Source organism: Marmota monax, unplaced genomic scaffold (genome assembly GCF_021218885.2).
Source record: "Marmota monax isolate L192 unplaced genomic scaffold, Marmota_monax_Labrador192_F-V1.1 WCK01_AAM20220418_F8-fsc00064, whole genome shotgun sequence".
Taxonomy (NCBI): Eukaryota; Metazoa; Chordata; class Mammalia; order Rodentia; family Sciuridae; genus Marmota; species Marmota monax.
The window spans coordinates 8,277,286-8,344,042 of NW_026694542.1; the positions used below are offsets into that span (position 1 = coordinate 8,277,286).

Consider the following 66,757-nt stretch of genomic DNA (forward strand, 5'->3'; position numbering starts at 1 on the left):
TGTTGCTTCTCTTCCCCCTTTATTATTCTCAGGCTCCTCTGTCCCTCAACTCTTTTCTCTTCTCTTTTTAATCCTTGTTTAACCTCACTTCTATCCTTTTCTTCTCTCCTTCTCTTTCCTTCTTCCTTTCCCACTATTACAAACTCCTTATCATTCAGCTGTTATTTCTGGTGAAGGGAAGGATGCAAAGATGCTTGAATTATTTTATACACCAAAATAGGAAACTTGTTACATTTTTTAAGAGAACCCCAGGATGATTCAGACCCCAGAGCTCCTCCATGCCTTTACTCCTGGCATTTGTTATCTGAACATTTATTAGACACTTTTACTTGTTTGTATCATTTTTTTGTGTGTGTATCTTATGTTCTTTAAAACTAATTTTGTTACCAGTATTTTATGTATTAAATCCTTGGATGCAAAGACTATTGTATCTCCCAGTGAGTCTAACACAGTGCCAGAGAGGTGTCCAATGAAAATACTTTGGATAAGTATTGTTTGATACTATCTGAGAAAACATGACCATTATGATTAGATAAAGTGCTGTTCAGCCTGTTAGTGCCTTTAAAAAAAACTTAGTAAATAAGATACACCACAGTCATCAGATGAAATATCATCAATGTAATCACTTAAAAGGCTAACTGGTCTACATCAAGAATAGCAACCAAGGGACATCTCTTGGGCTTGCCACTCCCTAGTTCTGTGCCTATGACAGTCTTGTATGCAGTGTTAACTGATGAGCATCCTCTTCCCCCTGTGACTGATCTTATAGCCTCAGAATTCTCAACTCAAGATTTCAAACAGTCATTGGCAACCATCAGAGTTACTTGTGTTGCAACCCCTTTGCCTTTCTGGTCTCCCCTGATGCCACGCAGCCAAGATGACATTTCAAGTGGGATATCCACATACACCTTTTGCTAAGATCTATCTAAGGGATTTCCTTCTGGGAGATCAAATTGCATCCCATTAACCAAGTCAAGATTTATTAATTGGTGTGTCATTCAAAGCCAAAATTTCACTCCGGATAGATTGTCTTTTTTCTTAATGATTCCCTGACCCTCTGGTATGCCTACTTGTCCATATTAGATGTTTACTGAATGTTCTAACTATTAATACTAGCTGTGAACACTCAGAAAGCAAACCACTTTTCATAGATATAAATTAAAACAAAAGTGAAGGAGGTCATGAAAATAGAGTTGCGTTTTTAAAAATGTTTCTGATATTCATTACTAGCAAGAATATAGTGAAATAAACATTTTAAATAGCTGTGTGGGAGGAAAAAAATTGCATTAAATTTTTGGTGCATGAGCCAAGAAAAAAGAATGATTTTAAAACAACAAGGATCTTGAAAACTTCATAGTTTAATTTAGAATTTGTACTACTGAACAACCTTTCTTCCAAAAATCCTGTTTTATTTTGTTTTTTTTTTTTTAATTCACCGTTTTAGAGCAATAAAATTCTGCTATCTGCTACAACATGGATGAATCTTGAAAATGTTATGCTAAATAAAATAGGCTAGACCCAAAGGGAAAACATCATATAATTCTTCATACAGAATTTCAATTTCAGATGATGAAAAATGTTCATGAGATAAACAGTGTGATGTTTGCATTATTCTTAATGCTACTAAATTTTTACACGTAAATGATTAAAATAGTAAAATTGTGCATATTATATGGTTATTTTAAAAAAAGAATTAGCTTCTTAAAAAGAAGTGGAACAAAGACATGTTATTTATTGTCAAGAAAAAACTATTAACGATATAATGCTCAGAAATAGGATAATGTTCAAGTAACTTCTACTATGGTCAGTTGATGAAATATTATGTTCAAAAAGACTTAGAAACCCTTAAAGAAAAGATTATCAAAAGAGTGTAGCACAGAATTGAGTATTGTGTTCACATATTTCTTTTTTTTTAATTTGTTCTAATTAGTTATACATGACAGTAGGTGTTTATATATTTCTATTGATTGGAAAGTTTTTTTTAACTACATGAGCATAAAAGACTAGAAAGAAATTATTCTACAGAAACTCCTGCACAGTGACCTGGAGAGACATACACACGAATACCCATAGCAGCATTGTTTATAACAAAACTAGAAATCACACAAATGTCCATCAACAGGAGAAGGTAGAAATAAAACCTGTTACTTTTGTTTGTTTGTTTGTTTTGCTTTTTGGAACCAGGCATTGAACTCAGGGGCACTTGACCACGGAGCCACATCCCCAGTCCTATTTTGTATTTTTTTTAGAGACAGGGTCTCACTCTGACTAAGTTGCTTAGCGCCTCACTTTTGCTGAGGCTGGCTTTGAACTCGTGATCCTCCTGCCTCAGCCTCCTGAGCCTCTGGGATTACAGGCAGCATGCACTACCCTGCTGGGCCACCTGGTATGGTCTTGCCATGGAATATTAATGAGCAAACACAATGACCTTCAGCAACGTACACCAACATGGTGAATCTCACAATGCTGATCCAAAAAAAACTAAAACTGAAGAATATACACATTAATATTGTGTTTATATAAGTTAAATGTGCAAAACTAAACCACATATTATTTAGGGATACATCCAGAAGAGAGAAAAATTTTAAAGAAAACAAAGGGAATGATAAATGCAAAATTCCAGACTATGTTTAATTCTGGAAAAGTAGAATACATCCAGGGCTGATTTCAGAGGGGCACACAGGGCACCTTAAAGATACTGAGGTTGTTTTAGTTTTTTATCTGAGTGGTAGCTTTACAAGTATTGACTTTAATATTCTTGAAACCATACAGGTAAATTTTATATTAGCTTTGTTAAGTATCAATATTTCATGATAAAAACTGAAATAACGAAAATCTGGAAAGAAACTGTTATCAGTGATTCTTTTTAATTTTGAGAATATTAGTGCTTGCTCTCTTTCTCTGTGTGTGTGTCTCTCTCCCTACTCCTTTCCAGACTGAGTCCATTATATTTTTATTTTTATTGTTTTTAGTTGTAGATGGACACAATACCTTTATTTTGTTTATTTATTTTTATGTGGTTCTGAGGATCGAACCCAGTGCCTCATATATGTGAGGAGAGCGATCTACCACTGAGCCACAACCCCAGCCCCATTATATTTTTATAACAAACTATTAATAATAGCAAATGAAGCTGGGCCCGGTGTTACACAACTGTAATCCCAGAGGTTCAGGAGGCTGAGACAAGAGATTCGCGAGTTCAAAGCCAGCCTCAGCAAAAGGGAGGCGCTAAGCAAGCCAGTGAGACCCTGTGTCTAAAAAAAAATACAAAAAAGGGCTGGGGGATGGGATGTAGCTCAGTGGCAAAGCGTCTGCCTTGCATTCACAAAGCCCTGGGTTAGACCCACAGTTCAAAAAAAAAAAGGGCAGGGGCTGGGAATGTGGCTAAGTGGTTGAGTACCCCTGATTCAATCCCAGGAACCCCCTCCCCGAAAACAATTCAATGGACAAAGAGTAGACTTTTTAACAAATTAGGTATTTACATGAAAAAAAAAAAACGTTTTGAAATAAATACAACATAACAGAGAAAAATCATAATAGAAAAAAATAAGCCTCCATTCATACCTCACCCTGCTGTAATCTCAACAGCACAGGATGCTGAGGCAGGTGATCATTTAGTGAGGCCCTAAGCAACTTATCGAGACCCCATCTCAGAATAAAACCTAAAAAGGGCTAGAGATGTGGCTTAATGGTTAAGCATCCCTGGATTCAATCCTCAGTACCAAAAAGGAAAAAAAAGTAATAAATAAAATAAAATTGCTATCATGACAGAAAAAGACTGAAGTACTGATTAAAGAAGAATTAAAGAGACATAAAAAATTAAATGCAATACACCAGACTAGAATGGATCAAATAATGAAGGGGAATTCCCTAATGACATTACCAGGATAATAGAAAAAATTAGATTATGGACTTCACATATCAATGTTACATTTCTTGAATTTGATGTCTGTATGTACCTTGGTTACATAAGTTAATACATAAGTGAATATCCTCGTTCTTTGGAGATATACATGAATGTATTAAGTAGTAAAGAAGCATGATTATATGATCTACTCAAAAATGTTTAGAGTGGTTTGTTATCTAGGCAGATAAATGATCTGATAAAACAAAAATGGCAAAATTTTAAAAGTTGGTCAATTTTGGTAGAAGATGTGTTGGAGTTCTCTGTATTATTTTTTCAATTTCCCTGTACATTTAAAAAAAAATTTTAAAGAAAGAATTTAAGAATCTCTAGGAGCTAATTAGAACATTTAAAAAAAAAAATAAAGTTAAAAAAAAAAAAATCCCTAGGAAGGATAGGCACAATGGCACATGCTTGTAACCTCAGTGGCTCTAAGGCAGGAGGATAGCAAACTTGAGGCCAGCCTCAGCAATTTAGTGAGATCCTAAGCAACACCTTGCTCAAAATAAAAAATAAAGGGCTGGGGATGTGGCTCAAGCAGTAACATGCTTGTCTGGCATGTGCGGGGCACTGGGTTCAATCCCCAGCACCACATAAAAATAAAATAAAGGTGTTGTGTCCACCAAAAACTAGAATGTTTAAAAAATAAATAAATAAAATAAAAAATAAAAAGGGCTAGGGATGTGGCTCAGTACTTAAACATCCCTGCCTTCAATCCCTGGTACCAAACACACACATACACACATGCACACACACACACACACACTCAAATAAAGGGGGTGGATCTTTGGGTAGCAGGGTGAAGTGGTATGTACCTGTAGCCCCAAGTACTGAGGAGGCTGAGGAAGGAGGATTGCTTGAACCCAGGAGTTCAGAGTCAGCCTGGGCAACATAGACAAAACCTAGTCTTTTACCAAAAAAAATTTTGAACCAGGCATGGTGGTAGGGACCTGTAAACCCAGTGACTGGGGAGGCTAAGATGGGAGGATCCCAAGTTTTCGGTCAGCCTGGGCAACTCAGCAAGATCCTATATCAAAATTAAAAAAATAATAATAATAAAGAGGGGAAACTTGGGATATAGCAAAGCACCCCTGGGTTCAATTCCTAGTAATACTAAATCACCCTACTATTAAACAAAGTTAGGTTTGTCTCCAAAGCCCTTTCTTCCAAAATAAACTTCCAAAGCCCTCTGTGCTGGGCTGAATCAGTGGCTTCCTAATTTCATTTTATTTAATTTCAATGAGAAAGCCCAGCACAGTGGTAGAATCCCAGCAACTTCAGAGGCTGTGGCAGGAGGATCACAAGTTCAAAGCCAACCTGGGCAATTTAGAGAGACTTTGTCTCAAAATAAAAGGAAAAATAGGGCTGGAGTTTAGCTCAGTGGTAAAGCAACCCTGGGTTTGATTCCCAGTTTCTCTTTAATGAGGAGGGGAGATGTTCTTGCCAATACTCTCAGGCTACCTTCAAGTAAAGAAGACATTAACTTGACACTTATGTATAAAGCAGGCAGGACAAGTTTTTTTTTTTTTTTAATTTTTTAATATTTATTTTTTAGTTTTCGGCAGACACAACATCTTTGTTTGTATGTGGTGCTAAGGATTGAACCCAGGCCGCCCGCATGCCAGGCGAGCGCGCTACTGCTTGAGCCACATCCCCAGCCCCACAAGTTTTGTTTTGTTTTGTGCTAGGGATTGAATTTTTGATGCTCAACCACTGAGCTACATCCCAAGCTTTTTCAATTTTTTTTTCTTTCTTTCTTTTTTTTTTTGTATTTTGAGACAGGATCTTGCTAAACTGCCCAAGGTGGCCTCAAACTTTGCAATCCTCTTGCTTGTTTTGTTTTGTTTTTTTGTTTTTTTTTTTTACAATTTACAGGTTTGTCAAACTGTAATGTTTCACCCACAATTCTTTTGCTTAAAACCACCCCCACCCTACCCCTGCTCCAGTAGCTGGGATTACAGCCATGCACCACCATGCTGGGGGAGGAAGGGTAAATTTTGGTGTCCCTTTCAACTTAGTGACAAACTAAGCCAAACCTAACTTTAAAACCTGGGGATCCACCTAATCTTCTTTCCCTGCCCCATCAAGATGTTCCCTAATCTAATTAATAAGGGGTTTGTTTTCTTAGAGTGGTAGATGTCCCTACACATTGCAGGATGGGGGAGTTCCAGTAGAGATTTTGGAAACTGCTCCAAACCCCCAGGCTCCAAGAAAAGGAAAGGAAGAGAAAGACTTTCTTCTCATCCCTCCCCTCCTTTCCCTGGGATGTTTTCCCATTGGGGGACAGAGAGGCTCAGAATTCCATTCTCTCTGGGAGCCTCAGGCCTTTGGTCTTCCATCCCAAATGGATAAGGTGGCCCTCAATTATCTCTTGCCTCTTGGTATTCACACCTGTGTGAAACCCTTTCCCTCTAGAACGGTTCCCTGGAAGTGAGGATCTGGTGGCCACCCCCTCCTAGTTCTAACTCTTTACTTCATTTCTCCTCCTAGGGATTAGGCAGCAAATGCTAAAGTTTTGAGCTATTTCCCTGACAAACAAAAAGTCTTTGAAAACAGCAAGAGGGATTAGGATAAGATCTGAGAGAGAACTTCCAAACTGATTGCTTTAGCAAATGGCCAGGAAAGACTTAGAGACCAATCTGGAAAGTAGCTCTCTTGACCTAAGTGGTGGTGGGGGTTGGTATGGCCAAAAATGTTTGGGACCATGACTGTGGTTGTGGTGTAGCTGGGAAGGAAAGCAGGAGGTAGTCCTTCTAGGAATCAGGACAACCAGATGACTCACGGCCATGTCAATTCTTGTCTCCTGGGCTGCAGGAGGTATAAGAGGGATCAGAGGAGGAAGCTGACTTTCTGAGTCAGCCAGTGAATTTGAAAACTGAGGGAACTTCAAAAGTAGTGTCCACGCAGGGAGGGCTGAGGCCAGCACTCTGAGTCAGGCGGACTGGCTTCAGGCTGGGCTTCAGGCTGGGCCTGGAATGTCGGCAGTGGCTGTGGTTGGGAGGTGGTGGTAGTGAGTCACCACTGGGGCCGGGAACAGCCAGCAAACACCAAATGTTATTCTTCTGTTCAGTTCACATTCCTGGGCCTCCATCTCAGCACCCATGAAGGGCTATGCGTCCGTCAGATTTTAATCACTGTGACAAAATAACCTTGAGAAAATCAACTCAAAGGAGAAAAGAGCCAGGCATGGTGGTGTGGCGTATGCCTGTAGTCCCAGCAACTGGGGAGGCTGAGGCAGGAAGATCACAAGTTTGAGGCCAGCCTGGGCAACTTTGTGAGATCCTGTTTCAAAAAAAAAAAAAAAGTCTGGGGATGTAGCTCAGTGGTAGAGAACCCCTGGGTTCAATCTCAAGCACTGCAAATTTTAAAGAAAAGGAAAAAAGATCTGTTTTGGCTTATACTTTCAGGGGATTAAGTTCATGGTCATTTGCCCCCTCACTTTGGGCCTGAGGTGAGACAGAGAGCATGTGGCAGAACAGAGCTGCTCTCCTTATCGCAGCCAGGAAGCAGAGAGGAGGAGAGGAAGGGGCTACAGACAAGACATACCTTCCTAAGGCATGTCCCCCACTTCCTTCAACCTGTTCCACCTCCTATAGTTTCTACCACCTCCCAATAGTTCAGTTATGGCCCCATAAATGGGCTAATCTATCGATGGGATCAGATCTACCCAGTCACTTCCCAAAAGCCCCACCGCTGAACATTGCTGCACTGGGGACAAAGCTTTGAACACAGGAGCCTTTGAGGGACATTCCAGACCCAAGCTAGGAAGCAGGAACCTGGGCACTCTCTGGCCCATCACTCCTTCCTCATCTTACCCTGTGAACTTCTGACTTTTGTGACTTCACCACCCACACCTCTATACACTCCCTCCACCTACCTGGGTTTGGGGCCAGTTGGGATGTCTCTCTGCCTCCCATCCCGCGTCTTCTCTGACTCCTCAGATCCTGGAAATTCTCTGTAGTGGTACCAGGAGGCAGGGGGTGGGGGATGACTCTGCTCCCTCCTGAGCTTCCCATCCCCAGCCCACCCCGAAACTGCTCAGGACTCTGCACATCAAGGCCCTGCTCTTTATGATGTGGTCAGGTTGGGTGAGCTGCCAGTTGGATTGGTTGAACTATTTTGATCAAGTCCAGCAGGCCCTGGATGGGGGTGTATAGCTCAGTGGTAGATGGCAAGCTTAGTATTTTCCAAGCCCTGGATTTGATCCCCATCACTGCAATCAATCAATCAATCAATCAATACCTAAACCTAACAACCAAATAGTAACAAACCCAACAAAAACTCTAGCAGGCCCTACCTATAGCCAGAAACTTTCCAAGGTCATCTTTTCCATTTTCCTGCCTCTCCAGTTGCTGTGGTGTGGGGGGCCTGTGGACAAGCCAGGGGAGAGCCTGTGGTTTCTTCTTTGTTCTTCTCCTCTGGCCCTCCCCATGTTGATCTCCAGGAATGTGGAGCTTGAGGCTTGAGCAGGAGCTTTGGGTTTGGTGGCCACTATACCCCCTGCTCTGCCCATCCTGCCCCTCCCAGGGCCCTCCCTATTCTGTCCACTTGAGGAACAAGGGTCAAAGATCAAAGGCAGACTAGGAGATGGTTGTGGAAGGGACTGGGATGGGGATTTAGGGCACAAATGACGTTGAGAGCAGCCCACCCCCTAAAACACACCCAGAAATAGAGGTGGGGCTCACAGCTACTGGAACCCACTGCAGAGACTTCCTTGACTCTGGTTTAGCACCAGACTTGGGGGTCCCAGGGAAAGACATTCTCTTTCTTGGATACACTCTGCCCTCAGGTAAGAGTGCTCCGGTTTTGACACATCCTTCTGAGCCCGTTAACTGTTGCTCAGCAGAAAGCAATATTGCAGAGACCCCATCCCCTTTAGAGGTTGAACCTGAACTGACATCTAATATCTGCCCATTGGTAGCTGGGAGATGGAAGCTAAGGAGCTTACTCTGGGAGAAGTTTTTCTAGATGGTGAGCAATAAATGAGTGGGCAGGTTAGGTTTCTAGGAGGCAGAGGTGAGCAACCCTCCTAGTCCAGGGACCTCTCATCCCACACAGGCACTTAACTTCATGCTAGATCTACTCCTATTCCAGCAAGTCCACCTGGGAAGCAAAGTGACCTTTATCAGCCCTGGGGCTAATAGGCAGAAGAGGAGCACAACTGTTTATGTTTCCAAGAACTCTGGTTGAGTGCAAGGAGAAACCCAGGAAGGACGCCTTAGGGGTTTGCCAAAAATGCAGTCAGTCTTCACCCTGCCCTTGCAAGACTGAGTCCCCATAGGCAGAACCATGAGCTAGATATGTGGAGAAAAGCTCAGAAAGCATTCCAAGGACTTAGGACACAGCCTCTGGCTTGTGTGGCTCTTCTCAGAGAGCCCTTAGTCTGATCAGGAACAAGTAGCCCTGCCTTGGACTGGGGAATATAACTTAGCTGGTAGAGTGCTTGCCTCACATGCATAAGGCCCTGGGTTCAATCCCCAGCACCACCAAAAAAAAAAAAAAAAAAAAAGGAGAAGAAGAAGCAGCAGCCTTGCCTTGGAGAGCCCAGTATGACCTCAGAGGACCCTGTGCTGATGGGGGAAATAGCAGGACACACTTCTCTCATACAGAAGAGTAGGGCATTGAGGAGGGGGCTTGGGTCTCACAAATCTTTACAGACTGAGTTGTAGTTGCCCCACCTTCTTCCAAGTTCCCAACTGTAACTACACCTCACTCTAAGCTAGGCACAATGGCCTGTACTCCCAGTAGGAGGCTAAAGCAGGAGGATTGCAAGTTCAAAGTCAGCCTCAGTAACTTAACAAGACCCTGTCTCAGAATAAAATATAAAACTGGCTGGGGATGTGGCCCAGTGGTTAAGTTCCTCTAGGTTCATCCTGTACATCTAAGTAGTAGACAGCTTGATTGTAAATTCTGTTTGTGCAGCCATCAGTGGGAAACCTCAATGACATTCTCCAATCCTTTCCCCAGCCTGCTTGGATACTCCCTAGAAAGTATGATGAGGGCATTACCACAATGCCAAGCCTTGGCCCTCTATTCAAAGCAGGGGTCCAATGACTGTAGCCTCTTCTTTTCCCCCAGAAGTAGCCTATTACTTTGCAGAAGTGCCCCTGCTTCGACAGGCAGTGCCACCATACCCCAAGTCAGCCCTCACCAAGCTAACCCTCCAATGGAGCTACCTATACAGGAAGTAGGCAGAGAAGAATAGTGTACCCAGAAGGAGGAGGGAGAAGAGAAAAGAGGGTATTTAGGGTACCCTGCCCCTGGGGCAGCCCCAGATAGCAGCTGGAGATATCCAAATGTTAATCACCAATTAGTGCAGTCCAGGTAGAAGGGCAATGTCATTATGTGTAAAATGGATTTAATGTGGCAGGAGCTGTGGGCTTAATTTCTTGAGATAAGATGCTTTTAGGCTAATCAGCAGGTCTCTGATGCCTGGATATAAAGGAGCTAGGACAGACTTTCTTGAGGCAGGCTCCAACTGGCCAGCAGGTAGGAGGAAGGGATCCCATCCTGCCCTTCTTCTGGAAGAGCCAGAAAGGAAGTCAGGTAAGAGAGAGGCTGGAATGGGGATGGAAGAGATGACCTGAGAGGAGGTGGATTCTGGCTACTTGAGATGCGGGGCTCCCAGGCATCTCACTCTCCTCCTCTGAGAAATAGGAAGGCAGCTCCTATGGTTTCTAAGGAAGGTCAGCTCTTGCAGTCCACACCTCTCCAGATCCAGCTTTGGTTTTCAGGCCAAAAGGGAGAGTGTGACAAGTTTCTCATTGTTCATTCTCTCAACTGAAGAACCATCATGAAATGAATCAAACCCCTACAAGAAGAGAACAGGTCAGATTGACTTTCAGATGAGATTTTCTGAGTCACAATAGTTAAGTCTGAGAAGGGAGATGGTTCTGTGCATGGTTTTCATTTAGGGCAAGGGGGCCACAATGATTTGGGTGGCAGTTAATTAGAACTCAGGAACTCTGGCTCCCATGAACTTGGGAGGTTCTAAGCAGAGAAACTTGTCTAACCCCACACCTGTGATGTCTGGCCCCTGGAGCCAGGGAAGAGAGGTATCCAGGCCTTCACTGCTTTACTCTGCCAAGGTCTCTCTACCATTGTTCTTCTCCACCCCTTTCAGAGTCCACTTAAGACTGAGCATATTCATCTCTTGGTCAGGCCCCAAGGACCCTTCTTGTCACTACCTCTAATCCCCAGCAACTCCCAGCACCTGCCCAGGCCCTGGCATTTCATGGCCTCCTGGCTGTACCCTCATTCTCTTGTCCTGGCCCTTTTCTTTCTCAGAGTGGAAAAACCCTTGGAAGATGATGGCCATGAAGACCTGCTCTCTGCTGTTGGTGCTCTTGTTTCTGGCAGTGGGGCTGGGAGAGAAGGAAGAGGCTTTCTCCAGGTAGGAAGGCAGAAGCCTGAGGGATAACCATGTTCAGGACTCAGTTCAAGGGGAAGGTGAGAAAGGGAGGAACCCCAAACTAAGAGGAAAGAAGTTAGGAGAAAAGTCTGCCAGAGACCTGGGTGTAGAATGAGAATGGAACCAGAGATTAATGAGTTACAGCTGCAGTGGGAAAGCCCAGTTAGATGGTTAGATTTCTGGAAGGATTTCTCAATGTCTGAGTTCTCAAGAAGATGGCATCATCTCCTGTTTTTTTTTTTTTTTTTTTTTTTTTATCAGGGATTAAACCCTGGGGTGGAGAAGAGCAATGGTAGATTGACTACTGAGCCATATCCCCAGTCCTTTTTATTTTTATCTTTATTTTGAGACAGGTCTCACTGAGTTGCTTAGGACATCACTAAGTTGCTGAAGCTTACCTTGAACTTGCAATCCTCCTGCCTCAGCCTCCAGAGTTGCTGGAATGGCAGGCATGCACCACCTCACCCAGCCATCTTCTTCCTTTCTGATAAAAGCTTCAGCCACTCATTGATGCATGCCTTCACTCAGCTCTTACAGAGAGCCTCCAATGCTCAGGCACAGGGGATATGTGAACAGGGACCTACCACTGCCTCCTGTCTTCCAGGAGACAGAAAAGAAGCTCTTAGGTCTATTGCAGATTGTCCTAAGAACTGGGATGAAGAGCCAACAATATGGTGAATATAGCAGGAGGCTCTGGTGGTGCTTTCAAGGACTAAGAGAGATTATTCTAAGTAGAGTTGGATCTTCTCAGATGCAAGGACACACCATGAGTCCCTGTCAATTTGGCAAATGTAAAGTTGTCAATGTGAGGGAAGCTGTCAGAAACACATATAAGGAGAATGGCATCATGTAGATGTTAAGACAATAGACCAGGGCTCAGGTTGCCTGTGGTGAGTCCTGGATCTCGCACCTTGGTTTCTTCACTCACACAATGCGGGTAGGGGTGGGGGTGTAGCCCAGTAGTAGAGCACTTGCCTACCATGTGCAAGACCCTGGGTTCCATTCCCAATACTGAGTGAATAAAAAAAAGGGGGGCAGGAAGGGGAGGATATTTCCTAGAACTGTTGTAAGGGTTAGATGATTTTATGTGCTAAAGTGTTTATAGAGAACCTGAGTCATAGTAAGTGATCTTCTGTGAGTTGTTTTTGTTGTTATTGTTGTTATTATTATTATTATTATTATAAAATGTGAGCAAAAGACCTGAATCAGACAGGGTCAGGGCAAGAGAAAGAAATCAGGGAACTGAGCTGGGTGGGTAGTGTATGCCTGTAATACCAACAACTCTGGAGGCTGAGGTGGGAGGATGCAAGTTTGAGGCCAGCCTCAGCAATTTAGCAAGACGCTGTTTTCAAAGGAAAAGAAAAAGAGTCAGAGATGTAGCTCAATGGTAGAGTGAACTCTTTGGTTCAATCACCAGTACCAAAAAAAAAGAAAGAAAGAAAACGTGTGATTCAGTCCTTTGCCCAGAATCTAAACACACACACACACACACACACACAATGTAGGAAGAAGGTCCTTGAACTGGGCAAAAAGCCCCAGGGAGCCGAGGACTTTATCTTCAGTTGTCAATGAATGAATTGACAACAGGGTGTCTCCATTAAAAACTGGCTCCCAAGAAATGGGGCTGGCTTGTTTTCATGTCTGCCTTCTGTTAGTAGCAATCCAATCCTTTACCTCTAAATTATGACCTCTGATCCCTGCCCCTTCCCTGGCATCTTGGCTTCCATCTCTCCTCCCTCAGATCCCATGCAAAGGTTCCTGGCTCCCGACCTCTAGGACCAAGGTATGCAGAGGGAACTTTCATCAGTGACTACAGCATTGCCATGGACAAGATCCACCAGCAAGACTTTGTGAACTGGCTGCTGGCCCAGAAGGGGAAGAAGAACAAGTGAGTCATTTTGTACACCCACTCCTCTTCTGCCTGCCCGGGCCCTTCTGTGTTCAGATCAGGTCACCATATGTAGTCACATAGGCAGGAGGTCACAAATCCAGTGGCACCTTTCACTAGATAAGGGTGGGGAGTTGGAAATGGAGATCCCGACTCTGGCAGAAGTCCAGTCTAGGGGCTGATAAGAGCCAGGGCCGGTCACCAATCCTTTACTACTACTCCTTTTTCCCCTTCCCCTTTCTCCTCCTCCTCCTCCTCCTCCTCCTCCTCCTCCTCCTCCTCCTCCTCTCCTCCTCTTTTTCTTCTTCCAACCCTTTACTATTACTACTTCCTGTTCTTTCTCTTTCTTTTCTTCTTTTTCCAATCCTTGTCTTCTTCCTTCTCCTCCTCTTCTTCTTTTCCTCTGCCTCCTCCTTTTTCTTCTTCCTCCTCCTCTTCCTTTTCTTTTTCCTTCTTTCTGTCTCCTTCTCCTCCTCCTCCTCCTCTTCTCCTCCTTCTCCCTCCACCTCTTCCTCCTTCTCCTTTTTCTTTTTTCTCCTCTGCCTCCTCCTCCGTCTTCTTCCTTTTTGTTAGAAGGATAATTTGTGGCATTGATTAATATAGCAAGGTGGCTACCCCATAGGCAGAGTTCCAACCCTTTACTTCCAAGAGGAGGAACTGGGGAAATATGTGGAAGCTCAGAGAGGATCCCCAGGGGGCCAGGAATGCAGTCAGGAGGCTGAAAGGCTGCCAATGACTGTCTGGTGGTGACCACTTCAGACTTTGGAAATAAGCCGCCCTGTACTTTCTTACTATAACAAGTCTCTTTCCATGCTCTTGCTGTTTGGTCAGCCTGGTAAATTTTGAAGAGGTGCCACTGGTGGAAGCAACTAAACATGAATGGTGGGGAGGCTGAGTGGAGAAAGAGGTACCCTTTCTCCCAGGACTGAGGTGCCAAAAGATTCAAGTGTCCTTAGGTCGGGAGCATCTGCAGTCTCCCCTAGCCTACCCACTCCCTAATCTTCTGCTTACTAGCTGGAAACACAACATCACCCAGAGGGAGGCCCAGGCCCTGGAACTGGCTGGGCAATCTCAAGGGAATAAGGAGGCACCAGAGCAGCAGAGGTGAGTCTCCATGTGGAAAGGGAGGGAACAGAACCTCCTGGGCCACCCCACCTCACTTTTATCTCTCCCACACTCCAGAGCATAAGCATTCTCTTCCTCCCAGAGTTCAAAGAGGAATCTCCATCCAGGCACAGTGGTACACACATGTAATTCCAGTGATTCAGGAGGCTGAGGCAGGAGGATTGAAAGCTGGAGGCCACCCTGGGAAACTAAGTGAGACCCTGTCTCAAAATAAAAAATAAAAAGGGTAGACAGAGGTTATAGCTTAGTGGCAAAGTACTTGCTTAGCATGTGTGAGGCACTGGGTTCAATCCTTAGCACTACATAAAAATAAACTAATAAAATAAAGATATTCTATCCATACACAACTACAAAAAAAGTTTTAAAATGCATAATGTTAAAGTAAAAGACATTGTCTTCAAAAATAAAAATAAATAAAAGGGCTAAGGAGGGCTGGGGTTGTGGCTCAGTGGTAGAGCACTTGCCTCATATGTGTGAGGCACTGGGTTTAATCTCAGCATCACATATAACTAAATGAATAAAAAATATAAAAATCCATCAACAACTAAAAAAAAAAAAAGTTTTTTAAAGGGCTAGGGATGTAGTTCAGCAGTAAAGCACCCCTGGGTTCAATCCTCAGTACCACAAAAAACTCCTGGGGTCAGGGCACAGTACTGCATGCCTCCGGAGACTGAGGCAGGAGGATTGTGAGTTCAAAGCCAGCCTCAGCAAAAAGCGAGGCACTAAGCAACTCAGTGAGACCCTGTCTCTAAATAAAATAGAAAATAGGACTAGGGATGTGACTCAGTTGTACCCTTGTGTTCAATCCCTGGTACAAAACAAACAAACAAACAAACAACAAACTCCTGGGGTCAGACCAAACTCACAGAGGAGAGATTCTGCAAGTTTTGGGGCTAGAATTTCTTTTTTTTTTTTTTTTTTTGCAGTGCTAGAGATCAAATCAAGGGTCTTGTGCATACTAGGTCAGTGTTCTACCACTGGGCTACACTCCCAGCTCCTGGGCAGTTTCTAAACATTGATGGGCCTTTATTTTGTTCATTTATTTATATGCAGTGCTGAAAATTGAACCCAGTGCCTCACACATGCTAGGCAAGCCCTCTACCACTGAGCCACAACCCCAGCTTCCTCTTTCTTTCTTTTTTAGTACCAGGGATGCTTATCCAGACAGGGTCTTGCTAAGTTGCCTAGGATCTTGCTAAATTGCTAAAATTGGCTTTGAACTTGAAATCATCCAGCCTCTGCCTCAGCCTCCTGAGCCACTGGGATTACAGGGGTTCACCACCATGCCTGGTTTGCACCAGCAAGTTTCTTCTCTTGGTTCTGGGAATTAAACTCAGGGATGCTTTATTTTTTATTTATTAAATTTATTTATTTATTAGAAATTCTTTTTTTTTTTTGAGAGAGAGAGAGAGAGAGAGAGAGAGAATTTTTTAATATTTATTTTCTAGTTTTCGGCGGACACAACAAAGATGTTGGTATGTGGTGCTGAGGATTGAACCCGGGCCACACACATGCCAGGCGAGCGCGTTACCTCTTGAGCCATATCCCCAGCCCCTCAGGGATGCTTTACCAGTAAGCTACATCCCATCTTTTTATATTTTATTTTCAGACAGGGTCTTGCTAAATTGCTGAGGCTGTTCTTTTTTTTTTTTTTTTTTTTTGAGTAAGAAAAAACTTTAAATGATAGGGCAGATGATAAGAAAAACGTGGCAAATACCTTGAAAGTCTTAGGAACTAAGGAAGATTAAAAGAGGAAATCGCGGTGGAAACGCGACAACGGAACACACCCGCTCTGCCCCAGGCTCGAGGTCCCATCATTGAGGCTGTTCTTGAGTTTGCTATTCTCCTGCCTCAGCCTTCCAAGTAGCTAGGATTACAAGCATGCACCATCATGCCTGGCCTTGTAGTAGATTCCTATTTGACCTTGCCTGTACTGAAGAGTGAAAAGATAACCAATAGGCAGCTGTGTTGGCTCTGTCCCCACTTCCAAGGGCTCCTTCTGAGTCCTAGGTCCTGTATTTGCTTTCTCTGGGTGAGGCCCAAACTCAAGGAGGCTCCTATAGGCTATATTCTTTGCAGCTCCCTACCCAAGAACCCTGGTGATGAAGATCTACTAAAGGAGTTGTTGATTCAAAAGCTGCTGGCCTGGATGGTGGACCAGACAGAGCTCTGCACACTCAGGTGAGGGAGTACAGTGGTTTTGGGCATGTTGCACAAAGGTTAGAAGCTTGAGCTTCTGGGTTACACATGAATTCAGATCTCCCCACCCCACAGTGCTAGGGATGGAACCCAGGGCCTGGGGCAGGCTAAGCAAGCTGAATCATACCCCAGCCCTTATTCAAATCTCTGCCCCAATATACACTGGCAAATTACTTAGCCTTTCTGGACCTCGGTGTTTTCATTAAAATGAGACCTATTTAAACCATTTCATGGCGGGCTGATGTGTACCTCTGTGGTAGAGCACTTTGCCTAGCATGCCATTCTCAGCATAGGTTTGGGGGGGTGGAATGGGAGGATCATTTAATGGCATGGTGATGAAGTTTATATAAGATAATGCAAGTAATGAGCTGAGGGCCACACCTGAGGAGGAATAAGAGCTGAGAAGTATCAGCAGTTGTCATTACTACTGGGATTTCCCTCTCATCCTCCTCAAGTCCCAGTTCCCAGTTCTCTTACCTAGCTCAGCTGCCCATCCCTATTCTCAGATTTCCCTCTGGACCCTGGGGCTATGACACCTTTCAGTGATGGAAACTTCTGTAGTTGGAGGCTGTTTGCCCTGTTGTGTAGACACTGATGATCTCAGTGATTACCAGCTAGAAAATCTTTCAGTCTATGTATTGGGTCCTAGAGAAAGGGACTAAAGATTATAGACTCAGGCACCTAAGGATGAGACAGGACACCCATCCAATAGGCAGACACCAAGCTAGATACAGAAACTGAATCACATCCAGACTTTAATACTGGGAAACTGGGAAGGAATGGAAGGGACAAATCTGGGAAGGCGTCTGCCAGAGAGTAAAAAGGGAAAAGGGAATGTATCCAAGCTAATAGAAAAGAGATAGGAGAGAATCTCCATAGGAAGGTGAGTAACTGTCTCTGTAGTTTAGTGAATTATTTTGATTATTTATCATTAAAAAGGTCATTTGAAGGTAGGAGCAGTTTGGCTCCTGCTGGGCAATAGGATAAATAAACTTGCTGAGCTGACTCCCAGTTGATAAGGACCCCACCCCACCCCCCTCCTCTTGTTTCTCCACTTTCCCAGGTCTTAGTGACTGACCAACCCAGTTTCAAGATTGGACTCTGCCCTTCACTTACTCAACTCTTGCCTCCGCCCTACTCCAGAGTCCCCAAAAGAAACCAAACCAATAAAGTATAAGCTGAAATAAATCATTGTGCGCATTGTGAAAATTTATTCAAATGTCAACTGAGGGCTGAGGATGTAGCTCGGTTGGTAGAGTGCTTGCCTCGAATGCACAAAGCCCTGGGTTCAATCCCCAGCACCACAAAAAGGGGAAAAAAAAAAGTCAACTGAGCACTAACAGGTTGTGTTTGTGGGTATCTGTGTGCTTATGCTTCCCAATGAAAAGGGACACACATCTGTTCATTCATCCATTCATTATATGGATGATTTATTAGAAACAAGGAGAGGACTATGCTAAGTACTACGTTAAAGCAGCAGTGAAGGAAACAGACACAATACTTGACCCTGAGGATTTTCAAGTCTAGCGACAGACAGATGCCTTAATCCCCACCCCCACACACCCACCCCATAAGGTGATGGAACTCAGGGGTGTTCTACCATTGAACTACATCCCCAGTCCTTTTATTCTGAGACAGTCTAGTTAAATTTCCAAGGCTGGTCTTAAACATGGGATCCTTCTTCCTTAGCCTCCCCTAGTTGCTGAGATCTTGGAATTCTGCCATGGTGCCTGGGTGTTTTTGTTGTTGTTTTTGTTTGTTTTCAATAAACCAGGGGTGCTTTACCACTGAGCCACATCCCCTGTACTTTTTATTGTCTTGCTAAAATTTCTTAGGGCCTTGCTAAATGGCTGAGGCTGCCTTTGAACTTGTGATTCTCCTGCTTCAGCTTCCCAAATCACGGAGATTACAGGTATGTGCCACTGTACCTGGCACCCAGTACTTTTTTTTTTTTAAGAGAGAGAGAGAATTTTTGATATTTATTTTTTAGTTTTTTGGTGGATACAACATCTTTATTTTACTTTTATGTGGTGCTGAGGATCGAACCCAGCGCCCTGCGCATGCCAGGCGAGCGCACTACCGCTTGAGCCACATCCCCAGCCCCAATACTTTTTATTTATTTTTTATTCTGAGTCAGGGTCTTGCTAAATTGTCTAAGCCAGCCTCAAACTTGTGATCCTCCCGTCTCAGCATCCTGAGTCACTGAGATTACAGGTGTTCACCACCATGCTTGGCTCTGGTATTTTAGGGTCTCCCTATGTTGCTTGGGTGGGCCTAGATCTCCTGGGTTCAAGTGATCCTCCTCCCTCAGTCTTCAGAGCAACTGGAACTACAGGCATGTGCCACCACACCCAACAGACCTTGACTTTCTTTTTTTCTTTTTGGTAGTAATACTAGGAATTGAACCCAGAAGCTCTACTGTGCTAGCTAGGCAAGCATTCTACCACCAAGCTACATGCCCCCTTCCTCAACCCTCTGTATTTTGAAACAGGGTCTGGCTAAAATTGTCCAGGCTAGCCTTAAATTTGGGATCCTCCCACCTTAGCCCAAATTGCTGGGATTATAGGCGGTGCCATCATGCCCAGCAAATTTAAAGTTCTTGAAAGATTTCAAGGAAAGGAATGTCAAGTCAAAGAGGACCATTTACATTATAGAACAATCACTCCTAAAACAAAGAGGATTATATTGAGATGAGTGGGGAATGAAGTGGAAGAGGAAGAAAAATTCAGAGGCTTTTGCAACATTTCGAGAAGAAATGATAATGGCACAGATCATGGTAGTGGTAGTCAAGGTGAAGGGAAGTGGCCAAATTGTTAAGAATTCGTAAGGAGGGACCCGGTTTGTGGCTCAGTGGTAGAGCACTTGCCTAGCATGTCATGTGTGAGACACTGGGTTTGATTCTTAGCACTGCATATAAATAAATGAATAAAATAAGGGTCCATCAACATCTAAAAAAATTAAAAAGAAAAAAGAATCCACACATTTATCCTCCAGCAGTTAAAGCCTTCCCCATTGCAGTCCGCTGCCCTCTCTCAATGCTTTCCACTCACAAAGGGCAGGAAATTCTCCTTTTCTCCCTTGGTTAATCATGGGACTAGAGAGGAAGAGGAGAGGGGAAGGGATTGCTTACATTGCCTGGAATCCCTCCCCTCTCCTCTTACTCTAGTCCAATGTCAGCCTGCTAGAATAAAACATACCTAGAGATTCCAATCATTTCATAGGTCTCAAATTCTTTTTATGAACATTAATCTCCATCTGTGGTGGCACATTCCTGTAATCCCAGCAACTAGGGAGACTGAGGCAGGAGAATCACAAATTTGAGGCCCAGCTCAGCAATTTAGTGAGATCTTGTCTCAAGATTTAAAAACAGGGCTGGGATTATAGCTAACTGGTAAAGGACCTCTGGGTTTAATCCTCCAGTACTGGGGGGAAAATCCTGTCTGTAAAAACAAGAATATGTTCAAGTAGGGCACAGTGGCACACACCTGTAATTCCAGCTATTTGTGAGGCTGAGGCAGGAGGATTGCATTCTCAGCAATTTAGCAAGGCTCTGAGCAATTTAGCAAGATCCTCTCTCAAAATAAAAAAAATAAAAATAAAAAGGAAGTCTGAGAATGTAGTTCAGATGTAATACATACCTGTGTTTAATCCCCAGTATAAAAAAAAAGTAATCTTCATAGGGTTGAAATCAAAGATAAAGCCCTGCACAAAGTATAACAAGGGTTCACTTGATGCTTTGACTATATCCCTGTGGCTTTGGAACTTACAAGTTTTTTCTTTTTACCAGTCCTTTTTTATTTAAAAAAAAAATTTTAGTTGTAGTTGGACACGATACCTTTATTTTATTTATTTTTAGTTGGTGCTGAGCATCAAACCCAGTGCCTCACACGTGCTAGTCGAGCTCTCTAACGCTGAGTCACAACCCCAGCCCTCCAATCTCTTTTTCCATGAACTTCTAGATCTTCTTTTCCTTGATCTCCTGATCTAATTTTCTCTGAATCACCTCTTTAAATGCCCCCTGTGCCCCATGATGGGCAGAATCACAGACTGGGATAGGAGTCCCCTGTTTCTCCTTTGCTAGCAAAGCAATAAACCCTCTTTTTCCGTTTTCTCAAAACCATGTCCTCATTAATTAATTGGCATTGGGGAAAAGGATCTAGCTTTCGGCAACAAAAATGGCACAAAGTAAAAGTAAGTAGTCAATAACATTGTTTGGTTATTATAATCCTCTCAATTTGGCTTGTTTCCTCATTTAAAAAAACAAGAGCAGAGTCAGGCATGGTGGTGCCTGCCTTGTAATCCTAGTGGCTCAGGAAGGTGAGGCTGGAGAATCTCAAGTTCAAAGCCAGCCTCAGTCAAAGTGGGGCTCTAGGTAACTCCATGAGACCTTGTCTCTAAATGAAATACAAAATAGGGCTGGGGATGTGTATCAGTGGTTGAGTGCCCCAGAGTTCAATCCTCGTACCCACCCCACCTGCCCCAAAAAAGAGCATTAGTTTAGAATTAGGTTGTGGCCAATTGGATTGGCTGAAGGGCTGGGTAGGTAGGCAGAGAAAACAGCATTCTGCCACTGAGCTAAATCCCAGCCTTCCAGTCAACTTCTAAAGTTTCTTCCAGCTCTAATATTCTTTTTTTTTAATATTTTCTTTTTTTTAGATTTTGATGGACCTTTATTTTATTCATTCATTTATATGAGGTGCTGAGAATTGAACCCAGTGCCTCACACATGCTAGGCAAGTGCTCTACTACTGAGCCACCACCCCAGCCCCAGTTCTAATATTCTTGATATCCTTTCCTCTAAACTTCTAGAGCTCCTTATCTGGAGCACATACAATTTAAGGCACACCTCTTCTCAGATGATATATTTTATTTGTACTTATTTAAAATTTTTTTGAGCTGGAGGTCTGGCTATGTTGCCCAGGCTGGCCCCTACTAACAACTGAGCTGAAGTGATCCTCCCAACTCAGCCTCCTGAACAGCTGGGACTAACTAAAGGCCCGCACCACCACATATTGCTAAAAATTGGTTTTTAGGGCTGGGGCTGTAGCTTAGGGGCAGAGCGTTTGCCTAGCATGAGTGAGGCACTGGATTTGATCCTCAGCACCACATAAAATAAAGAAATAAAATAAAGTCATTGTGTCCATCTACCACTACAAATTTTTTTATTTTTTTTATTTATTTTTTTTTAAATCTTTATTTTTATTTTATGTGGTGCTGAGGATCGAACCCAGTGCCCTGCGCATGCCAGGCAAGCGCGTTACCACTTGAGCCACATCCCCAGCCCTACAAATTTTTTTTAAAAATTGGTTTTTAGAGGATATATTACAATGATTCTCCTTGATGGAACTGAATGTCTTGGGGCTGGGTGCGATGGCACACAACTACAATCCCAGTGACTTGGGAGGCTGAGGCAGGAAGAGGCAAATTCCAGGCCAGTATGGGAAATTTAACAAGACCCTGTCTCAAAATTTAAAAAAAGGGCTGAGGATGGGTTGGGGTTGTTAGCACAGTGGTAAAGTGCTTGCCTAGCATGTTTAAGGCCTTGGGTTCGATGATCCTCTGCAACACATAAAAATAAATAAGATAAAAGCCCATCAACAACTAAAAAAAAAAAAAAAAAGGCTGAGGATGTAGCTTAACAGTAAAGTGCCCCTGGATTTATTCCCCAGTGCAAGAAAAAAACAAACAAACAAAAAAACTTGGGGATAAGTTTGGATCTGCATTTTGGGGTCTTGGGTGTCTGAGGATTATCAATGAATCAAAAAGGAATAGTTACCCACCTCCCCATTTGTACAATATTCTTATTTATTTATTTTTTTTAACTTTTAAATATTTATTTTTAGTTTTCAGTGGACACAACATCTTTATTTTATCTGTATGTGGTGCTGAGGATCGAACCCAGCACCCCGCGCATGCCAGGCGAGTAAATAAATATTCTTATTTATTATGCACCAACCATATATGTATAATTTGTGAGTTTTTTTTTTGTTGTTGTTGTTGTTTTTTAAGAAAGGGTCTCACTAAATTGTCCAGGCTGGCCTTTAACTGGTAATCTTTCTGCCTCACCCTCCCTGAGTAATTGGGATCACAAGCCTGCACCTACACTCCTGGCTCAAAAAGCATTATAAAAAACATCATATTTTCTTTCTTTCTTTCTTTTGGTACTGGGGATTGAACTCAGGGGCACTCAATCACTGAGCCATATCCCTAACCCTATTCTGTATTTTAGGGTCAGAGTCTCTCACTGAGTTGCTAAGTGCCTCCCTTTTTCTGAGGGAGGCTTTGAACTCATGATCCTCATACCTCAGCCTCCAGAGCTGCTGGTATTACAGGCACATGCCACTGCGCCTGGCTTCTTTCTTTTCTTCTTCCTTCTCTCTCTCTCCCTCTTTCTTTAATCAAAATGACCTAACTTAAAGCCTCAGCACAGCTGGGTGTGATATAATTTCAGCCATTTGACACAAGGATTACAAGTTTGAGGCTGGCCTGAGCAACTTGCTGAGATCCTGTCTCAAAACAGATTGGGCATGTGTTCAATCCACAGTACCTCAAAAACCAAAAAACAAAACAAATAAACAAAACCCAGCACCTCATGACAACCTTTTAAGGTAAATAATAGATGTTAACTGTGTACTCCATTGTCTTTTTAAGGTAGAAAATTAAAAATCCATGCAGTCAGTAATCCTGCCACAAGGTCAATGAGTCACTTAAAGCAAGTAAGGAAATCTGGGACAGTCAACATTCAATGGTGTGCTGGAGCAGAGGGTTTGGAAGAGCCAGTGTTAAGTCCTCTGGAATTCTGTGAACAGGTTATGAAACCTTTGGTAACTTGAAACTGGCCATGGTCAGGGTATTTACAACATAGGTATTGGCAAAGACTACTAATCAGATTTCTCCTCTCCCAGCCTCGAGAGGTGGTTGTTAAACATTGACCAGCATATAGTACTGGTCAGTAAACTTTCTCTAACATTATAAAAGGGAAAAATGTGTCTGAATAAAGGGAAGAGCACATCTGCTTAAGGGAAATTAGGAATCACATTTATTGAGGGTGACTATATCTAAGGGAGTATGCAAGTGTCTAGTTGAGAGCACAAGAGGGCATGAATGTGAGCAAGGGAATGAGTGTGTATAATTTAAAAAAATATATATTTTATTTTTTAGTTGTAGATGGATACAATATATTTATTTTATTTTTATGTGGTGCTGAGGATGGAATCCAGGGCCTAGCACTGCTAGGTGAGCAAATAATTACCGCTGAGCCACAACCCTAGCCCAAGTGAGTATAATTGAAGGAGTCATACAATGGGAGTCTGGAAGGAAGGGAGGAAGCAGGTAGTTTAGGTGGTGGTGTTACTAAAAGCTCAGTCTTGTTCCCAATGCCAATCCAATAAGAAGGACAAGGATTTGAGGAAAAGGAAAAAGATAGTTTATTACTTTCTAGTAAAGAAGAAACACAGGGGACTCCTATCCCAAAGGCTGTGATTCTGCCCATCATGGGGAACAGGGTTTTTTAAAAAAGGTGATTCAGAGATAATGAGATGGTGGCGGGGAGAGATCAGGGAGGAGAAGATTAGGGAAAGTTCTGGGAAAAAAAAATTTAAGTTCCAAAGCAACAGGGATATAGTCCAAACATCAAGTGAACCCCTGTTACAGTGTCAGTAAATAACTGAGGGACTGTGTTTCTGTGTTTGGGGTGATGTAAGAGTATGAGGATATGAAATCAGAGTGTGTAAATGAAGAGGGTTCACTGAAAATTATAGGAGGTAGGACAGGCACTGTGGTACTGTAACAGGGGTTCCACTTGATGCTCTGACTATATCCCTTGGGGCTTTGAGACTTACATGTTTTTTCCCCCCAGTCTTCTTTTCCCTAACCTTCTCCTTCCTGATCTCCTCCCTGATCTTCTTTGATATTCTTTTCCCTAAACTTCTTCTCCCTGATCTTCTTTTCTCTGACCTTCTCCTTTCTGATCTCTATCCCCAATCTCATTTTCTCTGAATCACCTCTATAAAAACCCTGTTCCCAATGATGGGCAGAGTCACAGCCTTTGGGACAGGAGTCCCCTGTGTTTCTCCTTTGCTAGCAAAGCAATAAACCTTTTTTCCCTTTTCTCAAAATTGCATCCTAGTTATTGGATTGGCAGGGTAGGGGCTGCATCCCCAGCCCCTACTCAGCTTTTTTCTGGGACAAGGACCAATCCTTCGAAAACAGTACATGCCTGTAATTCCAGCAACTTGGGAACCTGAAGCAGGAAGATCAATAGTTTGGAGGCCAGCCTCATCCATTTGGCAAGGTCCTGTCTTAATATAAAAAATAAAAAGGCTTGAGAGTAGCTCAATGGTTAAATGCTCCTGGGCTCAGTCCCTAGTACCCCTCCCTCCCAAATAAAAATTACAGAAGGCCACTGTTTTTGACTAAACTCCTGTATAGGTTATAACAAACCAAGCTAAAAATTAAAATGGAGTTGCTCATGATAAAGTTTTATATTATCAAGGTGAAACTAAGCTGTTTGTCTGACCTGACAAATCAGGTTTAGGTTGATGTTAGCACAAATTATGCGCAGGCCAGGTTTGATAATGAAGTTCCTTTTGCTTTAATCCTTTTTTCTCTCTTTCTCATTCCCCATCCTCTCCCTGCCAGCCAATTTACAATCTTGGGTATTAAACCCAGGGGCACTTTACTACCCATCTACATCACCAGCCCTTTCTGTTTTGAGACAGTGTCTCACTAAATTGTCAGGCTGGCCTGAATTTGAGATTCTCCTGCTTCACCTTCTGGAGTTACTGTGCCAGGCCCCCTCTCTGCCTTACCTCTATACTTGGCTACAAGGAGAATACAAAATGACCAATCTGCTTTTTATTTTTGCTTCTCCTTTCTTCAATCCCTTCTCTCTGTAAAACCAACCTCCTTAGTTGTGACCATGAGCAATACTTTATTTTACAGGATGAAGAGTTGCCTCAATAGTCATTTACAATCCTTATAATTTTATCCTTTGATTAGGGCCAAGTTTTTAAATTTTTTTTTCTTTTTTAGTTAGCACTGGGGATAGAACTCAGGGCTGCAGTACTACTGAGCTACATCCCCAGCCCCTACCCGGCTTTTTTGAGACAGGGGCTCACGAAATTGCTGAGGTTGGACTCAAACCTTTTGACCCTTCTAGAGCTTAGGCCTCCTAGTCGCTGGGTTTACAGGCATTCACAGCAATGCCTGATTAAAAAAATTGATCTTATTACTCCTTGGCAAGGTAGACTATGCCTGTCATTCAGTACTGGAATGAGGCAGGAAAATAACTTGAACCCAGCAGTTCAACACCAGCTTAAGCAACAAAGTGTAACTCTGTTTCAACAGCAACACAAAGCATCTTCCTTGTTAGACTCAATAACGCTATCAAAATCACCTAGGCAGCTTTCTAAACACAAAAATGACAGATTCCACCCCAGACGATGAATAATAATAACTCTTTACTTTTGTGCTGGGCATTGTACTTAATACTTTATTAATTTCTCACCGTCCTAACTTAGGTGTTATTCTAGTTTTACAACTGTGGATAATGAAACACAAGAAATAATGGAAATTGCTTTGAGTTACTAAACTTTATGTACTGGAACTGAGCTGTGGGGCAAAGCAATCTGACTCTAGAAGTCAAGTTAACTGTAAGGCCCTCCCAAATCAGAATTTCTGCGTGACATTCTAACAGGTTAAGTTCCAGTAAAGTGGAATGGCTTCTGGCTTTTGCTCAGAATGGAACCTTGGAAGGTCGACGTAGTGTCTGGCATTTAGTAGGTGGTTCTGGAGTACTTCTTAATACAGGGGCACGCCTGTATTCCCAAGCACTCAGAAGGCAGAAGCAGGAGGGTCCCAAGTTGGAGGCCAGCCTGAACTACTGCGCTAGGCAATGCCTCACAAAATAAAACAAAAAGTGGTGGGGATGTAGCTTACTGGTAAAGCGTCCCTGGGTTAGACCTCCAGCATCGGGGAAAACAACAACAACAAAAAACCTGGTTCATTTATAACTTTATCAGATATTTTTTAAAAGTCAGAGGAAGATTTATCGACCTCCATGCAGTGGAGTGGTAGTTGCGGGAACTCCAGGACCTGAGGCGACAACGCGCACAGGATGCGGGGAGCAATACGACAGTAGACGGGATTTTCAATCGGCGCTCGTCAACCCTTCGGTGCCATGGGGGCTTTGCGGATTTTTGCCACCAGAGTAAGGCGGGGCCGGTCCGTGGCAGAGGGAGACCCTTGGCGCCGAGGAAGGAAGTGGGGCGTCACTTCCGGCGCGCTTGGATGACGCTCTGCCGGGGCTTCCGTGTTGGAGCCGGCGGCAGAACCCAGGACTAGGAGACGTGGGGTCCCGGTAGCCGGGTGGCCCGCGGGCCCAGGGCGGGGATGCACCGCCGGGGCGTGGGAGCTGGCGCCATCGCCAAGAAGAAGCTTGCGGAGGTGAGGGCGAAGAGGTCGACCCCAGCCCAACCCTATCCCGTGAGAAACTGAGTTCTCTCAGTGCAGAGTTCTGTACCCTTCAATCGCCTCGCAGCAGATACTAAGACAGGCTTTTTGGGCTCTGGGGAACCGAGTCTCTCCAGCTCCTGGTGGATTGACTTGTCAACATCCCCAGGTCCACTAGTTCTTTCCCGCGTTTCCTCAGTTTGATCACAGACAGAAGCCATCGACTCTATTCCCTCACCCCGTTCTTCCTAAAAACACTTTAGAAAGAGACCTTTCTCTTCTTATAACTCCAGCGGAGGCAGCAAAAGTGGGAGTCCCCACAGCCCACTTCCTCAGCTCATGTTTGTTTCTTTGTCTGACAGGCCAAGTATAAGGAGCGAGGGACTGTCTTGGCAGAGGACCAGCTGGCCCAGGTGAGTGATTGGAGGGCTTCAGCCAGGGAGGGAGACGTAACAGGGCTGGTCAGGACATCATTGATGTGAACTACATTGTTTAGATTGAAATAAAAGTAGAGTGTCTGGCAAATCCGGATTTCTGGGCTGCTATGATCTTTTAGGTGACTTGCTAATAATACTAGCTAACGTTTTTGAGTGATTTAAATGCTTATACAGTTCCAGGCACTTGTCTCTTAATTTTATATATTTGTTAATTTCGGTGCTGGGGTTGAACTCAGGGCCTTGTAAATGCTAGGTTAGCCCCCTACCACTGAGCTACATCCCCAGCCCTTGTCTACTTTTTTTTTTTTAAAGAGAGAGAGAGAGAGAGAAAGAGAATTTTTTAAAATATTTACTTTCTAGTTTTCCGCGGACACAGCATCTTTGTTTGTATGTGGTGCTGAGGATCGAACCTGGGCCGCACACATGCCAGGCGAGCGCGCTACCGCTTGAGCCACATCCCCAGCCCCTCCTTGTCTACTTTTTACATATGCCATCTTGTTCAGTCATTAAAATCCTATGTCAAACTAAAATTAAAAAAAAAGAAAAATCGGATTCTCCAAAGATTACTTACTGATACTTATTGGGAGTAGCACTGATTGGGAATATACATGCCACAGTTAGTTATGGCCATATACAAACAGATTGAGGCAAAGAGAAGTTTATTTATTTTTTCTTTCTTTCTTTCCTTCCTTCTTTCTTTCTTTCTGTTTTTTTTTAACCAGGAGTTGAACCCAGGGGAACTCAACCACAAGTCACATTCCCAGCACCACCCCCCCCTTTTTTTTTTTAATGTTTTAAATCAGGGTCTTGATAAGTTGCTTAGGGACTCATTAAGATGCTGAGGCTGGCTTTTATTTTTGATACCAGGAATTGAACTCAGGGGCACTCAACCACATCCCCAGCCCTATTTTGTATTTTTTTTTTAAATATTTATTTTTTAGTTTTCGGTGGACACAACATCTTTATTTATTTATTTTAATTTTTATGTGGTGCTGTGGTTCTAACCCAGTGCCCCGTGCATGCCAGGCGAGCGCGCTACTGCTTGAGCCACATCCCCAGCCCTCCTATTTTGTATTTTTAAAAAACATTTTTTTAGATGTTGATGAAACTTTATTTTATTCATTTATTTATATGTGGTGCTGAGAATTAAACCCAGTGCCTCACACATGCTAGGCAAGTGCTCTACCACTGAGACACAAACCCAGCTCCCCTATTTTGTATTTTATTTAGAGGCAAGGTCTCACTGAGTTGCTTAGTGCCTTGCTAAGGCTGGCTTTGAACTTGGGATCCTCCTTGCCTCAGCCTCACAAGCTGCTGGGATTATAGTGTGTACCACCAAACCCAGCCAAAAGGAAGTTGTTTTTTTTTTTTTAAAGAGAGAGAGAGAGAATTTTTAATGTTTATTTTTTAGTTATTGGTGGACATAACATCTTTGTATGTGGTGCTGAGGATCGAACCCGGGCCACACGCATGCCAGGCGAGCGCGCTACCATTTGAGCCACATCCCCAGGCCCCAAAAGGAAGTTTTTAAAGATGAAAATGAAGAGGATTGCATTGTATATTTTGAAACAATAGTCTTGGTCACAATGATAAATAACAAGAGTGGCATCAGCCTGAGGTTGAATAGATAGCAGATGGGCAGATGTTTTTGTAGAAGTAGTTTTCATAAAAGTTTGTAGTGGACTCTGTGCAAGCTTATGGTTCTGACAACCTTTTGTGATAGTTTTTTTTTTTTTTTTTAATTTTTAATATTTTTTTTAGTTATCGGCGGACACAACATCTTTGTTTGTATGTGGTGCATGAGGATCGAACCCGGGCTGCACGCATGCCAGGCGAGCGCGCTACCACTTGAGCCACATTCCCAGCCCCTTGTGATAGTTTTAATCTTGTAGTCATGTATGAATCTATAGATGAATCTAAGAACTCTTCCTTTATAGGCTCCCAGCTTATTATTTTGGGAGTAGAGACACAGTGACTCCATTTTGATTTTGACAACTCAGATTTGATTCACACTTATAAAGAAAGAACGCAATTAGTTTAGAATTAAGAACATTGAGACACTGAGTAATTTATCCAATGTCACATGGGTTGTAAGTGGAAAAGCTATTCATTTTATTTATTTTTTATTTGTTCTAATTAATTATACATGACAGCAGAATGCAATTTATGCACTTTGATATATCATACATAGATGGGATATAATTTCTCATTTTCTGAGTGTATTTTTTTTGGGATGAGGTATTGCTCTGTTGCCCAGGCTAGTCTTGTATGCTTGGGCTGAAGTGATCCTTTAATCTTCAGAGTAGCTGGGGCTACAGGTATGTTCCCCAATGCTTGGCTTTAGAGTGATTTGATAAAAGTCTTTTGGGGCTTTTAATATATTATTTTTTGTGATGCTGGTCCCCAAGCCAAGACCTTGAATATGCTGAGCCTATGTGCTGTACCACTAAGTCACATCCCTATTCCTTTTTATGATTGATTGATTGATTGTGCTGCTGGGAATCAAACCCAGGGCCTTGTGCATGCAAGGCAAGCACTCTACCAAATGAGCTGTATCCCCAGCCCCTATTTTTTTTATTTGAGACAAGGTTTTATTAAGTTGCTTAGGGCCTCACTAAGTTGTTTGGCTGGCTTTTGAACTTGGGATTCTCCTGCCTCAGCCTTCAAGTACCTGTGATTACATGTGTGTGCCACTGTGCCCAGCTTCTGATAGTTTTATGTTGCAAATGAGGAGATATTGGACCAGGAATGGTTATTTTTGGAAGGATAGAAGATAGTCTTTGTGCCAGGTGCAGTGACACGTGTAATTCTGGTGGCTTGGGAGGCTGAGTCAGGAGGGTTGTAAGTTCAAAGTCAGCCTCAGCAACTTAGTGAGGCCCTGTCTCTAAATAAAAATTAAAAAGGCCTGGGGATATGGCTCAGTGGTTAAGTGCCCTTAGGTTCAATCCCTGGTACAAAAAAAAAAAAAAAGTGGAAAATGTGGGCTGGGGTAGATAGTCTTTGTTAATTAGGGAAAGTGAAAGAAGGGGTAATATAAATAAAAATTCATAGAATCCACAAACCTTATTGTGTTTGCTCTATATTCAGCTGCTCCCCCCTGCAATTTCTTAAAAAAAAAAAAAAATATATATATATATATATATATATATATATTAGTTGTAGTTGGACACAATACATTTATTTATTTATTTATATTGGTGCTGAGGATTGAACTCAGTGCTTGCACATGCTAGGTGAGTGCTCTACTGCTGAGCCACAACCCCAACCCCCCCATTTCTTTTTTTTTTTTTTTAGAGAGAATTTTTTTAATATTTATTTTTTAGTATTTGGCGGACACAACATCTTTGTTTGTATGTGGTGCTGAGGATCGAACCCGGGCCGCACGCATGCCAGGCGAGCGCGCTACCGCTTGAGCCACATCCCAGCCCCTCCCCCCATTTCTTTATGTGGAGTTGATCCCTAAGGAGATCCATGACTCAGGTTAAATAACCACTACAATCCTAATTCATGCCAGATTTCATTTTTTTCCTACCTAGCTTTTCATTAGTGGCCGAAGATTTCCCACTGTGGGAACACTGCATTCCCTTATTTCAAAGACAAAATGGATTATTAGATATATCTTCAATTTATTAACTTTTTTGGGGGGGGGAATATCACATTAGACATGCTTGTTGATTATTATTGGATGTATCCTGATTTTAGAACAGGGATACATGAAAAAATGTGTAGTTTAGAACTGAGGAAAAAGTACAGCATCTCACTTCTGACAACTGAGCACAAGTAGGGATAAAAAGAGGAGACAATAAACAGCATAATGGTAGGCCTGAAGGAGACACGTTATTTCAACTTTTTCCTTGCCACGGACCAGGAGCTTATTTTGGGCAGCTAATTATTTCCTGGACTGCTCCTAAGCTACCCCTTGTCCTTCCAACAGATGTCTAAACAGTTGGACATGTTCAAGACCAACCTGGAGGAATTTGCCAGCAAGCACAAGCAGGAGATAAGGAAGAATCCTGAGTTCCGTGTACAGTTCCAGGACATGTGTGCAACCATTGGAGTGGATCCTCTAGCCTGTAAGAAATTGTAGCGGTCCAGTGTCCTCATAGGGCTGCTAGGGACAGAAGCTTATCTATCCTCTAACCCCTTAGAAGGGCCTGTAAGAAGAGCCAGAGGATGTCATCTTTAGGGAGTACCTAGCAGGATGGCTAGTGCCTATTCTGCTGGGAAGATGGAAAGACTAGAGTGAAGAACAAGTAGCCAGGGCCCATAATTCTCCCTTGAATAATCTGTAGTGGAGGTGTTTTTGTTGTTTTAATGGCATTTCCCCCTATTTAAAAAAAAAACTATTTTTGGGGCTGGAGTTGTGGCTCAGCAGTAGAGCACTCGCCTAGCAAGTGCAAGGCCCTGGGTTCAATCCTCAGCACCGCATAAAAATAAATAAATAAATAAAAAGGAATTGTGGCCAACTACAAATAAAAAAAATAAATATTAAAAAAATACTATTAATGAAGGTAGTTTGGTCATATAGTCAACAAAGAGCTATATAAAAAAGGAAGTGGAAGTCTCCTGACTGTCCTATAATTTTGGGGGTAGGGGATATAGGAGATGAACCCAGAGTCTTAAGACTGATCCTGTCTTGTAATTGCAGAGGTAAATAACACTAATAATTAAACGACATAGATGGTCCCCATTGTAGGATGGTTCACCTTGGTAGTGCTACAAAAGCAATTGGTATTCACCAGAAACCATACTTTGAATTTAGCTTTTTCCTGGGTTAATGATATGTGAGTAAAATTCTCTTGGATGCTGGGCAGCATGAGTTTGATCAGAAGGGTAAATAACTGATACTCTACAGTGTAATGTGTTTCTAACCTATGACATTGCATAGGTTAGGTGTATTAAATGTATTTTAGTTTTTTCATATGGAAGATTGAATGCAGGGGTCCTTTTACCATTGAGCTACATCTCCAGCCCTTTTTTGTTTTTTTGTTTTGAGACAGGGACTCAACAAATTACTTAAAGCCTCACTAAGTTGCTGAGGCTGGCTCTTCCTTGAACTTAGGATTCTTCTACCCTGCTGGGATGACAGGTCTGCAGCCCTGCTCTGGGCTTATTAAATATTATTATTATTTTAAAATGGGGATTGAACTCAGGGTTGTTTTATATCCCCAGCCCTTTTTATTTTTCATTTTGGGACAGTGTCTATCTAAGTTGCAGAGGCAGCCTCCCAAGTATCTATGATTGAGGGCATGCTTAACCTGCTGACTTCAGTGGATTTTCCAATGCCAAGTTTGCCTATTTTTTCTCTTAGCCTTGTCTAGATTATATCTCCTACTATATTTCACTGTATGCTTTGGAAAAGGAAAACCACTGAACTGTAACCTCAGCCCCAAAAAGGACTTTGACATTGTCCACCCTTTGGAACTGTCTGAGCCTGTTTTTTGAGCAGTTCTCAAGAGGCAGGTTGTCTGTCACAGAGGATCTTGAGTAGCAAGTAGAGCAGGACTTAAAGCTAGGCAACAAGATTACTCGCAAAATAGATGTTTCAATCCACTGTTGGAAGAACAGATAGGATGAAGATTATTGAATAACTTAGCTTTTGTTTTTTTCTCTTATAGCTGGAAAAGGATTTTGGTCCGAGATGCTGGGCGTGGGGGACTTCTATTATGAGTTGGGCGTCCAGATTATCGAAGTGTGCCTGGCTCTAAAGCATCGGAATGGAGGTGAGGGCAGTGGTTAAGTTCGTGGATTGGGCATTGAACTTCTCTGAGTAGAAACCCTCAAAAGATTATCTTTTCCATCCTGTAGTCTGCAAACCTGCAAGGTCTTGAGATACATCTTAGCTGTTTTATGCAGTTGAATCCATGGCATGCCTCCACAGCTAAGGGTAACTAGAATTACCTGAATGATCATTTCCCACACCCCCTGCCCTCTTTTTGTTTTTCTAATAATGGGTGATTTACAACTGAGTTACATCCCAAGTGCCTTTTCTTTTTTTGAAACAGGTCTTTAACATTGCTGAAGCTGTCAACAAATTTGTGATCCTCCTATCTCAGTCTTCCAAGTTGCTGGGATTACAGGCTTACACTGCACCTGGCCAGTTGTCTGTTCTCGAAAGATCTTTGGCTGGGAATATCCAGTCCTGCCTCATAATAGAAAATAGAAGGGAGGTAGGAAGTAGATTTTGTCCCATGATGTGTGATGCATCTGGGTTATGATTTTTTCATTAATAACTACAGGCCTGCACTGCCTTTTTGAGGTGTAGGGATGCCAACTGAGTCTGCATTCCTGAAAATGTGATGTTACAAATAGTCATCTGATGGGGCTAGGGTTGTGACTTAGTGGTAGAGTGCTTGCTTATCATGTGTAAGGCACTGGGTTTAATTCTCAGTACTGTATATTAATAATAAAATAAAACTTTATCAACAACTAAAAGAAATTTATAATTAAAGTATTCTAGATTGGGTATGGTGGTACATGTCTGTTATCCCAGCTACTCAAGAAGTTGAAGCTGAGGAACACAAGTTCAGGGTCAGCTTCAGTAATTTAGCAAAGCCCTGAGCAACTTAGACCCTGTCTCAAAATAAAAAAATTTAAAAAGCTGGATTCAAGTGCTCCTGGGTTCAATTAACAGTACCAAAAACAACAACAAAAAAAACCAGTTATAAATTGTTGGCGATAAACAGACACAGCCCTTATATCAAGAACATTGCAGCCGTAAAGGTAATCTCTTCATCTGCTTTCTGTCTCCCTCTCCAACAGGTCTGATAACTCTGGAGGAACTACATCAACAGGTGTTAAAAGGAAGGGGCAAGTTCGCCCAGGATGTCAGCCAGTAGGTGTTGCCTTCCACCCCTTTTAGAGGTCTTTAAAGTCAGATGGAAATCATTTATTTATTCATTTATTTATAATAATTTTTGTTTTGGTACCAGGATTTGAATCCAGGGGAGTTTAACTCCTGAGCCACATCCCTAACCCTTTTTATTTTGAAACAGAGTTTCATTAAATTGCTTAGGGCCTCACTGAGTTGCTGATGCTGGCCTTGAACTTGCCATCTTCCTGCCTCTGTCTCCCTTGTCTCTGGGATTACATGCATGTGCCACTATGTCTAGCCCTAGATGGAAATCTTCTCCCTACTCCTCATATGTGTAGGCTAGCTTAGGTGCTGATTTTTTTTATTTTTAGTTGTCAATAGACATTAATTTTTATAATTTATTTATATGTGGTGCTGAGAATCAAACCCAGTGCCTCACACATGCTAGGCAAGCGCTCTATCACTGAGCCACATCCCCAGCCCATGATTTTTGTTTCTTAATTTTATTTTTTTCAGTACTACGGGTTGAACCCAGAGGTGCTTTACCACTAAGTTATATCCCTTTTTATTTTTTGAGACAAAGTCTTGCTAAGTTGCTAAAAGTCTTACTAATATGCTAAGGCTGTTCTCAAACTTTTCATCCTTCTGCCTCAGCCTCCCAAATTGTTGGGATTGCACCACCATGCCCAGTTGTGAACTGTTTTTATTGCTCTTTATGGTCAGAAAAAAATATATTTTCATATGAGAAAACTACAGAGACCTATTTTTTAAGAAAGGTGGCTGGGGATATGGCTCAGTTTTTGACCATATCCTTTGCATGTGTGAGATCCTGTATTTGATCCCAAGCACTGAAAAAAAAGAAGATAAACACACCTCATTTTGTCCAGGCACACTGGTGCATGCCTGAATTTCCCCCAGCTCTGGAGGCTGAGGCAGGGGGATGCTGAATTCAAAGCCAGCCTCAGCAACTTAGACCTTATCTCCAAGTAAAATACAAAAAAGGGCTGGAAGTATGGTTCAGTCCTTAAACCAGCACTTAATCCAGCTGAAGTACACCTGGGTTCAATCCCCAGTTCCACAAAAATCCAAAAATGAAACAAAACATTTGTCTCTCAACTAAGAGATTACAACTTGTATACATTTTGTGGTATTAGCATTTTTCATACATATGTATTGTTTAAAACTTAGGAGTATGTACATGGATTTTGAGATTATTTGAAGCCAAGGAGACAGATGTAGCCCTTAGAAATGCTGGGCATAGAGGGGCTGGGGATATAGCTCATTTGGTAGAGTGCTTGCTTCACATGCACAAGGACCTGGGTTCAATTCCCAGCACCATAAAAAAAAAAAAAAAAAAAGAAGAAGAAGAAAAAAAGAAATTCTGGGTTTAGAGATCAGGGTGATATAATGGGGTATATTGGCCTGGTTCACAAGCCTCTATGTTTGAGTCGAATTAGAGAAGAAATTTGTTTTAGATGTAGCTCCCAAAGAGCCATCCCAGAATGAGATTATAAAGATCAGGAATATTCAAAAAGGAAGTTATGACAAGATTATTAGCCATACTCACTGCAAATGAGGTGACCTAGTGCATTTGAGAGAGTATTTCGTGGGGTTTACTGGGGATTAAATACAGGAGTGCATTATCACTGAATACATGACCAGTCCTTTTTATTTTTAGATAGTCTCACTAAGTTGCTGAGGATCTGGTTAAATTTCTGGGTCTGGCTTTGAACTTGCAATCCTCCTGCCTCAGCCTCCCAGGTTGCTGGGATTAAAGGTGTATGCCATCATGCCTGACAAGACAGATTTGAATCTGCTCTTCTAAGGGGTTGGAGAAAGCATTTCAACCTACCTAAAAGTTCTCTATTCCTGGTTGATTAGATGATAACATTTCTAGGCTTTGGTAGCAGTTATAAACTTCAGTTTGTGGGCTGGATATATGACTTACTCATTTTATGCCTTTCCCAAGTTTGTTGTCAACTGGGAAATCGGAAAATCTGGCAATCCTGGGGTTGAATTTCTAAAGGACTGGGAAAGTAGCTTAGTTTTACAACGCTTGCCTATCATGTGAAAGGCCATGGGTTCAATCCTCAACACCAGAAATAAGAAAAAAAAATTCTCTACAGTTCACACTACTCCCTGTTGTCTTCAGCTACCTTATCCATATTTCCTGATGAGCTTCAGTATGCTTATTACTTTTTAGAAAAAAAAGTTATACATGACAGTAGAATGTATTTTGACATCATACATACATGGAGTATAACTTCCCATTTTTGTGGTTGTACATAAGGTCATGTATTCTATTTTTATTAGGGTGTTGGAATTAGTGGTTTGCCAAGTGTGCAATATGACTTCTATACTATCTTCCTTCAGTGTCCAAGCACTTTTTGGTGCTGTTTAACCTGCCATTTTACTGATGTAGTTGAGTGTTGTGTGCCCTTTGACTCTTCTCTCAGGGTACCCTGCCTCGGGCAGAGCTGAAACTGCATTGTTGTCAGGTCTTATCTGCCAAGGGTCTTTAAGCTGCTCTTCCTCACCTCAGAGACGACCTGATCAGGGCCATCAAGAAACTAAAGGCATTGGGCACTGGCTTCGGCATCATCCCTGTGGGCGGTACTTACCTCATTCAGTCTGTTCCAGCTGAGCTCAATATGGATCACACTGTGGTGCTGCAGCTGGCAGAGGTAATGGTGCACCCTTAGAGAGTGTGTGAGCTGTTATCTCTCTTTCCCCACTGCTCAGGTCTTTTCCAGACTGTCTTATGGATGAACTACTCAGTCCTGTGCTCATTCAGCAGACATTTATTGAGTAGCTACAGTGCAAAGCACTGGGCTAGGCTGTGGGGCAGATATAGAGAGAGGTCCAATGAAGTCCCTGCTCTCGAGGAGCTTACAGTCTAGTCGGGTAGACAGACATGCAGACAACTAACTATATTTCCTGGGGTAGACACTCTCTGGTGTCCTCTTAAGCTACTTTGTGGATTCTTCAAAACAAGTTTTAAAATTTTGCTTGCCAATCCTCTCATTCCTTGCATGCCTGAAGCATATACCATCTTCCCCCAGAACTCCATCATATATTTTAGGAAAGACATGTTCATTTCCTTAATTCTTTAATGCAAAATAAAATTAAGGAATGGGCTTTTTTATTAAAAATTTTTATTTTGGGGAACAGGTAGGATGAAGCAGGGCAAGAGCTATTTATAAATATTTTAGATTAACAGGTGATGATTATCACCATTGCTTCCGATCAGTTATCATTCTGAATCTTCCCTTGACATGCATTAGAGTTCTCTGCAAGTCTAATTTAATATCTTAGTACCTGGGACCCCACATATTAAGATCAAACCCACAAAACTACCCCTATCATCCTGAAAGTCACTTCTCTAAACATTCTTTTCCCGTACTTTCTCAGGATTGACCCAAGGGCAGCTCTTTCTCCTGTTCAGATAAGTGTGCTGGTCCTGGGCAGGTGCTGGGCTCTAGGGGAGTGCACTCTTAACTGACTCAGTTCTCACTGCTCCTTCCTTCAGAAAAATGGGTACGTGACTGTCAGTGAAATCAAAGCCAGTCTTAAATGGGAGACGGAGCGGGCGCGCCAAGTGCTGGTATGTGATTTTGGAATGGCCCAGAAAAGATGGGCTCCTGGTTGGGAGGTGGGTTCCACACAGGCAGGAACTTTAGGCTTTCTCTGCTCACTCTTGCCTTGTAGGCTACAGTTTTCACCCTAGGAGAAGCCCATCATCTCTCTGCTGAGAAGGTATAACTCATTAAGGCAGGCCTCTGACCCTGGGGTGCACTAACAGCAGCTGCCCTTGCTACTGGGGAACCACCAATGCCCACTTACTCTCCTGGACATACTCAGCCTGGAGTTGCTGGTCAGGAGTTTAATATAGTTTCTGCTGGAAATAACTAGTACAGAGTGAAGGGAATTAATTACTACTTATATATCTATAAGTATATACTAAGCAATATATTGCATATTATATAACAACTTTATATATATTCATGTACTGATGTAAGACTGTTGTGAAGAAGCAGCAGCAGCATGAGAATGTAGGAGCTCTGGCTTCAGTAGCTTTTCCCTTACCCAGGCAATTTAGTATCTAGATTTTTCATCTGTAAAGTGGGAGAATGTAAATATTGAACATACTTCCTGCATAGGAATAGGAACTGTGAGTCCATCGTAGAATAAATGTGGTCCCTCACATTTGTTCCCAGCAAATCAACTCACAGCTAGAACAGTGATCTCTACTTTTCTCCAGGGAGAATGGAAGCAGTAATTTGCTCAAGGCCATAAAATAAGAGCCCTGCGTTCTTCCACTACTTCCCATGTTACTCAGGCTCTACTATTCACTAGCAGCACAAGTTAAATGACTTGGTGGTTATTTTCACATTTCAGGCAAATGAGGCCAAGCAGCATCCCAGTTTGGTTGTGTAATGTGCAAAGGCACATAAAGGCTGTTTGAAAACCTTGCTGAAGCCAAAATAGGTCTGGAGATTGCTTCGCTACCACACTTTACCCACAGAACCTCCCCTCTCAAGCATTCTTTCTTTTCCCCCAGGAACACCTGTTGAAGGAGGGGCTGGCCTGGCTGGACTTGCAGGCCCCAGGGGAGGCCCACTACTGGCTGCCAGCTCTCTTCACTGACCTCTACTCACAGGAGATAACAGCTGAGGAGGCCAGAGAAGCCCTTCCCTGATTCAGTATGGAGGGATGCACAGTAGCAGGCAGTGAGAAAAAGGAGGAACTGTTGGTGAATAAACCTGGACAATTTTGTTTATAAAAGAAAGGTTCTAAGTTTTTCTTTCTTCCCCCAGTATTTTTATTTTTTAAAAATGCCTTCACATTGCATCTCTTTTGGAGGAAGCTTCCTTTATCCAGTAAGGGAACCTGAGTAACACAAGTACAGCAAGCACATATGACTTGTGCAGGTCATCTATAAGGTCATGGAAGAGCTGGGCCCAGAACACAAGCCATCTCCTGGCTACAGAGTATAGTTTTTTCTGTAGCCATAAAGTGAATAACAACTCTAATTCAGAACTCTTCATTATTCCATGCTCCTTATCACACACTAGCAGACCCTTGTGAACTAGTTAAGTCACTGATTCAGTCTCTCCTAGCTTTCTCTGTAGAGGACCTACATTATGACAGATCCAAGTCTGAGTGTGAAGGAAATGGTGGCTAAGCTGGAGGAAAGAAAACAAAACTTTGAGAATCAGACAATAGTGAACACTATGTTTTGGTCCTCAAATTCCCTGCTAGTTCTCCCCGTAGACTGAGTACCAGGTCCCTCTAACCTCAGTGGTGGGAATCTTACTGAATACCTACCCTGTACTGTCATATATTACACATTTAATCCTTACAGCATTAATAAAAATAGGTATCCTTAACTTCACAGGTGACAAATCAAAGTAATTTACCAGAGGTTATCAGCTTAAGCAGCACCAAAGAACTGGGTCTATTAACCAGAACCCACGCTTTCCCATATCACTGCTTTGCACAGTACAGGCAAGCAGAACATTATGTGTACAATGCCTTCTACACATGTGGCCAGCCAAGAGGAAAAGCCCATGTGCCCCAGGAAGCAAGATTCTGCTATAGCAAGGATGGTGATGAGAAACCAAGCCAGAGTTTACAGCTCTCAAAGTAAACGCAAAATTCTTCAGAAGTGCTCATTTAATACTAGAAAGCTAAAATCCAGTGGTCTCTCCATGCGGTCATCCTTTCCTTATCAGCTGTAGCACAGGCCAATTACTACTTCTGCCTGTTACAGAGCATTGCTCACTCCTCAATGCTTTTGGAAGTCATTGAGGCAAAACTGGCCTTCTGCTCATTGACTACTGAGCCACAGCCATCCTTGAAAAGCCCCTCCTTCCCTAACAGAGAAATAATCACCAATAGTCCTGCCTATACGTTACCCAAGTCTTTTAGCTTCCAATTCACTGAACAGTTCCTCTCCTAACAGATTCAGGCCCAGGTGAGTGTGGTGGTTGAGATGATCCCATTCTTCCTTGACAGAAACCCCCTCCCACACCCATAGGCGCTTCCTCCTTCTGCCAAAACAAACTTTATTGCACCAAAAAAAAGAACAAAAAATTTTCATTTATGTACAGTCAGATATAAAGACATCTCTTTTCACTCCTGTGCATATATTTCCTCAACTCAAGATTAGGGCGTAAAAGTCAGGCCACTATGCCAGACATGCTCTGCCCCATGGCAGGGCCAAGGAGAAGATTGTCACTTCAAAGTGGGAACACTTAGATGGATAACAGACAATACTGGACCCACAAACCAAGGGCATTCTTCTCGGCCCTGGACTAGCTCTGGGAATGGAAGAGGAGGGACATTGGAAGCAGGGTCCCTTTGAGTCTCCATGTTGAGACCTATTCTTCAGACAGCCAAGATAAACTTCTGTTCCCCAAGTGTACCACTCCCTCCCCAGTTCCTCTTCCTGCCCTTTAGGAAGCTCTTCTTTTGTGCCCCATTTTCCTCCCCCACTGTCCCCCCCAGGGGAGTCCCATGATCCATCAGGCAGAGACCTTAAAAGCAGTGGGTAGGGCAGATACACCTTATCCTCTCTTCTGCCTGTGGCTGGATACTGACTGGGCCCTGTTTCACATGGATCACCAACACTCCATGGGGGTCCATAACAGCAAGAATCTGGAAGTAGGGGAAGAACATATCAAAAAGGGGAAGGAGAAATTCCCTTGATGCCCAGTATTATTGGGCGCCTAGAACACTTTTCTGAGCCAACCAGTTAAAGGATCACTGCAGCTAAAATACAAATAGAGAAGCAACATAGCCAGGCAAACACCCATCAGAGCCAGTGACAAAGAGCAGCTGGGAGGGGGAGGGGAGAGAGGGGAAGGAGTCTCTAGAGTCCCAGCCCAGATCCCCTTCTGCCATTGGCTACTCCTGCTCCCTGGGGGTTGAAGTGAGGTAGGGGACTACAGACTGGGGTGAAAATACACAGGTCAGCCAAACAAAATGCAAGAAGGACTAGCATCAGTCTCCCCTGTTTACCCCACCCCCAAGAAAAAATATCCTCATTGTGACTAGTACTTAAGAAAATCTTTAAGAGACTATTCTATGTAGTGGCTCTAATCCCATACACACTGCAGCTGCCTGTGTTGGGAACTTTTCAAATCAGTGATTGTGGGAACACACAGTACTTCCGGCTTCTCACGGTGCCTGTGCAGGCTTCACCAAGACCTGGTTCAGTCCTGGTCCTGTTTACCTTCTGTCTGAAACCTAAAAGAGCAAGGGAACGAGGGGTAGGGGAAAAAGGTGCTCAGGTGCTAGGTAAAGCTTACTGATCAGCAGCCTAGACTCCACCACTGTTCCTTCTCTTTGGTCTGTCTAGAACAGTGACTATAAATTAGTAAAACAAAATTATGCTGGCCCGTGGGAGATAAAGGGGCAGGGGGGCAGGGAGGAAAAGGGCAATGGGAAGCCCTGCTTCAAGACTGAAGACAGACACAGACAACCACCCAGACTGCTTAAGTGTCACAAACAGCCCCCTACCCCAAAGTTTCCTTCCAGATACCCCCATAAATCATTTGGGCACATTCCCTCTTGGAACTGAAATTTGTCTTTAAACCCTAAGAAGCTGGCCTTGCAGAGAGGTGTGTTTGTTGTTTTGTTTTGCCAGAGGCCCTTGTCATAGATGATCCTGTAAAGGTACCTTGGCCCTGATCCAAGATGAACACAGCCCCAGGTGCTCCAGCGCCAAGGAGGTCAGATTGGAATAGCCCCCCACTCCCACACCCTGGGATCCAAGCTTGCTTCTTGCCATCTTGCAGAATGACGTCACGTTTGGAGGGAGATACACAGTGCCTCTCCATCCCTGGGGTGGGGGGAAGGGACTCTGCTGGGGAGAGGGGAGGGGGAGCAGGGTCTAAACCCTCAGGCTCCCGTGCAGATCTGTCTCTGTCCCAGAAGAGCTGCTATCAGAGTCCATTTCGGCGTTCTCATTGTGGAGCCTCTCCAGCACTTTCTGACGAATCAGTCCCAGGCGCATCAAGAGGGACTGGTAGTCAAAGTGGCCCCGCTTCTCTCCAAAAGGGTCCTGTGGGGAAAGGAGACGGGGATGGAAGATCCAAGTCTGGGTGGCTCAGCCTGGAGACCAGTTTTGGGCCCATGTGAAATGCAAACTCACCTTCTGAGTCATGAGAACAGAGGAGGGCACTGTGCAGTACAGGGAGACCCAAACAGTCCTAAATGCTATGGCATGTTTATTACCCAAATAGATCTAGCCTGGGCTGACATTAAAATGTGTTTGCAGGGGGCTGGGGTTGTGGCTCAGAGGTAGAGCACTCTCCTAGCATGAGTGAGGCACTGGGTTCGATCCTCAGCACCACATAAAACCAAAGGGGGAACAACTATCTTTCATTCCCTATAGTCAAAAACGACACTTTGTGGTGGGCACAGTGGCATGCATGCCTGCAATCCCTTGAGGCTAAGGCAGGAGGATCAAGTTCAAGACCAGTCTCAGTAACTTAGACCCTCAGTGGGTAAGCACCCCTAGGGGTGTGTATGTAAAAGGACTGGTGATGGGCGCAGTGATAAAATATGCCCCTGGGTTCAATTCCCAGTTAAAAATAAAAAAGGCAGGTCTAGAATTTAATAAGAGTTCTGACTTCCAGATAAGCACAGGTACTCTTCCCCAGAGACTCGTCAGTACATTCCTGTCAAGGTTTCTGGGCATCACTCCAGGGCCACCCAGTCCTTGTCATTCTAGATCAAAGATCTCTAAACACTTCATAGAAAGGTTTAACTGTCCTCAAAGTCTCAAAAATAATATGGTTAGAACAAAGGACATAAATGTGTGTGTACACACACACACACACACACACACACGAGTTTAAAATGCTGTAGAGGGACTTTGGCAGCAAAATAGTATGACTAGGGTTTAAATACTTATCTTCTTTGGTAGTCAAAAAGGTTACAAAATTCCTGTTTTCTCCTCTCACAAAAATCCCTCCCCCCCTTTTTTTTGGTGGCACTAGGGATTGAACACAGAGCTTCATACATGCTACTCAAGTGCTCTACCACTGAGTTACACCCCAGGTCCTATTCCCACATTTCTGTCCTATACATTACCCTCACAGCAGGGTACCATTGGGTAATAGTTACAGTAACTATGACCATAGCCCACCTTTACACTCATGAAGGTTATATTACTCAAAGGCAAAGTTCCACTCTTATGCTGGATCTGTCAATTCTCCACATCTTTCTTCTTTTGTCTTTGATTCCATTTCCCCCCATTCCCTTCCTCCCCAGATACGGGCCCTCCTATCCCATTCCTCATCAAAAGCTGTTTTTCCTTCAGAAATTGAAGGTTGGTAATGTTGCTGGACATCAGTAATGAGAACTCCTAATGGGGAACAAACTAGGGCAGACATCATAGTATATTCTCAAAAAAGGTTCAAGAAATGTGTTAACTCTGAACCTGCTTTGTCCTTTGCACTTAAGTAAGGTAGGTGAGTGGGAAGACCTTGAAAGCAGAATAGGGGAGCTACAATCTATGAGCAGCACTGAGGAAACAAGACATCTACTTCTACTTTTGTTAGTTGGTGTAGTGGGTAGAAACAGCACAAAGCTGGAGAAAGCCTAAGAGATCTTAGTTACCCAAGTCATCCATTTCTAAGCAAGGCCACTACTGAATGACCCAAAGACACAAGAAATGCTGCTACAGGCAGGAGGGTTCTCACTCTCTTACCCACCAGGTGACTGCATCTATTATTTGATCAGTGAGAATCTCTTCATTAAAACAAGCCTGAATCTGCATTCTTACTGGAAGCCAGAGCACATTTTCCCAGTAAGGCAGAGAATGAATAACTGGCTACCATTTTATGACACTGCACAGACACTGTTTCTCTAAGCTTTCTCTGTGATTCCTTAGGGCTTGGGATAAAATTCCAATAATGATTTTTATCGTCCCTAAAATTCTGAGGGGGTTGAATGTTCTTGGGTTGAAAAATCTATCGACCAAGAAGGGAAGAAGTTTCAGCCTAGAAGGTAGGACAATGAAGATCCTACCCTGAGTACCTACTTTATGCCAGGAACTAGGAACCAACTCCACATGACTTTAAGCAAATCAGTCTCCTCTCTGGGCCAAGGTTCCTCAAATGACACAGGTTCCTTTTAGCTGTGACATTCTACGAGAGAAGTGAATGTCACCTTTGGGGAGGGGGGTGTCCATGGTCTGCTGTGGGTGGGGCTTCTAGAATTAGCAGCAGAGGCTGTGTTACCTGCATAGTCTGGCCTTGAAGGTGAAGGCGATCTTTGCAGGCCACCTCATAAAAGTCATAATACTCCAGGAAGGACTTCTCCATCACCCCTCTAGAAAACAAGTACAGAAGTTAGAAACTAGAGGTATAGGTCCCCTTTTGTGGCCTAATCTTTTTTTGTACCAGTAACTGAATCCAGGGATGCTTACCCTCTGAGCTACATCCCCAACCCTCTTCTGAGAAAGGGTCTTAATAAATTACTCAGAACCTTTATAAATTGCTAAGGCTAGCTTTGAACTTGTGATCCTCCTGCCTCAGCCTCCCAAGCTGCTGGGACTTCAGATGTGCAGCACTGCACCTGGCTCACTACCTAATCTTAATACCAAATTAAATAGCTAGAATTCCCAAGACTGGGTTTGATTTCCCACATAGATCTTAGTGCCTTGATGTTGCTGAGGTTGGCTTTTTGCGACCCTCCTGCCTCAGCCTCCTGAGCCACTGGTATAACAAGGATGTGCCACCATGCCCAGAACAACTTGTTACATTTTCAATCTTTATGTTTCCATAGGCCAGACTTAATCCCAAATCTTACTCAAAATCCTCTCAAAAATTAATTTTTTTCGTTTAGTTTTAGCACTTAGGAATAAACTTGAACACTAAAAAATAGCTTTACTATGAAGTGTTTTATAACCATACCTCTCTTGCTTATAGAACAGTTGTATGTTCAAGCCTTCATTAAAATTGGGCTCCTTTGTCTGGAGGGCTGTGGCTCAGTGGTAGAGCACTTGTCTAGCATGCGTGAGGCACTGGGTTTGATCCTCAGCACCACATAAAAATAAACAAATAAAATAAAGGCATTCTGTATATCTACAACTACAAAAAAAAAAGGGGGGGGGGGCTCCTTGAAGGCGCAGACTGCCTTTCCTACCCAACTTGGCACTCTAGAAGAACTGAGAAACTCTGAACTTTCTCATGGGTAACTTGCAACTAGTTGTTTTTTAAAAACATGAGCCCCATCTTTTCTTCCTTTTCCTCTCTCTCTCAACATGGACTCTGCCCCAAAGGTCCTCAAATGTACAAACCATCTAAATACCCAAAAGAGGAATGAATGCCCAGTCAGCCCTTTTGACACATACCTTAGGGGTTCAGGGCAGGGACACTTTCCTTCCATCATGTCACAGACTGCAACTCTGATGGTCTCGTGTCGGATACATTCATTGTAGTTTTTGCTGTCTCCTGGATGTCTCTCCTGTAATTTGACAAATATCAGTAACCAAATACAAATTTTAGGCATAGTCAATGAGAAGAGATATTGGGATTAGTATGGGTAAATGAACCAAGCAAGTGAACTAAGAAGATATCTTTTAAAATGCAGATCCATGAAGAACAACTAAACTTTTGTTTGTATTTTTATTTTTTCGCATTAGGGATCAAACCCAGGAGTGCTCTACCACTGAGCTACACCCCAAGTCCTTTTTAATTTGTTTTTCTTTTCTCTTTTTTTGGTACTAGGGATTGAACCCAGGGGCACTCAACCATTGAGCCATATCCCCAGCCCTATTTTGCATTTTATTTAGAGACAGGGTCTCACTGAGTTGCTTAGCACTGTTGCTGAAGCTGGTTTTGTACTTGCAATCCTCCTGCCTCAGCCTCCTGAGCTACTGGGATTACAGGTGTAATTTTTGAGGCAGGGTCTCCCTAAATTTCCAAGACCAGCCTCAATCTTGTGATCCTCCTAATTCAAGCTCCAGAATTGCTGGGATTATAGGTATACACCACTGTGCCTGGCTTAACCCTTTGAGATATTCCCCATGTATACCAATACCCATCCTGATAAAGAAAACTAGGTCCTATAATCAGTAAACTAGATCTATCAAATTTTCCTAAACCCAAAGCAAAAAGACCATGAGGAAAGAATTAAGTGAGAAATAACCACATGTAGTAATAACAGTGATTGCTGGATTGAGTGGCTCAGGGTTGAGTACTTGCTTAGCATGTTTAAGTCCGTGCTTAACATGTTTAAGTCAGTACACCACCAAAACAACAAACAAACCTTCCTATGCCCCACCCAGCCAAAAGCCAGACATGGTATAATCCCAGCAGCTTGGGAAGCTGAGGATGGTATTAAGCCAGCCTCAGCAACTTAGCAAGGTTCTACACTACTTAGTGAGACCCTTTCTCAAAATTAAAAATAAAAAGGGCTAGAGATGCTTAACTGCCCACATTAGGACTCAACCAGCTTTAATGCCTGATCCTCCCCTATAAAAGTCTGGAACCCCAAGCCTGTGTTGCCTCTCTCCGTCTATGGAGAGATGGCCTTTATTTGTTAGCTCTGACAAATGAACTCTTACGTGTATCTCTAAAAAAAAAGGTGTGTGGGGGGGTGGGCTGTAGATGTGGTTCAGTGGTTAAATGCCCTTAGGTTCAATCCCTGATACCAAATAAATAAATAAATAATAGAAATGAAATAATGGTGGGTCAGAAAAGATGACATTAGAAGTCTCAGTGTGGAAACCTTTAGGGATTAACCAGTGAAGGATACTTCTGGTTAACTCCTTTCCCTGTCCGTAGGGTTCCACCATCATTGAACCCTCTATTATAATAAATGTATCAGGAATAAAATTGAGATTTTGAAAAACTTCAAATTTGGCCCAGAAAGCTTCTATGAATGTCTAAGTGCTAACGAAAGAGAACAGGGCCTCTTTTCCTTTAATTATTTTTGGTACCTGGGATTGAACCAGGGACACTCCACTACTGAGCCAATCTCTTTTTATGTTGAGTCCGGATCTCACTAAGTTACCTAGGACCTCGATAAGTTGCTGAGGCTGACTTTGAATTTGTAATCCTCCTGCCTCAGCCTCCTGGGGCCACTGGGATTACAGGCATGTACACCACTGTGCTTGGCTCTTTCTTTGATTTTCAAGACTTTTCCCTGTCCCTTCCTAATTAGAGTCTAGGACTCTGATAAAAACATGATGACTAGGAAAGTGACATATACCTTCAGCCTACTATGGTGGTTTCTAAACTGCTCTACTGCAAAATCAAAGGGGCAAAGATTTTTTTTTGTGTGTGTGTGTGTGTGTGTGTGTCGGGGATTGAACCCAGGGGCACTCAACCACTGAGCCACATCCCCAGCCCTTTTTATATTTTATTTAGAGATGGGGTCTTCATTTTATTTATTTTTATGTGGTGCTGAGGATCGAACCCAGCGCCCTGCTGGCCGAGAGTTCTCTTGCTGAGCCACAACCCCAGCCCCAATTTTTCTTCATTCTTAAAGGGAATTTATTCCTTTTTGTTCAGGTCTCTGTGATCTCTGTTTTAATGGCTGGGGTGTGGATCAGTTGTAGAGGACATGCTACTAATTCGAGGCTCTGGGTTTGATTTCCAGCACCAAAAATAGTTATTAAAAAAAAAATCAAAAACTATTTTAATCACTGAAATGGAATTATTTTCTTTTAAGAACATAACTGGAACTTTTTTCCTGTGTTCATGAGTAAATGAACAGAGTCAGAATTTGGGCTTGAGTGTAAATTTTGAATCCTACACTGATTTGTGTCCTTGTGATAGTTAAATGATCTCTCTGAGCCACTATTACTTGACTTGAAAATGGAAAGAATACATGCCTCAGAGTTACCACGAAATTTAAACAACTACTTGCCTAAAATGCACAAGGCCCTGGGTTAGATCCCCAGCTCCAAATACACATGTGCATACACGTGCACATGTACACACACACAGAAATAAAAAACGAAAGCTATTAAACAAGAAATTATATAAAAAATCTTGGGAGTGTCTAGCAAACAGCAAACCCTTGGAAAATGTGTTTTCTGCCTTCTCTTTAGCGGTGCTGACAAAAATTTTTGTCCTTTTTTTTTTTTGTGGGGGTAGGGGTACGGTGGGTAGTACCAGGGATTGAACTCAGGGGCACGACCACTGAGCCACAGACCCAGCCCTATTTTGTATTTTATTTAAAGATAGGATTTCACTGAGTGGCTTAGCACCTCCCCATCGATGAGGCTGGCTTTATTTCTGTTTCATGGGGCTGGGGATGTGGCTCAAGCGGTAGCGCGCTCGCCTGGCATGCGTGCGGCCTGGGTTTGATCCTCAGCACCACATACAAACAAAGATGTTGTGTCTGCCAAAAAAACTAAAAAATAAATATTTAAAAAAAAAAAAAAAAGTTGCCAAGTTAATATTTCTGTTTCAGCCTTCCGAGCTGCTGGAATTATAGACTTGTGCCACCACGCCTGGCTAAAATTCTTGTCTTAACTAATGATTAGCTCTTTTGGCCCCACAGGTAATAGTACTTCAAAATTCCAGAATAACATCTGGTTTGGCAGTAGTCACTCAGGAGTACCTTAAGGGGATGCTGCAGAATTAGGTATACTGAATAATCCACTGGCTTTAACAGCCCCCAAAGTAGGCTCAGAATTAATTCTAAACGACTCCTCTGACTTCCACTGTGTAGACTAATACAAGTCAAATACTTAACAGTATCACAGTAATTTTTTTTTTAAAAAGGTTCGTGGTTCTTTATTAAATCCCTGATAATCTCCAATTTCTTTTTCTTTTCTTTTTTTTTTTTTAAGAGAGAGAGAGAGAGAAAGAGAGAGAATTTAGTTTTCAGTGGACACAACATCTTTGTTTGTATGTGGTGCCAAGGATAGAACCTGGGCCGCACGCATGCCAGGCAAGCACGCTATCACTTGAGCCACATCCCCAGCCCCAACAGTAATTTTTTTAAAGTACTTTTTAGTTATAGATGGACATAATATCTTTATTTTGTTTACTGATTTTTATGTGGTGCCGAGGATCAAACCCACTGCCTCACATGTGCAAGGCAGGCGCTCTGCCATTGAGCCCCAAACCCCAGCCCCTATCACCGTAATTCTTACAAATGAAATAATTCATTCTTAAGGAACATACATGTTAACTCCCTTTTTCTCTTTCCATGACAAGTACAATTCATAGAGTCATACCAGGTAAAAAGAGAGAGGGAAAAGACAAGATTTCTCAAATAACTTATTTTTTCTGGTATTAGGGATTAAACCCTGGGCTTTTACATGCTAGGCAAGTGCTCTACCATTGACCAACATTCCTAGTCTTTTACATTTTTAGGTACTGGAGACTGAACCAATGGGTGCTTAACCACTAAGCCATATCCTCAGAATTTTTTTTTTATTTTATTTACTTATTCATTTTAGTTGTTGATTGACCTTTTTTAAAATTTACAAGTGGTATTTAGAATCGAACCCAGTGCCTCACATATTCAAGGCAAGTGCTCTACCACTGAGCCACAACTCCAGCCCATCCTCAGAATTTTTTTTTTCAGAATTTTTTTTTAATATTTAGTTTTTAGTTGTAGTTGGACACAATCCCTTTGTTTTATTTATTATTATGTGGTGCTAAGGATTGAACCCAGGGCCTTGCACATGCTAGGTGAGCGCTCTACCGCTGAGCCACAACCCCAGCCCCATCCTCAGAATTTTTTATGTTTAATTTTGAGACAGGGTCTCACTAAGTTACTTAAGGCCCTGCTAAATTGCTGAGGCTAGCCTTAAACTTCCAATCCTCCTGCCTCAGCCTCACAACTAGGATTATAGTCCTGTTTCACCATGCCTGGCTACATTTTTAATTTTAGACAAAGTCTCACCAGTTCCCTCAGATGGGATAACAGGTGTGTTCCACCATGCCTGGCTTCTCAGAACATCCAATATAGCATACCCCAGGGTTGGGCCCACCTAGTCTTACCTGTTCAAAGCCAGGTTCATTGTGGTAGGGGTTCTCGGTCATCAAGGACTGGATAGAGATGAGCACAGAAGAGATGCTCTGGGCTGGGCTCCAGGCAGGGCCAGTCCATGTACTGCAAACACAGCAGAGGAAAAGGGTAAGGCAGAGAATAATCAGGGAACACTGACAGCAGCAGCACCATGGTAGTGACTCACCATAAGTTTCTGTTTCACTATCAATATTCTGGAAATTCCTAGCCTCTTTCTCAACCTCATTCACTAAAAATCAGTGAACTGTCTAATCCTCATATCAAGTGGGACAGAAGAAGAGGGTAAAAAAGCAAGAAGGTAACTTAGGGCTAGAAAGGAAACTGTAGCCAGGAAAAGCTACCATATCAAAATGAAAGAAGTTAAGAAAATAACTCTAAAGGTGTCTAAATGCTAATCTCTGTGGACCACAAAAAACTTGCTTATTTATTTATTTATAGGTAACGGCTGAGTCAGTGAGGGGAAAGCAATTGAGCAAAGAAGCACACAGGTGACTAAAACCATCTGGTTAGAGGCCATATGGTAGGACTGATGAACAGGGATAGAGTTCTGTACCAAGCCCTCAATGAGTGTTCTGAAGACCACATGAGACTGCCAGAGGAGGAAGAAAAAAGGGATATATGTAGAAAACAACTTGAACATGAAGATAAATACCAAAGCTGCTCCTTTTATAAACCTAATCAAGGGGCTGGGGTTGTGGCTCAGTGGTAGAGCGCTCGCCTACCACATGCAAGGCCCTGGGTTCGATCCTCAGTACCACATAACAATAAATAAAGGTATTGTGTCTAACTACAACTAAAAAATAAATATTAAAAAAAAAAAAATAAAAAAATAAAAAATAAACCTAATCAAGTATTAAGAAGTCAGTTAATAACATTTAATTTTAGCTCTATTGACAAGATGGCACTGGAGCTGAAAGCTGAACAAAACCTCAGCCAGGACTGGCTTATTCAAGTTAACCAGCCACTGTCCTTTCCCTGCTACAAGCAAAGAAGGCCTAAGTTACTTACAAGCAATTGTAAGTTCATTGGAGGCTGCTCTTAAGCGCTTCCAACCTGCTCTTTCTAGATCTGCTCCCCCAGGAACTCTACCCCCGCTCTCCATGACTTTACATTTTGGGAATTCAAATCAATAGGGTCAACTCTCACTCCCCCCTTTTTTTGGTCGGCCCAGTATTTTTTCTAGGTAGGGAGGGAAGCAATGAGGCTGATGATAATATAGTCAATTAAGAACATGTAGGGATTTTTGACTCTGATTCTTCATAGCAAAATTTCTTAAAAAAATATATATATAGTTGTAAATGGACACAATGCCTTTATTTATTTATTTATTTTTATGTGGTGCTGAGAATCAAACCCAGTGCTGCACATGTGCCAGGCAAGCACTCTGCAAGAGCCACAACCCAAGCCCCTCTTTCTTTCTTTTTTAACAGTAAAGGGGTTGAACTTAGTGGTGCTCTACCACTGAACTATACCCTCCCTCAGACCTTTTAAAATTTTTTAAACTTTTGAAACATGTTCTAAGTTGCCAAGGCTGGCCTTGAACTCACGATCCTCCAGCCTCAGCCTCTGCCTTCTGAGGATCTGGAATTACAGGTGTGTACCACCGTGTCTGGCTTGGCAAAATTTCAATTTCAGGGTAACTTCTCTTTTTCCACACAACACAATTCTGCTGCTTTCACCCTACCACTTTACTTTCCCTGTTTCTCTTGTGAGCTGGTGTCTGCCCAAGGAGCTTCATATTGGCCTAATGAGGGAGAACTTATTACAACACACTTTCATGAACAAATTTCATGACTAAATTTCCTTTCCACCATGGGGGAAATACATAGACACACACACACACATGCTCAACCACTCCACAAGTGCAGACAATTATGTACTTTAATAAAATAACTTCTTTAAGGACAACCTCATTTAAAGGACTGTCACACTGCCATAATCACAGCAGAACATATCCCTGGAGTTGGGAAAGTTCTATCTAGAAAAACGAATCATATCTTCAGTATGCTTCAGCTTCCTTTTAAACCCCACACAAACCTGGAAATGTCTTGACAGGAATAAAGAAAAAAGGATCACCAGTTTAGACAACTTTCTCAACCTTCAACCTATATTTGTTGTCCACTCCAGAAAAGTTCAGACCACAACAAAAAGACCAACCCACAATATGCTAGAAGTCATTTTCATTCTGAGCTTTTAACTCACAAAGGCAATAGGGTGGAATAAATGGGAACTCCATGAAGCAAAATCTTCAGGAAGATACAGTTTTATTTCATATCTGACATGAGTTTCAATGTCAGACATTTTCATTCAATTGTTAAATTATAACCATTATCACCACCACTGCTGTCTCCAAAGCCACTCGTTGAAAGACTCAAGAAAGACATCCACAATCATGAATGGCACAGATCTGCAGCCTTTCTCAGAATAGGGCCCTAGTCCCCTAAAGGAGTGGTTCTCAAACTAGAGGATGCAACAGACTGCTAGCCCCACCCAAGAGTTCCTGATAAGAGTAGATCTGGGGTGGGGCCCTGAATCTGCAGATGCTGTTGCTGTGGCTCAGGGACCATGCTTTGAGAACCATTTCATAAGAAATCCCTTTTGTATGTAATAATTTAACTTCCCTCCTTTGTATCTGGTATAACACCAGTGATGTTACCACTCTTGGGAGAATTGATAAACGGTGTCCCTACAGTAATTATTTTCTAACAACCAACTTGGCCACTTAGAAGTCTCCTCTTACCCTAGAATACTCAAGCAGACTTTCCCATTGCGGTAGAAGTTGGGGTTAAACCTCACTGTGTTATTGCCCGTTGTCATCAGTTTGACCCGAGGTGGGTGGATGGGATAGTCGGGCGGACACCGAAACACGAACAGGAAGAAACCCCCTTCATAAGGAGTGTCAAATGGGCCTGTGATCAATGCATGAATCTGCAAAATAAAACCCCATCTCAAAATTGTGAGGTGATGCCCGACCCCAACCCCTCCTGGCTTCCACCTGCTACCCCTGGCAGAAGCAGGGCTCATATTATGGTGTCCATATTCCATATCCTCACTATGCAGAATGAACATCCTGTATTCACATACAGATTGAAATTTTTTAAAAAATCACATTATAATGGAGCAGCATCTGAGACAGTGGTCATGTTCTAAAGTTAAGAGCCCAAGGTGAAAACTGAATCTATTCAAAAACCACCCCTAGTATCCCTCCCTTAAAGCACAGTTTTTGTTACCAGGGATTGAACCTAGGGGGACTTAACCACTGAGCCACATCCCCAGGCCTTTTTTTTTTTTTTTTTGGGGGGGGGGGGGGGGTTACCAGGGATTGAACTCAGGGGCACTCTACCACTGAGTCACATCCCTAGTCCTATTTTGTATTTTATTTAGAGACTGCTTAGTGCCTCACCATTGCTGAGGCTGGCTTTAAACTTGCAATCATTTTGCCTCAGCGTCCCAAGCCATTGGAATTACAGGCTGGTACCACGATGCCCAGCAAAACATGGTTTTTCTAGGGACATCCCTTATCAATTTTACATACAACAAATGGACAGAATATCAATGTAAAAAAATATAATATGGGTCTGTAAAATGTAATGTTAGCATTTTAAAGAAAGCCATACATATTTTTATTGAGTATGTATGTTTGCATTTACCTAGATTAAATATGCATATGATGCAACTCCACCCCACATGTATGTTGCATGAAGGGGAGGTATGATGAATGGAAAAGAGGAAAGGAAATGGAGGCCACAGCACCAGTGCCAGTGTAAACCTGAGGATTACAATGATATCTAAGTTGTCTACTTGCTTCCTCCACAGAGGATCAAACCTACTTTGGAGGATGTGACTGAGGCAGCATACACCTGAGAAAAATGGGAAAAACTCAGCTTCCACTCAGGACCATTAGACCATTCCCAGAACTTTCCCTAACACTGCTGGTTAAAAAAATAATAAATAAATAAATAAATAAATAAATAAAATTAGCATTCCTTAAACAGAACACTAAATTCTCTTCTTCCTTAAGCCCTAATTGTTGAACATTATTTTCCTTCTTAAAGGCAGGAAAACCTAAACTGACTCAGTTATATTTCAATTTCAAAAGTTCCTAAAGTCTGCTCAGAATTCAAACAGCAAAGAGGAAAAGGACCTTGCAATCAATTCCATGCCTCAAGCTGCAGTGCCTTTCTTTCCCTGGTAACACCTTGGGTTATATTCTAGCCCCCAATCATTTGGAATAGCAAACTCAACTGATTTCAACATGGCATCAATTCTGGGACCCCTAGGAAACAACATATTAACACTAATATTTGACTGGAGACAAGATGTCCCAGGAAATACATTCCCAATCACATAAAAAAAAAAAAATCAAGTTAAAGGGTAGCTTATTCAAAATAAGAATATACCAACAATATAAAAAGTGAATTTCTACTTTAAGAAATTTGAAACTGTTTTCACTTAACACTAGATTTAATCAATCTCATTTTTTCCCAACATCAGTTTACGTGAGAATTCACTCCTGAGGTCAGAGCATTCAGTAAGAGAAACCTGGGTATCTATGCCAGAGGAATTTTAGACATTATGTATTAAGCTTTCTATCTGTGTGGAGGATGAGAGGAATGGTCTTTGGGTAGTAGGGACATTCAACAACAACCAATAAGGATAGGCATCTAAAAAAGGCCCTTTTACCACAAACACTTCAGCCAAGCTGACCCTATCCCCAACTTTCCCTGGATCTGATTTACATTACCACAGGTAAGTCAAGAGAGGCAAGATCAGAAAAGAGCTGTGTAGTATGTGTAGTACAATGGATAGGGTGATCATATAATTTATCAGCCCGACTAGAACATTTTAAGAGGGAAAGAGTGGCCTATTAATAGTTAAGCTGGGACAATAGGCATAAACCAGGATTTTGCAAGCCAGCTAGTTTTTATGTGAATCCCAATAACAGATACCTGCTCAAGGATCTGTTCTACCTCATTATATGACTTCAGACAACCCACCTATCTTCTTGGGGTCTTGATTTCTTCATTTATAACCAGAGGGGTAAGCTGAATAATCTCTTTTAGGTTCTTCCAACGTCATGGGCCCCATTTCCCAATAACCCCCAACCCCCCATCAAGTTACATACCTTAGTCATGTCAACAGTATCAGGTACAACGAACATTCCTGGAGGAGGCTCCTTATAAATGGACATGATATCCCTGTATAACACCAAGAGGAGGTAGGGGAAGGAGTGAGGGAAGAGGGAAAAAGGGAATCCCCTGAGCAGGACAGCTGTTATCACCTCATTGAAGCCCAGGTTGGAGAAAGTGGTACTGGGTACCACAAATGTTTGTACTGCCTTGTTGGCTGAGAAATTTCAGTACTTGTCAGGCAGGCAGACAGCAAATTATTATCAAAGGGGCATTGTTTCCTTAGGGGGAGGGTAGGAAGAGTTGGGGAGAAAAATCAGAGATCCCAATGGCATCAGATATCACCTTGGAAAAGCCACATCCCATTTACTCTCACTTCCTCCCACATGACAACTCATTCACTTCCCACCTCCAAGATTCCCAGGTACTATACGGAATGCAAAATAAGGATTGTTTTTAGTAACTGGGAAGGCATAATTAACTCCACTAAAAAACTAATTCCATAAACCATACAGTGGACCCCTCATTGGCAAGGTAATTTTATGAACAAGCAAGCCACAGAAAGCAAGATTATCAGTGATCTTCTTGCCCAAGAGACTAATAGGGTAGAGATCTTTTCAGGATGGGGAGGGGGACCCTCTGATATAGTTAGAATCTCACATCTGGAAGATAACACATGGTGACTACTACAGATGATAGAACTTCTAGGTCATACCACCAATAGAAATGGAACAGTTGAGACCAACAGGCCGAAGGAAAAAAAAGACCATTCTATATGAGGAAATATCTAGGGACTTGCTAGGGTGGGTAGGGGCGTAAAAAGGTGACAGATCAGAGCCAAAGAAGTATGGGCTAAACTCAAAGGCGTACCAGGAACGAAATGGCTGAAGGAATGTCAGAGTTGAGTGCTGAGTTTGAGTTAGAGATGGCAATAGTTGGCATCCTGTGTCAGGCACTGTGCCAGGTACTTTACACACATTGTAATGTTTAATTTTCATTACAACCTTGAAAAGTAGGTAGAGAGACATATTAAGAAACTTGAAACGTGGGAGATAATACCTAGATGAGGATTCTGTCATGGGGGAATGGGATCAGTCTGGTCATGAGGAAACATTTTAATACTGGTAGTACTACTCTTTTCCCATTTGATAAGTACTACACTAAACATTTTTGCAAAACGTATTACCTACTAAATGATATGATCTAAGATCAGTCACCCAACAAGTAAGTACAGAAAGGACTTAGGCCTTTGTTCCTATATTTAAATTGAGTACATCCACTTCACAAAAGTTAACCAGAAGACGCCGGCAGAGTGTGGGGGAATACAAGAAAGAAGGTTCTGAATGGGCTATTACGATCCAGAGTGACACTGAGGGAAAGGGAACCTGAGTTTCGGGAACAGGTGAGAGAGTGGACAGCTTTGGAATACCAGAAAAGGGGTTAAAGGGAAGATCTGGGAGAGTGAGGGCAGCGATTTAGCCCAAGGAAAGGGACTTTGTGGTGGGGATTTGAGGAAACGGAGGGTAAAACCAAGGCTAGCTCGAGTGTACCGCAGGGCAAAGCAAGCAGAGTGTGCGTTACAAACCCGGCTCTAAAAGAGACCAGGGGGGACCGATGGGTGGGGCCTGCGGGCTGCATCTAGGTAGTGTGAGGAAAGAGGGGCGGCGCGGAGGGCGGGAGGGGGTGTTACTGAAGCGCGAAGGGGTCGGGTTTCGGGCGGGAGGTAGGGGTGTGGGGGAGGGTGTCCGGAACAGAGCCTGAGGGCTCACCGGAGGTTGCCGAGGGGCGGGGTCGACCTGGGCTAACGAGAAGGGATTTAGGGCTTGTGGTGCTGGGGGCGGGGTGGGAAGGGGAAGAAGTGACTAGGACCCCGGCGCACTGGGCTGGCAATATTTGGGCTGGGAACTGGGCCGCGGGGGTGAGCTGTAGTGAGGAAGGGTGGGGGGCAGGGAAGGTCGAGCCCCGGAACTCGGGGCTGGGGGAGGAAAAACCCCGGCTCACCGCTTGATTCGGAGTAGACACTGCGGCGCGGTTCGTTCGCCGTCCCAGTCAGAGCTGAGCGTGGGATCCCAGTGGCTAAGCAGCGCGGCCCCGTGGGCAGCGGCAGAGGGCGGGAGCCCGGGCAGCGGAGCCAGGCCGCTCCCCGGCCCCCCGGCCCCGCCCGCCGCCGCCGCCGCCGCCCACACATCCGGCAGGAAAGGCGGCCCGAACCCGCCGCCGCTACCGCTAACACCGACCACACCAGCAACGCCGCTTGCCCCGGGGCCCGCCGCTCCGGCACCCGCCGTCGCCGTCGCCGTCGCCGCCTCTTCAGTCGGACTCTCCGCCATCGCTGCTTCGCTTCCGGGACTGCTCGGCAGCACGTCCGCCGACCAGAGCGGCCGCTGCTCCCGCCCGCTCCCGCACCACCGAGAGCCGGGCCAGAGTGTCCCCACCCTCTGCTTCCCTAGCCTGGGTGGCGCTGGCTCCTCCCACCCCCGCCCCGACCAGCGAGAGGCGCTCTGCAAGAGCGTCCACCTACGGTCCTCCAGGCGGGGGAGGGGGAACTAGCGGGCCAGTGAGGGTTCTGGGCCCGCGCTAGGACTGCGTCTTGCGTGAGGAGCTGAGAGCCTAGCTCCGTGGAATGTTTCATTTTTGAGTGTGGAAAGGGGAGAAGAAGTTAAAAGGCGAGGGTGAGGAAAGCCGTATCCTCTCTTAACTAGAGCGACCCTCCCTCAGACGTGTCCCAGGGGTAGGACTAGGGATCCTGTTATCCTATAGGACTGAAGGAGTTGACTCCCTTAGCGTCCTTCCAGTCCGAGAGGCTCTGTGATTGATCCTCCCTCCCAGCGCGGTCGTCCACCAAGGGCAGGCTACCATTGCCCCCTGCCTGGGGCAGAACCTGGAGAGCACGGAATCAGAACCTACGAATGAAAAGCCACCTCGTTTCAGTTTATTCAGCATATTTATGAAGGACCTACTAAAGGCCACACACTGTTACTAGGCATTGCCCTGGGGATAATGAAACAGACCTAGAGGAGCTTGGTAAAAAGGAAGGAAAATCGGGCCTGACTCCTAAACTCAGCACTTTTTCTTCCCAAGAAATCCTTTAATCTACAGGAATCAAGAACTGAATAAATCATTCGAGGATTCCTTAAGAAATAATCCTATGGACTAAGAAAAACAGGCCTTCCAAAAATTAATTAATTAATTAATTAATAATACATACATACATACTCATAATGTTTGGAAACCAGAAGTGCCAGATGTTGTTTCAGAAATTTAAAGTGAGATACTTAGGAGGCGTGGGGCAGCACCCAGTAAACAAATACACTGATATTTCTGCAGTGAAGTGTAGAAAGGTCATACTTGTTTGGGTACATATTCGAATGTTAAGATTATTAGCCTCACTTTGGAGTTTGCTGCCAATTTTTTTTAATCTGCTTTTCAGAGTATTGCTAATTTCCAATAATGGACTGTGGACCAGAATATTGATGGCCAATATTTACTGAGAGGTAAAAAATTATTTTTTACATTATTGAATGCTTAATGTCAGGTTCTTATTTATTTATTTTTAGATGTTGATGGACCTTTATTTTATTCATTTTTTCATATGAGATGCTGAGAATCGAACCCAGTGCCTCACACATACTAGGCAAGTGCTCTGCCACTGAGCCACAACCCCAGCTCAATGTCAGGTTCTTTATCTGCTTTGTCTTATTTCTTTTACCAACCCTATGATGTAAGGACTATTATTAGTCTGTTCTGACAGATGGAAAAACAGAGGCTTACTGAAGTTCAGTCACTTACACAGGTTACTCTGAGAGCAAGTGGCATAATGACTGGGGCTCTAGGCCAAATTTGTCTGACTCCAGAAAACAAATTCAAACTGCTATGTGACATTGTCACTACTTGGAACTCTTCCACATTTACTATATTTTACCTTGTACTACTTATGGTCCTTTGGTGTTCTTTGCCTCATATCACTCTCCACCCCCATCATATACACACATCTTTGAGGCTCTAAGCCATATGTTTGTTATCCATGAACCCAGTACCAGGCTTGAAATAACTTAGGTACTTAATCTAAGTACCTAATGAAGTAAAATGAACCAATATACTAGTTTATACAGATTTTATGTTTTTTTGGTATAACATTTTATCACTGTAATAAAGATGCCAGAATATTAGTGAAAAAATACAAAAGAAACTACCAACAGTGGTTGCCTCTGAATGGTGTGGTTGCTGACAAATTGGGTCAAAGGAAATATACCTTTTCATACTTTTTGAATGTTGTGCTGTGCATCTATGCCTATTGAAATGATATGGTTTATTCACTTTTTTTTTTTTTTTTTTTTTGGTCGTGGTAATGAGGACTGAACCTCAGGGGTCCTCTACCACAGAGCTACATCTACTTCCCCTGCCCTTTTTATTTTTTATTTTGAAACAGTTCTCACTAAATTGCCCAGGTTAACCTCAAGATTGCACTCAGGGGCACTCAACCTCTGAGCCACTTCCCCAGACTTGTTTTGTATTTTATTTAGAGACAGGGTCTCACTGAATTGCTTAGCGACTTTCCATTGCTGAGGCTGGCTTTGAACTCTTGATCTTCCTGCCTCAGCCTCCAGAACCCCTGGGATTACACACTGCACTTTGGCAGACTTGGAATTCTTCTGCCTCAGCCTCCAAAATCATTGGGATTACAGATACGGGCCACTGTTCAGTTCTGAACTCCTTTAAAAGTAAATAAAACCAGTTGGGTACAGTGGTGCAAACCTGTAATCCCTGTATTTGGGAGGAGGCTGGAACAGGAGGATCATAAATTTTGAGTCCAGTATTAGCATCTTAGCCAGACTCTGTGTCAAAATAAAAAAAATTAAAAGGGCTGGGGATGTAGCCCCAGTGATGAACGCCCCTGGGTTCAATCACTAGTGCCACAAAAAAACACTCCGTAGCAGGCGCAGTGGTGCATGCTTGTAATGCCAGTGATTTGGGAGGTTGAGGCAGGAGGATCTCAAGTTCAAAGCCAGCCTCATCAGTTTAGCAAGGTCCTAAGCAGTTTAGCAAAACCCTGTCTCAAAAAGGGCTGGAGACTGTCTTTGTGGTTAAGCGCCCCAGGGTTCAATCCCTGGTACAAAATAGAAAGAAAACAAATAAAAATACACCATAGCTCTTTCATGGCTACAGACTGCAGATGCCCAAAGATGGCCTGTAGTGTGAGAGGATTGATCCCTCAGTGTGTCTCCTCACTGCTGCACCATTGTTTTCAACTGCAAGGTGTGGTAGTGATGAGGCATAACAAACAGATTCAGAAAAAAGAGGTTCAAGTTTTTAATCTGAACCATACTCTTTCTTTCTTTGCAGCCTGTTGTTGCATCTATACAATGGTGATAATTCCTACCTCTCAAGGTTTTCCTAACAATTAAGTGTGACATTTCCAGAAGTGCTTTGACAAGTGGCAAGCACTACACAAATAACTGACACCTTCACCTGTCCAGCTCCTTTCTCTTTACTGAGCCTTTGTTCCTTTTTTTTTTTTTGGTACCAAAGATTGAACCTTAGGGCGCCTAACCACTGAGCCACATCCCCAGCGCCCCCCCCCCTTTTTTTTTTTTTTGAGAGAGAGAGAGAGAGAGAGAATTTTAATATTTATTTTTTAGTTTTCGGCGGACACATCTTTGTTTGTATGTGGTGCTGAGGATCGAACCCGGGCCGCACGCATGCCAGGCGAGCGCGCTACCGCTTGAGCCACATCCCCAGCCCCCCCTTTTTTTTAAAGAGAGAGAGAGAATTTTTTCATGTTTATTTTTTAGTTTTCGGCGGACACAACATCTTTGTATGTGGTGCTGAGGATCGAACCCGGGTCACATGCATGCCAGGCGAGTGTGCTACCGCTTGAGCCACATCCCCAGCCCCCCAGCCCTTTTTTATATTTTATTTAGAGACAGGGTCTCGCTGAGTTACTTAGGGCCTTGCTAAATTGCTGAGGCTGGCCTTGAACTTGTGGCCCTCCTGCCTCAGCCTCTTGAGCCACTGGGATTACAGGTGTGCACCATCGTGTCCGGCCCTTTGTTCCTGTTTTTTTTTTTTTTTTCTACTTGGAATAATCTTCCCTTTACTGTACAAAGAAAATCCTAGTTATTTAACCTCTCTGAACCTCAGTTCCTCTTTAGTGAAACTGGGAAAACAACAGTAGCTACTAAAAAGGGATAATGTGATAATGAATGGGCATAGTGACTGGCCAAGGTAAATGCTGGATGACTGTTTACTCTTATTATTCTTACTTATCCTTCAAGGCTGGCTGGAATACATTAATGTTAATATGCCTTTAACACTTCTAGGCATATTATTATTAATTAGTCATTTTTAATTACTCCCTCCTTTGGTTCTCAGAGCTGATTACTCATACCTTTCTTATAGCATATACCACTTTTTTTATTTTAGTAATTTGGTTACTCATCTGTCTGGCCACTCAATGACCTCCTCTAGGACTGGAAGCAGTGGTACCTATCTTTGTATCTTTAGGGCCTGCCATTCAGTGAAATAAGGACATAGTTGCCAGTTGCCCTTTCCCTGGCCACAGGTCTTTTTAGGATTTTTCCTCTACTTCCTCTTCCTCAGGGATGCCCATTTTCTTTTTATCGAGCATTTACCTTGGCCAGAGCTAAAATTGCACAAAAAAACTGCGAGTCAAGGCCTGAGAAGGACTACAGGGGATCACAGCTGCTTAAAGGACCAGCTCACCACCTACCATAGGAGTTTTAATCTGGGGCCTTGAAGCTGAGGGAGAAGAAGGGCCAGAGAGTGAGGGCAAGGTAAGCTGGCAGCGCTTCTAGTGCTCACTGACTTTTCCAAGGCAACACCTGGCTGCTCTCCATTGGCAACTTGGCCAGAGGGCAGTAGTGTGCTTCCTAGAGCAACTCCTGTGGCCTCTGAAGGTTGATGTCTGAGCAGTCTTCCCCGAAGAACCTGGATCAAACCCTCCTTTTACTCCCCAGCTTGAGCCTACCCTGCATTGAGCCATCTCTTGGTGCCACAATATTTGGTAGCACCTTGCTTGTGGCAAGTGCTCTCCCCCAAAGGATAGATTGACAAGTGTCCTGGAGTTCAGATCACTGCTGTCCCTCAATACTCTTTTTGTTGTTGCAGTATTGAGCCCAGGGATTCTTTACCATTAAGCTACATTCTGTACAAAAGCTACATTTTTTTTTTTTTGTACCAGGGACTGAACTCAGGGGCACTCTGCTACCGAGCCACATCCCGTCTTGTTTTGTATTTTATTTAGAGACAGGATCTCACTGAGTTGCTTAGTGCTTCGCTGTAGCTGAGTCTGGCTTTGAACTCGCGATCCTCCTGTCTCAGCCTCCTGAGCTGCTGGGATTACAGATGTGTGCCACCATGCCTGGCGCCAGTCCTTTTTTATTTTTGAGAGAAAGTCTCACTAAGTTGTCCAGACTTAGCAGCATCCCAATTATCTACCTACTAGATGTCCAGACTAGCTTTGAATTTGTGATCCTCCTGCCTCAGCATCGCAAGTTGTTGGGATCACAGGTGTGACTGTGTGGTGGTTTCTAATTATTATTATTTTTTAAAATTTTCTTTTAGTTGTAGATGGACAATACCTTTATTTTACTTATTTTTATTTTTATGTGGTGCTGAGAATCGAACCCAGTGCCTCACACATGCTAGGAAAATACTCTACCACTGAGCTACATCCTAGCTCCGGTTTCTAATTGGTTTTTGCCCTCTAAGAATAAAAATAAGACCCTCTCCCAAGAACAATACATTTCTGGATTCACTTACAAATATTTTGTACTAAGGAAAATGGTCCCATCCATGTACCAACCTGTAGATCATAGAAGCTATATAAAGAACCTATGTTATGGATATGGGAGTATCCTCTCTGACCCCCAAGGACTCCTTGATCCTACCAACCACACTTTCATTTTTTTTTTTTTTTGTACTGTGAATTGAACCCAGGGACACTTTCACTATACCACTGGGCTACATCCCCAGATCTTCTTATTTTTCATTTATTTTACTTTTTGGTATGGGGGATTGAACCCAGGGGCACTTAACCACTGAGCCACATCCCCAGCCCTATTTATTTTTGAGACAGGGTCTCACTAAGTCGCTTAGGCTGAGGCGGACCTGAACTTGTGATCCTCCTTCCTTAGTCTCCCAAGTTGCTGGGATTACAGACATGGGACAATGCACATGGCCCAATTTGGGTTTTAGATCTAGGAATTCCAGGACTGTTTGGAATCCCAAAGGGAGATTTTTACTGGACTCTTGGTAAAAATAGGTTCCTGGCACTCCACAGTAACAAAAAGGCAGTTGCCTTCCCTGGGGGCTGTTCCTTGATTACCTCCAGAGCAAGTGACCTCGAAATGATGCCAATGTAATATCCCAAAGGGTTATGGTGTTCCATTTGTGTAACAGCATTACCAGTTCATCCATTGCTCCCTTGGTGACACATCAGCTGCCACTCTAACCTCAGTCCCATACCTTCTCTTTGGCCTTGAGATTCCTGGGCTCTGTAGGCAAACTTGAGTAACTTAAGGTGAAGAAGCCAACAGAATCAGTAGATTGATAGACTACTAGTTCTCACTGAGTATGAATTTGCCTCTTAGCCAGGGGACATCTGTTAATATCTGACATTTGTTAATTGGTTGCACAACCTGGGGGTGGGGTTAGTTGCTACTAACATCTAGTAGGTAGAGAACTGGGATGCTGTTAAACATGCATTGTGTAGGAGACTACTTCCCCTTCAAAAGTGAATTTCCTGGCCCTAAATATGCCAAGGTTGAGAAATCTTAAAGTGGAAAGGCCATGATTGTTGATTAAATGTCAGATGGACTTGGAATGGAATTGCTGGCCTGCTGTATGACCTTGGACATGTCACTTAACTTGGGCAAATGTCAAATGAGTCAAGACAGTGATAACAGGTTCTGGAGTTTGAATCCTAGCTTTACTAGCCAGCTGTGTGACTTTAGGCAGGATGCCTCACCTCTCTGAGCTTTCCCTCCATTTTTCTATCAAACGTCTTGTTCATTGGAATATGAAGTTAATCATGGAAAGTGCTCAAATATCAGCCCATGTTATTACACCTAATGCAGACCTCCTTGATTTCTCCTTTTGAAACTTCCATAGGCACATAGCTTCCTGTACTCACATATTTGATAATGTAGGGCATTGTTTCCAGTCTGTTAATGACCCCAAATTCTTGAGAGCAAGAACCTTTTTTTTTTTTAGAGAGAGAGAGAGAATTTTAATATTTATTTTTTAGTTATCGGCAGACACAACATCTTTGTTTGTATGTGGTGCTGAGGATCGAACCCAGGCCGCACGCATGCCAGGCGAGCACGCTACCGCTTCAGCCACATCCCCAGCCCCAAGAGAGCAAGAACCTTTTAGATTTCTTTGCCTCCCCCAAATCCCCTAGGAAGCAGCTTAGTGCCTAAGTACCTGTAGGACTACCTTTAAATTGCATGTACATTAAATCCACTTTTTTGGCAGGGAGGTGGGGGTTCTAGGAATTGAACCCAGGGCCTTGTAACATGCTACAAACATGCAAGCAAGATCTACCACTGAGCTACACCCCTATCCAGTCTTTTTTTTTGGGGGGGGGGCGGGGGGATGGGTACTGGGGATTGAACCCAGGGGCACTGAGACATATCCCCAGGCCTATTTTGCATTTTATTTAGAGACAGGGTCTCACTGACTTGCTTAGCACACTGTTTTTGGTAAGGTTGGCTTAGAACTCCCAATCCTTCTCTGCCTCAGCCTTCTGAGCTGCTAGGATTACAGGCGTGTGCCACTGCACCTGGTTATCCCTAGTCTCTCTATGTATTTTAACTCTTTGGGTACTGGGAATTAAACCTAGAGGCACTCTACCACTTTACCCTAGTCCTTTTTATTTTGAGACAGGGTCTAAGTTGCTAAAGCTGGCCTCAAATTTGCAATCCTTCTGCTTCAGTCTCCTGAGTCACTGGGATTACAGGCATGCACCACTGTGCCCAGTTTGGAAGGTGTTCTTAACATTATTAGAAAAGTTCTTGGTTTTACTATTTCACAGAAGTTTTGCAGTAAATTGAGGTACAATTCTCTTTGAAACCATCCAGTTGAACACAAATCATGTCCCCAAGCACCTCTGCATTATTTTGTCCATGGCTTACTCCTGCTAGGGCTTAAAAGAGCTAGCTGGGCATGGAAGAATGTACCTATGGCCCTAGTTACTTCCAAGGCTGAGTTCAGGCTAGCCTGGGCAAGAGTGGGATTCTTGTCTCAAACAATCCAGTTTAGTTATATCTTACTTGCTGGGTGCAGAGGTGTATGCCTGTGATTCTAGCAACTTGGGAAGCTAAGGCAGAAGGATCACCACCTCAAGGCAACTTAGTGGGACCCAATCTCATAAAATAATAAGGGATGGGGATGTGGCTCAGTGGTAAAATAGCCCTGAGTTCAATCCCCAGCACCACCTCCCACCCACCCCAAAAGCAAAGCTAACCAATTAATAATGAAAGAGTCAGGCTGGCCTAGGGAGAACTGGGGATTCTGCCTCTTATCAGCCCTGTGACTCTGGACAAGTTATTTTGCTTCTCTAAGCATGGGTCTCTCATTTATGAAACTGGTTTAATGGGTGTGCTTATAATTCATAAAACCGTTGTTGTAACACTTAGTACAAGCTGGGCGTGGTGGCATGTACCTATAACCCCAGGGGCTTGGCAAACTGAGGCAGAAGGATCACAAGTTCAAAGCCAGTCTCAGTGAGATCCTGTCTCTAAATATAAAATGGGCTAGGGATGTGGCTCAGTGGTTAAGCACCCCTGGGTTCAATCTCTGGTACAAAAACAAAAAGAAACAGACAAAACTACTTGGTATAGAGCTTGATGCAAATTAAGTCCCTCAAAAATGTTACATATTAATATACTAATTTGAAGAAAAGGAACAATTATTATTTGGATAAATTCACATTCCTCTGTGAGATGAGAATTTTCCATGTTGACACTGTTGTGGCAGTGGTTTCTCTAGCCCCAAGGACTTCCTAATTACCAACAGCTGACCCAAGTCCCTCTTCCCACCTTTCCACCAAGGTTCTCTCCAAGGTCAAAGGACAGAGACAAAGGCATGGGTTTAGAGAAACATCGTTTAATGGTACAGCTCAGCACACTCCAGTACCAGTGGAGTCAAAGCAGCAGGGACCTGTGGGTGACCCCCACGGAGCCTCACATGGCGAAGAGGATGAGGAAGGCGACCATCAAACAGAAGAGCCCCATGGCTTCAGACAGGGCAAAGCCCAGAATGGCATAGGAGAAGAGCTGTTGCTTGAGAGACGGGTTCCTGCCAGGGACAGACATAGATGCCAACCCAGGGAGAAGAAAAAAATGAGTGTGGGTAGGGGTAGA

The 66,757-nt window shown here is 43.2% G+C and overlaps 4 protein-coding genes across 7 annotated transcripts in view; 2 read left to right on the forward strand and 2 right to left on the reverse strand.

Annotated features, from left to right (window-relative positions):
- The first annotated feature begins 11,211 nt into the window (after nt 1-11,211).
- On the forward strand, nt 11,212-16,513 carry Gip (gastric inhibitory polypeptide). Its single transcript, XM_046420338.1, has 4 exons — nt 11,212-11,297; nt 13,057-13,203; nt 14,218-14,307; nt 16,408-16,513. The coding sequence occupies exons 1-4, from the start codon at nt 11,212-11,214 to the stop codon at nt 16,511-16,513; spliced, it is 429 nt and encodes a 142-aa protein (XP_046276294.1).
- A 10,302-nt stretch (nt 16,514-26,815) lies between these two features.
- Nucleotides 26,816-39,019, forward strand: Snf8 (SNF8 subunit of ESCRT-II). Its single transcript, XM_046420345.2, has 8 exons — nt 26,816-26,973; nt 27,342-27,392; nt 31,351-31,489; nt 33,035-33,139; nt 34,179-34,251; nt 36,773-36,914; nt 37,760-37,834; nt 38,792-39,019. The coding sequence occupies exons 1-8, from the start codon at nt 26,920-26,922 to the stop codon at nt 38,927-38,929; spliced, it is 777 nt and encodes a 258-aa protein (XP_046276301.1). The 5' UTR covers nt 26,816-26,919; the 3' UTR covers nt 38,930-39,019.
- Nucleotides 39,020-40,281: 1,262 nt separating this feature from the next.
- On the reverse strand, nt 40,282-57,818 carry Ube2z (ubiquitin conjugating enzyme E2 Z). 2 transcript variants are annotated; one of them, XM_046420344.2, is made up of 8 exons: nt 57,372-57,818; nt 55,367-55,439; nt 52,982-53,169; nt 50,214-50,325; nt 45,599-45,711; nt 44,484-44,574; nt 44,285-44,390; nt 42,106-42,298 (listed from the first exon to the last, which is right to left on the reverse strand). In XM_046420344.2, the coding sequence occupies exons 1-7, from the start codon at nt 57,698-57,700 to the stop codon at nt 44,298-44,300; spliced, it is 999 nt and encodes a 332-aa protein (XP_046276300.1). In that variant the 5' UTR covers nt 57,701-57,818; the 3' UTR covers nt 42,106-42,298; nt 44,285-44,297. The 2 variants fall into 2 exon arrangements, with proteins under 2 accessions (XP_046276299.1, XP_046276300.1); XM_046420343.2 differs by lacking the exon at nt 44,285-44,390 and having other exon boundaries at nt 40,282-42,298; nt 57,372-57,816.
- An 8,662-nt stretch (nt 57,819-66,480) lies between these two features.
- The window catches only part of Atp5mc1 (ATP synthase membrane subunit c locus 1), a 2,898-nt gene continuing 2,621 nt past the window's right edge, over nt 66,481-66,757 (reverse strand). For all 3 annotated transcript variants that reach the window (XM_046420440.2, XM_046420439.2, XM_046420441.2), the window contains exon 5: nt 66,481-66,692. In XM_046420440.2, coding sequence (XP_046276396.1) covers nt 66,578-66,692 — 115 coding nt within the window. In that variant the 3' untranslated portion in view covers nt 66,481-66,577. The remainder of the gene's footprint in view (nt 66,693-66,757) is intronic.

Bases quoted from the DNA above. Each gene is read 5' to 3' on its own strand.
- Ube2z (XM_046420343.2), bottom strand. From the start codon at position 57,700: ATGGCGGAGAGTCCGACTGAAGAGGCGGCGACGGCGACGGCGACGGCG. The intron at 45,712-50,213 runs GTAAGACTAGGT...GTCAAATTACAG, and splicing joins ATGAACCTGGCTTTGAACAG to GAGAGACATCCAGGAGACAG. The intron at 44,575-45,598 runs GTATGTGTCAAA...CTTGTTTTCTAG, and splicing joins CCCTGCCCTGAACCCCTAAG to AGGGGTGATGGAGAAGTCCT.
- Gip (XM_046420338.1), top strand. From the start codon at position 11,212: ATGATGGCCATGAAGACCTGCTCTCTGCTGTTGGTGCTCTTGTTTCTG. The intron at 13,204-14,217 runs GTGAGTCATTTT...TCTGCTTACTAG, and splicing joins CAGAAGGGGAAGAAGAACAA to CTGGAAACACAACATCACCC. The intron at 14,308-16,407 runs GTGAGTCTCCAT...TATTCTTTGCAG, and splicing joins GAGGCACCAGAGCAGCAGAG to CTCCCTACCCAAGAACCCTG.
- Snf8 (XM_046420345.2), top strand. From the start codon at position 26,920: ATGCACCGCCGGGGCGTGGGAGCTGGCGCCATCGCCAAGAAGAAGCTT. The intron at 31,490-33,034 runs GTAAGAAATTGT...TTTCTCTTATAG, and splicing joins TGGAGTGGATCCTCTAGCCT to CTGGAAAAGGATTTTGGTCC. The intron at 33,140-34,178 runs GTGAGGGCAGTG...CCTCTCCAACAG, and splicing joins TCTAAAGCATCGGAATGGAG to GTCTGATAACTCTGGAGGAA.